Genomic DNA, 72,089 nt, shown 5'->3' with positions numbered 1-72,089 from the left:
AATAGGAAAAGTTGGAAAACAAACTATCAGGTGTCCCAAATACGCCCTTCTTTCAGACCCTGTGTGTCACCCCTCCCCACAAGTTAATCAGTGCTAGTGCCTACAATCCAATTTTCAGGTGGCAGGACGTATTTGTATGCCTCAAAGGATAGTTATGTAACAAGAGAATACAAGAAGACAATAGCGAAGGCCAGTCAGATAAGATAAAGTAAGGAAAGAATAGGGGAAGCCAAATAGTCAGTCGAGACAGGGATCAATCAACCCAGACATGGATTAGTGAACTCGGCCAGACCCTGACATCGATTTCGAAAACACGGGCAGGGGGTTACTTTTTAACAGAAGAGACACGTAGCAGTTGGAAAAGGCAAAAACACTCCGAATACGGGACGAAGTAAAAAATCAAAGAACCTCACCTGCACGGGGCTCGCGAGAACCCTCGATCCTCTCTGATCCTCAATCTGACACTCTGGGGACCTCAGGTAGCCATCTTTGAGCTACTGCAGAGTTCTACAGCACCTGTCCATAAAATGGCTGCCCTGTTGTTATAACGATACCCTGAACCACTTAACAGAATACCCACAACTAAAGGGTACCCTGCAGAGGTCCCAAGAGAGCTCAGACAGCCAAGGCCAGCTAGGACCACCAGACTGATACCAAGGAAACCTGGAAAGTGCTATATGAACTACTCAGAACTCCACAACATCCAGATGGTGCCGGTGAGTCCCCTTCACCCTGAATGCCCCCTGTTCCTGTGGATTCACCTCACCCTATTACAAATCTGGCCCCCACCTGTGTGATATCTCTTTCCACTCAGACACTGTAGCACTTCCGTTTCTTGTAAACCCCACAGACAAACCACTGACCAACCCCTAATACCGGTCTGGTCCACCCAAATCTGCCGCCAGGCTCATTAATCTCTAATCTAGTGCTAGCATTGCTGTGGCGTCAGCCCGCTGTATCCTTCCGCTTCAGCTCCCATCTACTCATTCGGCCTGACCTCCTGCAGGCTATCCCATTAAATGCTGGTGGGTTACATAACTCATAATTCAACGTCTGGACAACAGAAACTAGCTCGCACACCTTCAGAAACCAAATTGACACAAGCCCCGCCATTATTACTCTCTTCCTGCCCCCACAGTCCACATATTAGCAGCCAACCAACCCAACCCATATAGAAGCGGTCTGAGCTCGCTAGCAGTCCCGTCCTCCACTACAAACCCCTGACCCCTGTACTAACATAACGCACTTAGCCTGGAAGGAACCAGCCCCACCGCCAACTTAAATAAAATGCACCCTACCATGTCAACCTAACCTAGCCCCCTCACCTCACCCTATGTAAAATTGCATGGCCCAAACTCCTTCCTGATCAGTTTCCCCCTCAGCCTCTTACCCAAAGCGAAAAAAAAACTCAAACACAAACTGATCAGGCAATACCCTGAATCCCTATTTGCTGACTTATATCATTGCTCCGCCAAAGGCCAAGTAAAAATGGACCTTATCTTTCACACGGAAATGCCCGACAAGTGGAATTCCATCCTTAGAGCACAACTCCACATTACCAAAACCTTCATTACTCCTCATAGCTGCAAACTATAATTCTCTATCCCTAACTGCACGGCGCGCTGTGGGAACACCTTTGTGACCATCTACTCCAACGGCACAGTCTTGATTCAAGCTAACAATGTCAACCTTGAGTCATTTGATCTTCTCTTTCCCTCTCTGAGGACTACCGCCATCCACACACAGCCTCCCCTCCCATCGTTCCCCCTCTACCTGGACAACCAGTCCCCCCAGCAGAACATCCACACCATTCTTGCACCCGCTATCACTAATCCATACGCTCCACTTCGAGCCAACTCCTGCACCTCTACCATCAAGAACAAGATGTCCCCTCCTGCACTGGTCTGTCCCCTCGAATTCCCCCTGTGCATAACCCACTTCAAGTTTACCGGCCGACCTCAATACTCACTCTAAGTCTCCCAATCACCCTCCCATACCCACCTGCAAAAGAAAATAACTACCACAACATGACCCTCCTCACCCTGCGCCTAATCCCATAACCCTAAAAGACAAGACAACAACTACCAAAAGTAAACACAACACTGTCAGATCTTCGCCCTTCCGAGAAGACCCCACCCAGAATCCACCCACTCCCCCCAAGAAGAGACGGGCGCCGACTCTCCTTTATTGAAAGCCAAGTGGCTATTATAATACAGGGCCTGAACGACATCATGAGCAACCTCTCTACATTCCATAAGCCCACCTTAAACCCCCACTCTACTTCTATCATCTCCAACCACACTCACCAAAGGCTCCTCAAGGCTCCACGACCCAGCTGGACCTCATCCCCCCTCTCGAACTTTACTCCAAGACCTAATAGAACTATGGAAGCCATGTCTTCTGATGAAGTGACTGAGCTGGCTTCCTCGTTCACCACCACCTCTACGCACATCCCCCAATCTTCGATTCAGGTAATCACTGGACTCAGAAGTGATAACTCCATTCGGAAACCCATTAGACCCCCACCCTCCCTCATCAACATCCCTACTGCCCCCCTCACAAAGGAACCAAAAAAGAGACACCCCTGACCAACTGCATGCTCATAAACTTCAGATCAGCCACTAAACATGCCACAGAACTAGCTGAATCCATCCTCAACCATGAAATTGATATAGGCTTCATCACAGAGACCTGACTAAATGACACTTCTCCTACAATCATGGATATGCTCGTACCCCGGGCTTCTCTATCATCAACAAAGATAGAAGAGACCAAAAAGGTGGGGGTCTAGCAATCATTCACAACAACAACCTGTCTGTGACTGAAATCGACACTTTCAACAACAACTCCTTCGAATGCCTGACCGCCAACATTAACACCAGCAACAATAAACCTCTACAGTGTCATCTCCTATACCATCCTCCAGGCAACACCTTCACTTTCATGGAACACCTCTCAGACCTGGTTGCTCACTGCTCTCTCCGAGATAGCAACAACCTAAATCTGGGTGACCTCAACCTGCACTGGAATAATAAAAACACACCAGTCCAAAACTTGACCGAGCTATTAACTAGCAACGACCTTACCCAGCACTGCTCAGAAGAAACCCACAACAAAGGAGCAATCCTGGATGCCATCATCACCCAACACAACGCAATCACAATAGACCACATCCTACTGGTCGACTGGTCAGATCACCACTTAATCCTATTCCGCATCTCGCAAACAATCATGTCCCAACCTCCCTTCCAAGACACTCCCCACATGGACAAGAAACCTAACACAGATCAACATGGCCGACTTTTAAGAAAAAAAAACACCCTCTCAACAACGGTCTCTCAACATCAGAACTCACATCCCACTACAACACAACTATATCCTCCAATCCTAGACCAACTAGCTCCCCTAAAACGGAAAAAATCCAGAAACATCCCCTCCAGTTCCTGGTTCAACAAGGACATTAACAACGAAAGGAGGCAACTTAAAGCCACAGAACGTCTATGGAGAAAGAATCCCTCTTCTAGCCTCTGCGAGAAACTCAAAACAGCAAGAAGAAAGTACAAAAACAAAAAACATATCAATACTGAAAAAAACTATTTCTGCACCGCTCTGGACAATGGGAAAAACAGGCCAAAAGAACTCTTTAACATCATCAAGCAACAAACTCCCAAATCCTCTGCAACCCCAGCTCAGGCCTCAAAGACCTCTGTGACAACTTTGCAAACTTCCATGAAAAAATCAACAAGATCGAGCTATCACTCGACATCATCCTCAATCCCACCTCCAAAAACGTAGCCCCAGCAATCAAAATCACCTCTAGCTTGCGCCCCACGAAAGCCTGGAGATCCTTCGACCCCGTACCTGAAGCTGAGATTCTCAAATTAATCTCCTCCTCCAAGCACTCATCCCACATCCTCAACCCTGTATCCTCCCAAATGACTAAAATGCTGACATTCTCCCTTGAACCCCATTGAAATCATAAACAGCTCCTTAAAAACCGGCATCATAACAGACTGTCTCAAGTCAGCCAAGTCACTCCACTACTCAAAAAACCAGGCCTAGACACCAATGACCTGAACAACTTCAGACCTGTTTCCAATCTCCCCATCCTAGCCAAAATCCTCAGAAAATGCGTTCTCCGTCAACTGAATCAGCACATTGACAATATCATCCTGATAGACCTCCACCATTCGGGTTTCAGAAAAGGCTGTAGCACTGAAACCGCCATCCTTAACATCGTCGATGACATCCTCAAGTCCCTTGACACTGACCAATGCTGTCTACTCATCCTCCTAGACCTTTCGGCAGCCTTTGACACAGTGGATCACAATCTTATCAACAAGGCTCTCAAAGACCAAGTAGGTGCAGACGAGTTGGTCCTTCAATGGTTCTCCTCCTTCTTTCACAGTCGCACCCAAAGGATAAAAATCAAATCCTTTACGTCCGACCTACTCCCCGTCAACAGAGGTGTCCCCCAAGGTTCAGTACTCTCCCCTCAACTGTTCAACATATACATGGAACCCCTCACCACCATTCTGAAAAAAGCCACCATCCCCTTCCACCTATATGCAGACAACACCCAGATCTACTTGGAAACCACCTCCATTCTAAAACTCAACAACACTCTTAAAGAAGTTCAACAATGGCTATCAACAAACCACCTTAAACGCGATGAAAACCTGCAAATCATAGAGTGGCTGAAAGCAATCAATGCCCTCAACGATAATCTCACCCTGGCCAACTCGTAAAATCACTAGGAATCATCCTCGGCCAAAAACTAACCATGACCAAACACATTAAGACCTCCACAAAGAGTGCCTTCATCAATCTGAAGCTTCTCAAAACTAAACCCTTGATCCCGCCCATGGACCTCAAACAAGCCACCCATTCACTGGTGTTATCTAGACTGGAGTATGGGAACCAAGTTCTCTCCGGTACAGCTCTCTCCTACTTAGCACCACTCAAAACAACTATCAATGATACTGCCAGAATGGTGACCGGAGTCAAAAAGTATGACCACTTATCTCCTGCATTCTGAGAACTAAAATGGCTCCCAGTGGAAATAAAGTGCCAGCTTTCGAACTGCTTGCCTTACACACAAAGCCCTGCACACATGGAAACCGAAATACCTGGCCTCCAAGCTCAAGAAGCCGGCCAGTCAAGGAACCTCAGGAGCTCCAATACCCTCTTAAAACATGCAAGCAAAAAACTGCTGCACGTTCCTTCGCAGGAAACGCACCCAAAATCTGGAACTCCATCCCAGTTGATATCAGGACTATTCCCTCCTTCATAAAAATCAAAAGACTCCTAAAAGACATATACCTCAACCGTGTATTCCCGAACTAAAATCCGAAACACACAAGCCTGCACTCTGCAGCCACCAGACAATGCTCCACCGCTCCCTACCTCATACCCGTCCACTAACCCCCATTCTCGTCCTTCATCTCTCGGAGGAAGACTTAGCCCAAGACTTTGTCCACGCATCGAGAATACCTCGGAACCTCTCTTCCTCAATGCGCACCTCAGACGCACAGCACACTGGAACTTTTGAACACTTATGTTTACTTTTGTCTCCTTTATGTGATTTTTCTCCTATATGCTGTAAAGCGCTCCGATATCTTCGGGTCTGGCTAGCTCTATATAAAACCTCCTAAATAAAATAAAATAAAATAAATGTGGACTTAGCCGTACATTCCACCTCCCATGATACAGATAGAGAAGTCAGGATTTTTGCAGACGTTAATTACCGGTGATAACCGCGGTTAGCGCAGCTTTTTTTATTGCTTCGCGGTTCTGGGACCACGTTGATAATAGAGCGAAGTTGTGTCTGCGAGTGTTTCCATGATGTGTTAGTCAGCAATGACTACTTTGCATGTCATTAGTGATATATATTGCTGATATGCAAAGTGGGAAAAAAACAACAGCTAACACCTGTAATCCTGCGCTAATGCCTGTTAGTGCAGGCTTGTTAAAATGCCGTAAAAGTTTCGATATTGCCCTTGATATTATGCCCCTGGGTCTTGTGCAATAAAGCTCCCTCCTTCTACCCCTTATGACAGCCTTAGATGACCATTCAAAGCCCGAGTCACATGTAGTTGTGCCTTAATTGCAATTTTGGTTTTACATACTCTTGAATTTACATATCTAACAAACGTTTACACATAGAAAAGACCCTTACTTTATTTAGGAAGGAAATTATCTGTTTAGGACTTAGAATTGGCCAAGACCTCTTGATTTTACTAAAATTATATTTTAAATATACTAGACAGCCCTCTTTATCTGGGTTCTGTTATTGTATCATTTACATTTTTCTTCCACTCTCTGCTGCATACTGCATTAGGTAGAGGGTCGGCTCACTTCATCTATTGACTAACTTCACTATGAGTGACAGCATTCTACCATGTTATGAGAAGCACATTAATACACTAAGTAGTTCTCTGGAGTGCCATGGTCGACTATTGCAATGCATGTTTTTTCAGACCAAACATTATTTTGCTTTTAGCCAAATGTTTTTCTTTCCAGATTGATGAGGACCCTGAGGTTCCCCAATAATATTTTTCAAAAACCTAAATAAATACAAAAGGATGGCAGCCAAAATCAGACCTATTGGCGTTGCTGATGCTTATTTATTTATTTTATTTATTTATAAAGTTTTATATAGTGCGAACATGAACCAAGAGGGTATCAGAGCCCTTTACAAGTGATCAGGGACAAAAGCAAGTAAAACAAGTAAGACAGAACAACAACAAGCGTATGCAAAATACAGTAGTACACAAGAGGATTTATTGCAACACTGCAAAAAGATTATACATGAGCATATAAAAGCAATAACAAATAAGGATGTTGCAAACAACAATACAATCAGGAACCCGATAGGATGTAGCAGTGCAGTCTGGGAGAGGAAGACCATACAGGAGGAAAAACAAATGAGTGGTGATAGCAGCATAACATGGTACCAACAGGAGAAAAGGTACAGTTTCAGTTCAGAAATTATTCATCAGTAGTGCTTTCACTTCTTTTTTTCAGTTTTGTTTCTGAATGCAAGGTGTTCCAAATTCTCGGGCAATGCCAGAGGAGGCACAGTTATCGGTCTTCTTTCTTTTAAATTTTTGTGGTTTCAGAAAAAGGTTCGGAGCTCCTAGAAGACCTGAGACTACCAAGGTGTTCCAGTTTTTGGGCGAGGTACAAAGGAGTGTTAAGGTTAAGGGCTTTGTGGGTCATTGCCTTGCAGCTGAATTCACAGAGGCCCTGAGCGGCGGCAACTTGTAGCTAGGTAGACCACAGAGGATGGCACTACCATACTCCAACCTGGAAATGGCTAGCACTTGAACAGCAGACTTGAAAACATCCAGAGAGGAAGGGTTTTTATCTTTCTTAGGATGTTTATTTGGAAGTTGGCTCCTTTGTTGGCTGAGCTGATGTGCTCCTACATGTTCAAGGTCTTTTCAAGTATGATCTCAAGAGATCTTGTGGAGTCAATGTGATACACAGTTGAGAGCTGTTAGGTATTTTCCTGCATTCGACAATAATGGGAGCCTGTTTAGGTGGACAAATAAGAAGGAATTCTGTTTTGATGAAGTTTAGCTTGATATGGTTGGAAATCAACCAGAGTTGTGTTTTGAGTAGGGTGGAGTTGTGTGACCTGATATCTTCCAGGGAGGAGATTTTCAGGTTCAGTTGGGTGTTGTCCGCATACATGTGATAGTGAATGTTGGATGATTTGAGCATTTCTGTTAGAGGCTCCATGAACAAGTTTAGGAGCGTGACTGAAAGCGAGGACCCCTGAAGGACCCCGAGTGTTATTATAGTAAATTTGAGAGAGCTTGATTGACTTTACTCCTTTGCATTCTGTTGTGAAGAAACAAGGCAAGCCAGTTTAACACTGAACCTGATAAACCCTTCATGCGTTCCAGTAAGTCCAGGAGGTTGTCATGTGTGACCATATCAAAAGCTGACGAGAGGTCAGACTGGATAAGCAGGCAGGCTTTGTTCTGATCCAGCATTTTTAGAGCTTTATCAACTATGTGATTAACACCTTGGCTGCTAGGCGTTTCCCCCCCCTGTGCTGAAAATTGCCATTTTGCTGGTGTCATGTCGAGCTCAGCTCGTCATCAGCACAGCTCAACTGTGCATCATGACGAGCTGAGCTCGTCATGAGCATCGAAAGGGTTAAGGGCAGTTTCAGTGCTATGGCCCTGACTAAAAACTGATTGAAATTGATCTGGAAGCTGGAATAGATCAATGTGGCTACATAGTTAAGCATGAACACATTTCTCTAGGAGCTACGACAGAGCTAGAATGCTAGGGATTGGATGGACGTTATTAAGGTTGTCATGATACACAGTGGGTTTTTTAAGAATGGGTGTAACCTGCCCTGTCTTTAGACAATAAAGAATAAAACCTTGTAGTAGGAAGGCATTTACGATTTTGGTACAGAGTGGGACTAAGGGACTCTTCATCTTGCTGAAGAAACTTGATGGTAAAGGGTCGCCGAAGTGGTTGAAGGGTTTCTGTGTTGTAAGTATGTTGAGTATAGAGATTTTATCAAAGGGTGTTAATCGGCTCCAGAACGTGCTATTTTGGGGTTCAACCCAGGAGCTGGCAGGAACTATGTGATAAGAGGGGATAAGGGGCTGATAGGGGATGGAAATGTCAGTTGTTTTATCGCTGTCCGGATATCAGTTTCAATATTGTTCATCTTTTCAAGGAAAAAGGAGGTAACATCATCACAATTATGCTGTGTACTGGACACCGCCGGTGAAATAATGGGCACATTGTTGGATTGGAGATTGATTGATTCAAAAACGTTTTTTTGGTATGTTTCTGGTATTATCTAGTTGGCTTCTGAAGAGGTTTGCTTTTGCACTTCTGATTCTGATATGTTTAGTGTAAGTTCTTCTCCTAGTTCTAAGGAGCATAAGGTATTCAAGGGCTATAGAGCCTCTCTAAGATCATTCCGCTAGCCTCAGATTGCATCTATCGGTATTAAAACTATCACTGAACCAAGGTTTGAAGTCTTTGGCAGACCTTCTTCTTAGCTGTAAGAGACCAATTGCACCTAGAATGTTCAATATGGAATTGTTGTAATGCTCTTTGAGGTCATGTACCTCAGACATGTCATTTGGTAGAGGCAAGGTGTTATTGCTAAGGGATATCAATTCATCCATGTTTCCATTTCGGAAGGATTGTTTCAAATGCCTGGGTTTCTGTGGTTGAGAACATATCTTAGACCAAAGTTCATTGATGTGGAAGGAGAGGTAGTGATGGGCAGTCCAGTCACAAGGGACAACCGATTCCAGTTGAATGGAATTGGGTTTAGTGATGATTAGGTCCAGGATCGAACCCAAGATGTGAGTGGGGTTGTTATAGAATTGAGTCTGGTTAAGGTCAGCAAGGAAGGTTTTGACGCTATTCACTGCATGGCTATTCACATTATTCCAGTGAAGACTGAAGTCTCCAAGGAAGATTTGGGGACAGTATTCCATATCGGACGAGATGGTTTCCAATATTTGTTCCACAAAAGGGAAGTTATCTCCCCGACGATGGTACAACATGTGCAAATTGCATAGAGGCCTGTGGTTGCCTGCGATGTCTTCGTAGGAGGGGAAATCAACTGTGTGACTGTTTCACGATAAGACTATTCAGGTATATACAGTCTGTAACTCCACCGGGTCTGTCAGATCTGTCAAGTTTGATGACATTATGGCTCAGAAGGACTAGAATGTCAAGGACTGGACCAGAAGAATCCTTTAACCAGGTTCCTGTAAGTATTAGAAGGTCAAGCTCCTGAGCAAGGATGAGGTCAGCGATGTCTGTGGCATGTTTCACTGCTTATAAGCATGCAATTCAAGTGTGGAATGGAGTCAGTAGAAGTAGACTGTGGGATGAGAGCTTGTTTGAGGTGTTTATAGTGTTGGGGTTGTGTCTTGGTCTTCTGCGAGGGTTAGGGGGAATGGATTGAATAAGTGCCTGGTTCTCTAGCCTGACTATGTGAGTGGAATTATAAGTAAACAGGAAAGAGTGAATGACAGGTCCTGGTTTTAGGGAAGCAGGCGGAACTTTGGGGAGACCAGTGGTGGCCTCCCGAATTGGGGGTGTCCCCAATTCCAGCGGCCGAAGTTAAAAATCTGGGGGTCTGGCTGGATTCCAACATTTCTTTTACCAGTCATACTAAAAAGACAGCAGCTACCTGCTTTGGTATTCTGCGAGGACTGAGACCTGTCCTCAAATTCTTCGACCCCCCCACGCGGCAACTGGTGGTTCAGGCCTCTATCCTTTGTCGGTTAGACTACGGGAGTGCTCTGCTGCTTGGAGTTAATCAGGCTGAGGTTACTAGGCTTCAGAGGGTGCAGAATGCTGCTGCACGGGCCATTGTGGGCCTTCCGAGACTCTGCTCCGTCTCCACTGTCTTGACCTCCCTTCATTGGCTTCCGGTCAGACAGAGAATCAAATTTAAGGCTCTCTGTCTGACATTTAAGATTTTGAAGCTTTCCTCCCCTCCCGCACTTGCGGGCCTTATCTCTCCGTATGTCCCCACGCGGTCCCTCAGGTCTGAATCTCACCATCTGGGGATTAAGCCTAGGTTCAGACTGAGTAGGATGGGAGGACGCTCTTTTCGTATTCTGGCGGCTGATCTTTGGAATTCCCTTCCTGGACACATTCGTGCCCTAAATAGTCTCACTCTTTTCAGACGCGCCATCAAAACTCACCTGTTCGCCTCTGTTATTTGATTTTTTTGCTTTCAGCTCTGACCTGTTATGTTGTGGTATCTGATCAGGCACCAGGACGCCCCTTCGCTGGGGCAGCTGTGCGCCAAATAAAAGTTATTAACATAACATAACATAACAATATCTGTTCAGGAATTCTTAGGTCTGGAGGCAGCGTTCGGGTATGGTCTGGTTCTCCAGCTCTGGAGGTGCGACTGATAGTTTGTTCATAATCCCTTAGTTGAAGGGAAAGGAGCCCGCTTAGTGTAGTACTTAATAGCTGGTACAAGTTTGTTTCTGATCAACCTTAATGACCTGTAAGCCCACCAGTCATTAGCCAAGTCTCAGGTGATGAAATTAAACCTTTGTAAGTAAGCCTTAAGTTGATGCAGATCCAGAGAGATATCATCTATGCAGGATGATGGCAAGGGATGGTGATAAGACACCGTGGAGTGTATTTGGATGCTGGAATGTGACCCAAGAATTTTGATAGAGGAGATCAGGTACTGTTGTCCTTAAAGTTCCAGAGGCCAGGGATCATGAGCTGATTTCTTATCGACTCTGGGGTTGAATGAGTATTGATGTTGTTCACAGTAGGGGGTTCATACTTTTGAGCACCTGGGCTTGTTGTGGAGACATTAGTAGCGTGAAAGCAGGATCTAATGCAGGATGTGGGTGTGTATGGAATGGCTGTGAGGGATCCTTTGCTATGTATGCCTGCTTTATGGGGGTGAATAGGGAGCTGGGTAGAATCACCGATCAGCATGATAGAATCAGATCCCGCCAGCAGAGGTGGGGAGATGGGATATGTGAGCTGGTTAAAGTTGAGGAGTTGAGATGGGAACGGGGTGTAGTAGATAGGTTGGTGGAACTATGTAGCAAGACTGCTTGGGGGACCAGTGGGGAGTAAAGGGGGAACTAAGCCCCCTCTTGGAAATGTCTGGGTCACTGTTAGTTATGTCATTTTTTAATGATGTGGAAAATTTCCTCAAAAGTCCCTAGATGACGGTCTGCAACTTGGATGAGGATTATCCCGTTGTTATATATGGAGATGGTAGCAGCAGCTTTGAAAGTGGATGAAGGGGCATCCAAAAGCCTAAGCCAATATGCAATTTGTTTGGAGAAAGTGATCAGGAGTAGTGAGTGAAACACTTTCCTTCATTTAGCTCTTCTTTTCGAGTAGAAGATGAGACCACTAATCGTAGTTCCTTTTTTATGGCAGAAGTAAGGATCAGAGATTAGGGATTCTGAATAGGATTTAAGAATTCTGTGTTTGAGACGCTTGGATGCATTTTTTAGATAGGTTAGGCGTGTATTTATTTGTAAATGCATTGTAGCCAAATGTCTCCGGCTTGGTGTCCAGTAATCTCTGTGATGTTGGATCCTTGACTGTGCGAGACAGTGGAGCTTAAAATCAGTCTGAGATTATCATGAAGGGAGAGCGATCACCTATGCTGCTGTATTAGACCACCTTGCAAAGATAAAGATCTTAGAAATAACAGAGCAACACCAAAATACTCACTTCCATTTAAGGTAAAATGACCAGCTGGAATCCTCTTTCCACATGAGAGGCAAAGGAAAAAAGAATTTTGGACAATGTTAGAGAATGGAGGCCTCTGAGATCAAAGGAGACAGCAGTGCCTTTCTTATAAAGAAAGTACAGAGGTTCTATTAACATCCAAAGGTGAGCTTGAAGTCCAGAGGAGTAGAGTTCAAGAGACAAAGTGCGCTCAGTTGATGTTAGAATATGGCTGCCCCATTAGTGGTATACATGTGAAGGGTGTGGCGCGGTCCTTCTTCAATTTCAACGAGAGTCAAGGAGTCTCCATTTTGAAGAAGGACCCTCCTGTGGTGTAGTGGAGATTGCATCCAGAAGATGGAGGGCCAGTAGATCCAAAGTGCCCTTCCATAAGGGCCAGTTACCATAGCTTGGGGGTATAGGGCCAAACAGTGGGTGGGGGGGGAACAGGTAATCCACAGTCTGAGTGGGCATACCCTGGACCCTACCATCTAGCCAGAGCCAGGACCTTTCAGATGTGGCTCGACCCCTGAATAGACCTCATCAGAGCTCTCTCAGCACCCTGCAATCCAGTCATGTGTGCAGGTCCCCCTGCCCCCACCAACCGCATCTGCTCTCCTGGAGATTAGTCAGCTCTGCCGGATTCTAGTAAGCTCCCAACAGGCAGAGCATGAGCCACCACCAGGGAAGCCACGGCCAGGAGTGTGAAAGACCATTCTACTTCCACAGCCGGAATCAGGCTCAAATGCCAGCAAACAAGCAGGCAGGCATCTACTTAATAAAACTTGTGAATGGTGGGAGGCCCGGAACAAAGAAAGCGAGATGCCTGTTTTGAAAGCTCACCCGTTCCAATAGTTGCATCAGTACCAGGATGCAAGGACTTCCCACGAAGGCATTGCACTTCCTCGGGCACCATGGAGACGCCGGCACTTGCGACAGAGTGACGGAAGCTGGTAGATCTGCTCCCTTTGAGCAACAGGGTTGGGGCCAACTGATCCACCCCAAAGGATCGCAGACCACACAAGAACCAATGCTCCCCTTGGGTCTGCAGCCAGCTCCAATTCAGAAGGTGAAGCGGACCGATCAGCTCTCTCTGAAGGGCCACACAGCAGAGACCAACAGATCAATAGTAGAGGGCAGCAAGCAGCATGGGGTAAACATGGCCCACCTACCAGTGACCTCTACAGGTCAGTAGATCGCTCCGTGCCATGAAGATGAGGCAGTACGACTTTCTCCTCTTAATCAAAGCATCGAGGGAAACGATCACAGGACCAGCAGTAAGTGGAGCTTGTGTCAATCCTATGTCTCCTGTATCCTCTTCAGCAAGATGATGCCACTTGGGAGAGTGGATGGCAAGGGATAAGCACGGATATACCTAAAATTGAGATTACAAGCCCAGAAGCTTGCATTAAGTAGCTCCAGCTTTGGTGACCATCCTACTTTCCCTATGCTTGCTTAAAGTAAGATGTTTAGAAAACTAGGATTTCCCATGTTAGAGGGTCACTTGGGAGCATTTACTGATGGGTGTCAGTAGTAAGTAATTCAAGTCAATAAAGCTAGTGACACGTATAAGGCACTATAAAAATGAGGGTAGGGAACAAATACATTGAAAAGAAACAAAAACTAAAATCGGGGTGGTTGCCTGGTGGCATTTGATGCTCACTCACCTCATCCCTTAGCTTGATCATTGTTCTGATTGATAATTAAATGGTGAGAGGTAAGAGCCATAAGTAGGAGGGCTGCAGGGAGGATACTTCTGGGAGAGGAATAAAGGAAGGAAAAAAGAGTTGAAGAGTGTGGAAATGAAGGAATGGAAAGACAAGCAAGGAAACAAGACTGGACGTCTCGTCTATGGGAAGCACTGCTCATCATACTTGTTAGAACTGGGGGTCTCTAGTTGGCAGAGGTAGGTACCACTGTCCAAATAGGGACCCTTGCTTCTAGTCAGGACAAGGAGATAACCCTCTCAGATAACCCCTGCTCGCCCTCAAGGTAGCTTGGCCTGAGCAGTCTAGGCTAACCAGAGGCAATGCGTTAAGTATTTGTACCAACACTCACAGTAACACAGTGAAAACACCACAAACTGATTCCACAACAGTTTAGGAAAATAAAGATATTTATTCTAAACTACACAAGACCAAAACGGCAAAAGTCCAACATACACAGTTCAAGGTTACGGTTTCAAATGAGTTCTTCAGGTTGTAATCAAAGTTCTTTGAGTTGCGTTAAAATAATCCACAGATGCGTGAAAAGTTCACAGTGGCGTCACGTTTACTCACAGTACCTTTTAGATGCAACAAAGTTCCACAAGCAGGAAGCTGGTGCGGTGGAAACAAGCGATGCTTTACTCCTGAGACCCTGGGGAGGCGATGCGACAGCCCCGCTGCAGCAGCGGGCGTGTGGCGACGAATCCGATCTGTATGGGGAGGAAGGCAGCTTGCGTAGATTCCGGTGCGTAGGTTCCGTGGGGAGTCTGTTCTCGCAAAGGCACGATGCGATGATCTCGTAGGGGCTGCGACGATCTCCGGGGCGACGATGCGCGGTCCAGCGGTGATCCTCTCTCTCGCAGCTCCTCGGTGAGATGCTTCTGCAGCGATATCTGCAGCGACGTGATGCGGTCCGCAAGCAAGCGGTGCGGCGTTCTCACCCAGACGACAGGCTCTGCGACGACACTCGCAGCGATGTTCGATTCTCCCGCACCGGTCTGGTGCGTCCCGCAAACGAAGGGTGCGACGGCCTCGGCAGCGATGTCAGGTGCTGCGCCGATCTCGACCTTCGTGGCGGCGGGAAACTTCTCGCACTGTCGGGGATGCGCTCCGCAAGCGAGCGATGCGACACTTTTCAGATTCACAAGTTTCTCAGCTTAGTCTCAAGCTTCCCAGCTCAGGTTCAACTTCCAGAGGCCCCACAACTGGATCAAGCACTCTAGGAAGGACAGAACTCTCTCAGCAGAGTTCAGGGAGACTGGGGGTGAAGTCCTTTTGTTCCTGGGACTTCGGAAACAGGGAGCCAGCTCTTCTCAGGCCCTTGGAGATTCCTTACAAGACAGGGGACACAGCTCACAGCAAAGTCCTTCCCCTCTCCTTGGCAGCAAAGCAACAGTAGGTCAGTCCAGCAGAGCAACAGCAGGACAGTCTTCCTTCTTCAGAGTCAGCTTTCTCCTTGGCAGAGGTTCCTTCTTGATTTCCAGGATGATCTAATTTTCTGTTGTCAGGGGTCCTGTACTTATACCCCTAAAGTCTTTGTTCTCTCTGTGCATGTGGGCCCTGAGCCCGGTCTGAACCAGTTCTGGGTGGATCTTGAGCACTTTGTTTTGCTGGCTGCATCTTTCCTTTCAGAGTGAGGGGCAGAGTCCTCAGCCGCCCAGCAGGAGGTGGAGCCAGCATTGTGGCAGGCAGGCACAGCCCTATTCAGCCCAGGTGCTAACTCCTCCCACCACTCAGGTTGCAATTGCTTCATTCAGCCTAGTGCTGACTCATCCAGCCTCTGGGGGAATTCCCCAGCCCCTGTCACTCACAAACCAGACAATCAATACACAAACAGGCCCAGGCACACAGAAGGGTCAGACAAGAGAACAGCAACTTTCTAAAAGTGCTGTTCTCAAACACAGGATTTAAAAACCACCTTTCCTAAAAGATGTATTATTAAATTCTGAGTTCAGGGATACTAGATACTTATGTCCTATCTTGTTCCTATGGGAAGAAATGCTGTTAACCACTGTAGCCAGCATCCCCCATGTTAACCTATGGAGCAAGATAGCCTTACAATAGTGAAAAACGAAAATGGCTGTGATTCACTACCAGAGCATGGTACCTGCACTAGTACATGCTCTACCTTTCACATACACTGCACCCTGCCCAGGGGGGTACCTTGGGCCTTCCATAGGGGTGACTGATGTGCACGAAAAGGGAAGGGTTAGGCCTGGTCAGTGGGGACACTGACCAGGAGGACATGGCAGTTCTAAACTGCCCATAGGCGCTGCAGTGGCAGGCCCGAGACACCATTTTAGAGCTACTCCTGTGGGTGGCACAATCAGTGCTGCAGGCCCACTAGTAGCATTTGTCATCACCAGCCCTGGCACACCCAGTGCACTTTACTAGGGACTTCATGGTGATACAAATATGCCAAACATGTATATCCAATCAGAATAACAATTTACATAGGGAGCACTTACACTCTGGCACTGATCAGCAGTGGCAGAGTGTCCAAAGCATCTAAACCAGCAAAAACGAATCCAGCACAGCATCAAAAATACAGGAGGCAGAAGCAAAAAGATAGGGGTAATCACGCCAAAAGATGTCAGGTCTAACACGTGTCCCCTCCAGCTGAAAGTGGGGAGAACTACCCACCCTCTTGGGAGTTCTCTTCACTAAGGCGGAAAAACCTGGACAGACCATCAGCGTTGGCGTGTTCTGTACCAGGGCGGTGTTCCACCGTAAAGTCCATTCCCTGTAGGGAGATGGACCACCTCAACAGTTTTGGATTTTCACCCCTCATGTGCATTAACCACCTGAGGGGCCTGTGGTCGGTCTGAACACGAAAGTGAGTCCCAAACAGGTAGGGTCTCAACTTTTTCAGAGCCCAGACCACAGCAAAAGCCTCCCTTTCAATCGCACTCCACTTCTGTTCCCTGGGGAGTAGCCTCCGACTAATGAAAGCTACTGGCTGGTCTCCATTCTCCTCAGTGGCCTGTGAGAGTACTGCTCCCACACCATGCTCTGAAGCGTCCGTCTGAACTATGAACTCACTGGAAAAGTCAGGTGCCTTGAGCACCGGTGCTGTGCACATTGCAGTCTTCAGGGCCTCAAAAGCAGTTTGGCAGGCGTCAGTCCAGTCAACTCTTTTGGGCAACTTCTTGGAAGTGAGTTCTGTCAAGGGGGCGACAATGGTGCCATATCCCTTGACAAACCGTCTGTAATACCCGGTGAGTCCTAAAAAGGCTCTCACCTCTGTCTGGGTCTTGGGGGGCTCCCAAGCCAGAATGGTATCAATCTTAGCCTGTAGGGGCGCCACCTGGCCGCTCCCCACCTGGTGCCCTAAATACACCACAGATCCCTGCCCTATCTGGCACTTACTGGCCTTGATAGTGAGGCCTGCCTTCTGCAGAGCCTTCAACACTTCGCAGAGGTGTTGCAAGTGTTCTTCCCACGTGGAGCTGAACACAGCAATGTCATCCAGGTATGCGGCGCTGAATTCCTCCAGCCCGGACAGTACCTGGTTAACCAGTCTCTGGAACGTGGCAGGGGCATTCTTCAACCCAAAGGGCATGACACGGAACTGGAAGTGCCCCTCTGGCGTTGAAAATGCTGACCTCTCTTTGGCCCCGTCAGTTAAGGCAATCTGCCAGTACCCTGAAGTCAAATCGAACGTACTGAGGTACTTGGCAGCTCCCAACCGATCCACGAGCTCATCAGCTCTGGGGATAGGGTGTGCGTCAGTCTTCGTGACCGCATTGAGCCCACGGTAGTCCACGCAAAACCGGAGTTCTGGTGGGCCACCGGGGGTAGCAGCTTTCTTGGGGACCAAGACCACTGGGCTAGCCCAGGGGCTGCTGGAGGGCTCAATCACCCCTAGCGCCAACATCTTGGAAACCTCTTCCTTGATGCTGGCCCTGACCTTGTCAGCTACCCTGTAAAATTTTTGCTTCACAGGCAGACTGTCTCCAGTGTCCACGTCATGGACGCACCAGTTGGTGACTCCTGGGGTCAGGGAGAACAGAGAGGAGAACTGACCCAACACTTGGCGACAGTCATTCTGCTGTTCTGGGGTCAGGGTGGGCGAGAGGACCACACCATCCACTGACCCATCTTGCTCTTTGACTGCCAGGAGGTCAGGGAGAGGATCACTATCCTCTTCCATTCCTGCATCTGTAGCCATGAGCATGGTTACTTCAGACCTCTCAAAGTGTGGTTTGAGGCGGTTCACGTGCAAAACTCTCAGGGGCTGCCTGGGAGTCTTCAGGTTAACCAGGTAGGTTACCTCACTCTTTCTTTCCACCACCTCGTATGGCCCAGACCACTTGTCCTGGAGCGCGCAAGGCTCCACTGGCGCCATCACCCACACTTTCTGCCCAGGTTGAAATTCGACCAGAGTGGTATTCTGGTCGTACCATCTTTTCATTTCTTCCTGGCTTGCTTCCAGGTTCGCCTGAGCGAGTTTCCTGAAGCGTTGTGTCTGGTTGCGGATGGCCAGCACATAGCTGAACACATCCTGGGGGGTTTTCCCACGGGACTTTTCCCAACCCTCCTTTACCAGCGAGAGAGGTCCTCTGACAGGGTGGCCATACAGGAGTTCGAAGGGACTGAACCCTAAGGACTTCTGAGGCACCTCCCTGTAGGCAAACAAAAGGCATGGCAACAAGACGTCCCACTTACGTCTCATGGGCTCCGCTAGGCCCATAATCATACCTTTCAGGGTCCGGTTGAACCTTTCAACCAACCCATTTCCTTGAGGGTGGTAAGGAGTGGTGAACTTATAAGTTACCCCACACTCCTCCCACAGAGACTTCATGTACCTAGAGATGAAGTTGGTACCCCGGTCGGAGACCACCTCTCTGGGGAACCCCACACGGGAAAAGATCCCCATCAATGCACGGCCCACCACGGGTGCTGTGATTGTCCTGAGAGGGACTGCTTCCGGGTACCGGGTGGCATGGTCCACCAAGACCAGGATGAACCTGTTGCCTAAGGCTGTCTTGGGGTCCAGGGGCCCTACGATATCTATGCCCACCCGCTCGAAAGGGGTGCTCACCACTGGGAAGGGTTGAAGGGGGGCCTTCAACTTCATTCCAGTCTTGCCACTAGCTTGACAGGTTTGGCAAGATCTGCAAAAGGAACCGACGTGCTTCCTCATCTGGGGCCAGTGGAAGTGGGTGACAAGCCGGTTTAGGGTCTTGTCTTGCCCCAGATGTCCTGCGAGAGGCACGTCATGAGCCAGACCCATTAGGAAGTTTCTGAAGCGCTCGGGTACCACCAGCACACGGGCTGCACCGGGCTCAGCAAACTTAGGCTCGCTATAAAGTAGGTCACCTTCCCAGTAAACATAGTGATCTTTGACTGCTCCACCTGCTGCCTGATCTACAGCCTGTTGCCGCAGACCAATGAGGGAAGGGCATTCCTTCTGCTCCCGGCAGAACTCCTCCCTGGAGGGACCACCTTCTTGCTGCCAATGGGTCAGCTCAGGTAGGTCTCCCAGTTCGGCCACCTGTTCCCCTGTAGGTTCCAGGGCATCCCCCTCCGGTTCTGCTTCCTCCTGGACCGTGGGAACGGCTGGGGCTGGTTTCCCGCGCCCTCTGCCTCTTCCTCTCCTGGCAGGTCTCTGGGCCACTGTTTCAGGCTCCAGTTCTGCTGATTCACCCTTACTGGCTGCCATAGCACGCGTGGTCACGCAGATCCACGCAGGCAGACCCAACATCTCCAAGTGAGTTCGGTGTTCTATGTCTTTCCATGGAGAACTCTCCAGGTCGTTGCCTAACAGACAGTCCACAGGCAAGGCATCACTGACAACTACCTCCAAAAGACCAGAGACTCCTCCCCATTCAAAGGAAACCTTCGCTAACTTGCAGAGGCGCACTGAGCTGTCAGCGGCCACTACAGGGCGGAGTACACCAGGGATGATTTGCTCGTCAGACACCCACTGACACCTCACGGATGTCACACTGGCTCCGGTGTCTCTCAGAGCCTCAACCTCCCTCCCATTGATGGTCACCTTCTGCCCATATTTCTTAGTGTTAGAGGGCAGTAAGGTTTCCTGGACCACCTCTTGGTCTCCTAGCGAGACAAGGGTCATAACTGCTAGCTCTCCCCAGTCACTAGAAACCAAATCCCCACCCAAAGCTACACTAGCTAACGCTGGGGCGGGAGCACCAGTGGGTGCGGGCTTCTTCTTGGGACATTTCGGAGCAATATGGCCCACCTCGTTGCAGTGATAGCAGGTAGGGGGGCCCTGGTTATTTCTTTTGTCCCGCCTACCCTTAGAGGGCCATGGCTGTTTAGGCCTGGGGGGTTGGGAATCCTTTTCCTGGGAACTACTTTGGGGCCCTTGCGAGAACTCCTTTTGGTTACCCTTGTCCCCCCCACTCTTCTGCTGGGGACCCTGCCCACCTTTGGCTGTGGTACCCACAATTCCTTTGTGGACCCTGGTACTGGACCAGCGGTCCGCCTCCTTAGCAAGCTCAATGGGGTCTGTCAGCTTGCTGTCTAAAAGATGCTGGCGCAGCTCTGGAACACAAAGACTACTCAAGTGCTCCCAACTGATTAAATGCAACAACCCCTTCAAATCAGTTACTTTACTGCCCTTCATCCAACCTTCCAGTGCACGCGAGTACCCATTCACACACTCCATCCAAGTCTCAGACTCTTTCTTCTTGGAGTTTCTAAACTGCAGTCTGTACTGCTCGGGAGTAAGGCCATACCTGAGACATAAGGCCTCCTTCATATTGGGGTAGGTCATGGCACCTGTCAACTCTAAAGGCTCTAGAGCACTCCTCCCAGACGCCTCAAAATGTTTCCACAGGCCCGCCCCCCAATACTTGTCAGGCACATCATTCATCTTCAATGCAATTTCATACGAAGTGAACCAGGCATAAATATCCTCACTCCTATGGTAATTCTGTACCAGGTCTTTGGGAATATATACTTTACCCCCATGCACTGGCTGCGCGCTGCCACCATTAGAACTGGCATCCACCTCCTTGTTTTTCAGATCCAGCTCTTTTATTCTCAATTCATGATCCAAAAGCAATTTCTTTTCCTCTAAGGCGCGGGCCTCTCTCTTGTCTTCCGCTGCCCTTTCTTTCTCCAACTCCAATTGCCTCAGTTTCATTTTCATGACTTCCAAGTCATATTCTCTTATTCTTTGATTTTCTTGTAACTCTTCTGGGGTGAGGCCCCTACCGGAGTGGTTGCTGCCAGCTCCTGAGCCTACTCTGCCCACTGGCAGATCTGTGCTTTGAAAAGCATTGTCTACATCCACATCATCTTCCTCTCGTGCCTCCCAATGGGCTCTCAAGATTCTCTGTAGCTCCTCCTTTCTGTAGGTGCTTTTTATGGGGCACTCAAACTCAAGGCAGAATTTCTTTAGTTGCTCAACTCTATATGAACACAAATCTTCAATGCAAAACTCTAATTCTGCTTCTTCTGCCCTCTCACTGGGTGCCTTCCCATTCTGAGACATGATGCTTTCCGAAGAGTTACTCAACAACAGAATTCAAAAAACTCAAAAACCAGTAGTATGCGGTGGCGTAATGGTCTGCACTCACTAGTGATGTACACCAATTACTGTGGGTCAAGTACAAATACAAGTTCAAATCCCACCGCCTGACCACCAATGTTAGAACTGGGGGTCTCTAGTTGGCAGAGGTAGGTACCACTGTCCAAATAGGGACCCTTGCTTCTAGTCAGGACAAGGAGATAACCCTCTCAGATAACCCCTGCTCGCCCTCAAGGTAGCTTGGCCTGAGCAGTCTAGGCTAACCAGAGGCAATGCGTTAAGTATTTGTACCAACACTCACAGTAACACAGTGAAAACACCACAAACTGATTCCACAACAGTTTAGGAAAATAAAGATATTTATTCTAAACTACACAAGACCAAAACGGCAAAAGTCCAACATACACAGTTCAAGGTTACGGTTTCAAATGAGTTCTTCAGGTTGTAATCAAAGTTCTTTGAGTTGCGTTAAAATAATCCACAGATGCGTGAAAAGTTCACAGTGGCGTCACGTTTACTCACAGTACCTTTTAGATGCAACAAAGTTCCACAAGCAGGAAGCTGGTGCGGTGGAAACAAGCGATGCTTTACTCCTGAGACCCTGGGGAGGCGATGCGACAGCCCCGCTGCAGCAGCGGGCGTGTGGCGACGAATCCGATCTGTATGGGGAGGAAGGCAGCTTGCGTAGATTCCGGTGCGTAGGTTCCGTGGGGAGTCTGTTCTCGCAAAGGCACGATGCGATGATCTCGTAGGGGCTGCGACGATCTCCGGGGCGACGATGCGCGGTCCAGCGGTGATCCTCTCTCTCGCAGCTCCTCGGTGAGATGCTTCTGCAGCGATATCTGCAGCGACGTGATGCGGTCCGCAAGCAAGCGGTGCGGCGTTCTCACCCAGACGACAGGCTCTGCGACGACACTCGCAGCGATGTTCGATTCTCCCGCACCGGTCTGGTGCGTCCCGCAAACGAAGGGTGCGACGGCCTCGGCAGCGATGTCAGGTGCTGCGCCGATCTCGACCTTCGTGGCGGCGGGAAACTTCTCGCACTGTCGGGGATGCGCTCCGCAAGCGAGCGATGCGACACTTTTCAGATTCACAAGTTTCTCAGCTTAGTCTCAAGCTTCCCAGCTCAGGTTCAACTTCCAGAGGCCCCACAACTGGATCAAGCACTCTAGGAAGGACAGAACTCTCTCAGCAGAGTTCAGGGAGACTGGGGGTGAAGTCCTTTTGTTCCTGGGACTTCGGAAACAGGGAGCCAGCTCTTCTCAGGCCCTTGGAGATTCCTTACAAGACAGGGGACACAGCTCACAGCAAAGTCCTTCCCCTCTCCTTGGCAGCAAAGCAACAGTAGGTCAGTCCAGCAGAGCAACAGCAGGACAGTCTTCCTTCTTCAGAGTCAGCTTTCTCCTTGGCAGAGGTTCCTTCTTGATTTCCAGGATGATCTAATTTTCTGTTGTCAGGGGTCCTGTACTTATACCCCTAAAGTCTTTGTTCTCTCTGTGCATGTGGGCCCTGAGCCCGGTCTGAACCAGTTCTGGGTGGATCTTGAGCACTTTGTTTTGCTGGCTGCATCTTTCCTTTCAGAGTGAGGGGCAGAGTCCTCAGCCGCCCAGCAGGAGGTGGAGCCAGCATTGTGGCAGGCAGGCACAGCCCTATTCAGCCCAGGTGCTAACTCCTCCCACCACTCAGGTTGCAATTGCTTCATTCAGCCTAGTGCTGACTCATCCAGCCTCTGGGGGAATTCCCCAGCCCCTGTCACTCACAAACCAGACAATCAATACACAAACAGGCCCAGGCACACAGAAGGGTCAGACAAGAGAACAGCAACTTTCTAAAAGTGCTGTTCTCAAACACAGGATTTAAAAACCACCTTTCCTAAAAGATGTATTATTAAATTCTGAGTTCAGGGATACTAGATACTTATGTCCTATCTTGTTCCTATGGGAAGAAATGCTGTTAACCACTGTAGCCAGCATCCCCCATGTTAACCTATGGAGCAAGATAGCCTTACAATAGTGAAAAACGAAAATGGCTGTGATTCACTACCAGAGCATGGTACCTGCACTAGTACATGCTCTACCTTTCACATACACTGCACCCTGCCCAGGGGGGTACCTTGGGCCTTCCATAGGGGTGACTGATGTGCACGAAAAGGGAAGGGTTAGGCCTGGTCAGTGGGGACACTGACCAGGAGGACATGGCAGTTCTAAACTGCCCATAGGCGCTGCAGTGGCAGGCCCGAGACACCATTTTAGAGCTACTCCTGTGGGTGGCACAATCAGTGCTGCAGGCCCACTAGTAGCATTTGTCATCACCAGCCCTGGCACACCCAGTGCACTTTACTAGGGACTTCATGGTGATACAAATATGCCAAACATGTATATCCAATCAGAATAACAATTTACATAGGGAGCACTTACACTCTGGCACTGATCAGCAGTGGCAGAGTGTCCAAAGCATCTAAACCAGCAAAAACGAATCCAGCACAGCATCAAAAATACAGGAGGCAGAGGCAAAAAGATAGGGGTAATCACGCCAAAAGATGTCAGGTCTAACAATACTCAACACTTTGGCTATGAAATTGTAGAAGAACCATATGGATATACGGGACCACAAGATAAAGATATGCTAGAGACTTGCATTGTTGCAGTTGTATGTAGCACATTCTGCCTGAGCAGGTGCAGTGTCTTGGGAGTCAGATCTGAACAAGTGCAGCTAAAAGAAGAAAAGTTGACTGAGGCTGTTTTACTTTTTGCAGTCTGATCCCAGTGTCTCTGGTGAGTGTGTCCTGGCAGCATTCGTGTTATAGAACTAATTATGTAAGTTTGTCAGTTAAGTGCTATTGAGGTGCCTGTCTACAGTTTACATGGAATTACATTATCTTGATTTGCAGCACAATCTGTGTTTATGGTGTAATTTGCAACAGTTTGAACTTATGAATAATAAGCATTACTCGTGCAGAATTGTTGAAGGAGAAATGCAGGTCACTCGCAAGCATTTCAGACTGTTTTTGTGCTGCAAGGTAACTGCCTGCCCCGAAGGAAAAGATAATCATTTGCTATAAATGCTTGGACACTGATGAGAAAGACCATCCCATCCCCACCCCAGGCCCCCAGAGAACACTCTTCATCGGAGCAGCCAGTCCCACCATGAACTCTCATGGACTTCTTTACTTTTTCTTTTGTCCTGGATGCCATTTTGCTGCTATTCTCGGACGCTTTTCTCTGGACCCTGACCCGCCATCTTGTCCATTCCCTCGTCCTTTAACCTTTTCCCTCATTTCCCCTTAACGATCCTCAAATGTTTCTTACCTTTCCTGATTTGCCTTTTCTTCATACCCTTGCATCCCTCCAACCCTCCATTGGTGCTGTGACTGCGTCCCCCCTCCGACCCCACTTAATGGAACTCTGCTCTCCTGGGTTTTTTTTCGGTCTTGACCTGAGAAAATCTACTATGTGTTTATATATGTATGTAGAGATAACTCTAATCACTAGCATACGCAGTAGACCTTTGTATTCTCTACCATTACTATGTGACTCTAAGAGTATATCCATTTGTAGCTCTTCCTTGAGTGACTTTACTATTTGTACATTTGCAATTTTTCTTTCTGTTAGTATCTCTTCCTTGTGTGACTTTACATCTTGTACATTTGCAATTTTTTCTGTTTGTATCTTTTATTTAACGCATGTAATCCTAAGTCCTTATGTTTTGCAACTGGTTCTTATGTAAAGTGCTCTGAAACCTTCGGGTAAAGTTCACGCTTTATATAATCGCATTAAATAAATAAAATAAAATAAATACCAGATTTCCACAAGCATGATTAGTGCACTGAAGGAGGAGCACAAAGGCACCCTGCTCTTCCAATGGAGCTACTGCATTAGAAATACAAGACTGGAGGAAGATGTGTGAAATGCACATCACTGAAGAGGACAACGTGACACCTGGGAGAGTATAATCTTGTAAGGTGGCTTCCAGAGGCGTTACATCCACTAAGATGGAGGAACTTTTCCCTACTGCTCTCAGAGAAGTGCAACCAGGAAAAATAAAATGATATTAACACATTGTTAGTAGCCATTTTATTTTTCTGCACGGAGCCAGGTTGTGACAGGGTGGGTCTGGTTCACAGGAGGAAGAGTGGTATAGGCATTACTCAGTGGGCAAGACAGTTTGGCTGGCCATCATGGGCCTGCTAAATGATCATGCACACTTAGCATTTCTCCACCCTACTGTGCTGCACAGCTGGGAGGAGAACTGTCCCAAGGCTTCCAGGTACTGCCGGAGCGGACAAACAGGCTGCTCAGACCAATCACAACGCTGTTGTCATGCTTGTGACAACAGCATTGTGATTGGCTTCGGAGAGCCTGTGGGTTCCCTGCTTCTGGATCCAGGAGGTAGAGAAGAGAATGGAGGAGAGATGGAGACCGTTACCAGGTAAGAGATTTTTTTCAACCTCTTCTCGTCCCCCCACACCCTGCCCCTCTACCCCCATTCCTTAGCAGCTGCCACTGATGGCTTCAAGAGTACTGTAATGCTTGAAACTCCCAGAGTATACATAGCGTGACTAGAGCTCCTGATAGGATGCGCAGTTGATGTGGAGCGGTGTGCTGGTAAGTGGGCTGTCTGCAACAGATTGAACCTATGGAGGGAGTAATCTGCACCCATATGCATGCATAGAAGGTGTTAGAAGGCGACCTCAGGGGAGGGCAGGAAGTGTACCTGACCGCCCTGGGACCCACCTCCCTAGTTACCAAGATGAGCGCTGGCGGGAGACTTCTCAGGGGGAGAATCGCGAACCTAGGATCATACACACTGCACAAGCACCACACGACAAACAGACACCACACCTTAGCTTCTTAAGAACGTTTCTCTATCTCGTGATGAAAGGGATCTTTATGATCGGCAAAAACCAGGTGGTTTCAAGTAGATTAAGGTTCAAAGAGTCTCGGTTAGGGTAGGGGTAGCGGGACAGTCTTTCGGGATCAGTGTCAATATCGGTGCGTATCCGGTGCACAGCTCTCAATCCTCGAGCTGGGGGATACGATGCGATCTGTGGGGTCCAGCCGGACCCGGATAGTCAGGGAGCCGCGAGTCACTCAGCAGGGCTCAAGCAAGATGTCGGAGGTCTTACGATCTTCAGGGGAGCCGCGAGTCACTCAGCAGGGCTCAAGCAAGATGTCAGAGGTCTTACGATCTTCAGGGGAGCCGCGAGTCACTCAGCAGGGCTTAGGTGTTTCAAGGTTGCATGGGAGCCGCGAGTCACTCAGCAGGGCTCAGGTGGTTTCAGCAGAAGTCCTTCTCTGCCAAGCAAGCCGCGACCATGTCAGCAGGGCTCTCGTCGTTCCAGAATCGAATCTCCCGATAGTCCCAGAGCATCCCCAGGTATAGGACTGCTCCTCTTTGATCTCCGGAGTTCTGGTCTGCAGGGGTCTTGGCACCTGGGGGCCGCTTGTTGGGGTTTCCTGCCACGCGGCCCTTTGATCCATTCATGTCAGGTTCGGGGGGAGTCCCAGTCACACAGCAGGCGTGGAGCCAGCCCTCCGGGTGGCCGGAGGGTCGATCAAAACCCACTTCTCGAGGAGAGGTCGGAGGTGTGAAAGATACTGCTCCTTCTTCTCTCACTCAAGGGGAGCGCTCTGTCCTCCAGCCAGGGTGGCGTCTCTCTGCCTAGGCCGCTCTGGCTCGGGCGGCCATCTCAGGTGCCGGAAAGTGGGCACACAGGGCCTACGGGCCGGGAAGATAGAGGCATGGACTGGGAAGTCCGGGGATGGTCATGGGTAACATGGAGGGAAGGGTTGGCTAGGCCGGGGCACTCAGGGGTCTGTTGTGGTGTAAAGCTCGGAAGGGTGTTGCTACGGGTCGGGGAGGACCACGCCACGAGGCCGGGTCAAACATGCGTCCCCCCAAGCTAAAAGTCTTGGAGAATTACCCATCCTCTTGGGGGTTCTCTTCGCTGAGGCGGAAGAACCTGGAGAGGCCGTCAGCGTTGGCGTTGTTGGTACCAGGGCGATGCTCTACAGTGAAATCCATCCCCTGGAGGGAGATCGACCATCGCAGCAGTTTGGGGTTCTCACCCCGCATCTGCATCAACCACCGCAATGGTCGATGATCCGACTGGACGCGGAATGGGTTCCAAACAAGTAGGGCCATAACTTCTTGAGGGTCCAGACTACGGCGAAAGCTTCTCGTTCGATGGTGCACTACCTCTGCTCTCTGGGGAGTAGCCTCTGGCTAATGAAGGCTACAGGCTGGTCTAGACCTTCCTCATTCAGTTGGGATAGTACGACCCGATGCCGTGTTCCAAAGCGTCAGTCTGTACCACAAACTCTTTTGAGTAGTCAGGGGCTTGTAGCAAGGGGGCAGTACACATTGCTCTCTTGAGGGTGTCGAACGCCTCTTGGCAGGCAGGGGTCCACTGCTTTTTCTGGGGCTGCTTTTTGGATGTTAGCTCTGTGAGGGGACCTACGAGGCTGCCGTACCCTCGGATGAACCTCCGGTAGTAACCGGTAAGGCCCAGAAATGCTCAGACCTCTGTTTGGGTGGTGGGTGGTTCCCAGGCTTGGATGGCGTTGATTTTAGGCTGCAGAGGGGCGACATGCCCACTTCCGACCTGGTGCCCCAGGTAGACCACCGATCCTTGCCCGATTTGGCATTTGCTGGCTTTCACTGTGAGGCCTGCCTGGCGCAGGCCCATCAACACTCTCCGGAGGTGCCGGAGGTGCTCGCTCCATTCTGAACTGAAAACCGTGATATCGTCCAGATATGCAGCACTGAACTCTTCCAGCCCGGCCAGGACTCTGTTTACCAGTCTCTGAAAAGTGGCCGGGCATTTTTCATCCCGAAGGGCATCACGCGAAAGCGATAATGCCAGTCCCGGGTGGAGAAGGCAGACCGCTCCTTGGCTCCCTCTGTGAGCGCAATTTGCCAATATCCGCAGGTCAAGTCAAAGGTGCTGAGAAAATGAGCAGACCCGAGACGGTCAATGAGCTCATCTGCACGGGGAATGGGGTGAGCGTCGGCTTGGGTGACTGCATTGAGCCCCCGGTAGTCCACGCAGAACCTCAGTTCAGGGGCGACACCAGGGGCAGCGGCTTTCGGGACCAGCACCACTGGGCTGGCCCAGGGGCTGTCTGAGGGTTCGACCACCCCCAAGGACAACATCTTCGAGACCTCGGCATGGATGCAGGACCGGACTCGATCGGGGACTCAGTAGGCTCTGTGTCGCACTGGCGGGCTGTCTCCGGTGTCCACGTCGTGGACACACCAGTCGGTGACCTTGGGGATGAGAGAGAACTGGTCTGAGAACTGCCCCAAGAGCTGGCGGCAGTCTTCGCGTTGCTGGAGAGTGAGGGAGGGAGAGAGGTTCACTCCTTCCATGGAGCCATCTTTCTCTTTGGTGCACAGGAGGTCAGGGAGAGGCTCCGTTTCCTCTTCCGCCCGTCATCTGTGGCCAGTAGCAGGCTCAACTCTGTCTGCACGAAGTGAGGCTTGAGGCGGTTCACGTGCAGGACCCGCAGGGGGTTCCGGGGGGACTGGACGTCCACCAAGTATGTGACTTGGCTTTTCCGCTCGTTCACCTTGAAGGGCCCCGTCCATTTATCTTGAAGGGCGGAAGGTTTTACTGGGGCCATGAGCCATACCTGCTGGCCCGGCTGGAACTCAACCAGAGTGGCATTCTGGTCGTACCAGCGCTTCATTTCTTCCTGGCTTGCCTCCAGGTTGGCCTCGGCCAGCTATCGGAACTTTATAGTCTGGTTTCGGAGTGTCATAATGTACCAGAACACCTACTGAGGAGGGTCTCGGGCTGCCGTCTCCCAACCTTTTCAGACCAGGCTGAGGGGCCCCCGGACAGGGTGTCCGTACAGTAATTCAAACGGGCTGAACGCCAATGATTTCTGGGGGACTTCCCGGTAGGCGAACAAGAGGCAGGGGACCAGGACGTTCCACTTACGCCAGAGGGGCTCCTCTAGGCCCAGGATCATCCCCTTTAGAGTCCAGTTGAACCACTCTACTAGGCCATTTCCTTGGGGGTGGTATGGAGTGGTGAACCAATAGGACACTCCACATTCCTGCCAAAGGGATGTCATGTACCAGGAGATAAAGTTCGTCCTGCGGTCGCTCACGACTTCTCAGGGAAATCCTACACGGGAAAAGATTCCCATCAGCGCCTGGCCCACCAATGGGGGCCGTGACGGAGCGTAGGGAGATGGCTTCTGGATATCGAGTGGCATGGTCCACTAGGATGAGGATGAAGCGGTGACCTTGAGAGGTCTTGGGGTCCAGCGGCCCCACAATGTCAATTCCGACCCACTCAAAGGGGGTACTGATGACGGGGAATGGTTGGAGGGGAGCCTTGCGCTTTCCTCTGCTTTTTCCACTAGCCTGGCACTTGGGACAGGATTTGCAGTGGGCCTCTACGTTCGCTTTCATCTTGGGCCAATAGAAGTGCATGACCAGGCGGCTATACGTCTTGTCTTGGCCCAAGTGGCCTGCTAGGGGTACATCGTGGGCCAAGCCCAGGAGGAAGTCACAGAAGCCCTACCACCAACACTTGGGCTGACCTTAGCTCCGCTGACTTCTGCTCGCTGTAAAGGAGGTCATTCTCCCAGTACAGCCAGTGGGTTCCAGATTGGTCGCCCGCCGCCTTGGCTTTGGCCTGTTGCCGGGGTCCGACCAGGGAAGGACAGGTAGCTTGTTCCCGGCAGAACTCCTCTCGGGAGGGGCCTGCCTTATGGCGCCACTGCGCCAATTCAGGCAGATCACCCAGCTCGGCGATCTGTGCGGGGTCTGGGTGTATGGATTTGTTGTTAGCGACATCCTCTCCTCGTGGGGAGAGGTCGGAGTTCTTGGCTGGATCGGCCCTGTCGCCATCCGTTTCGTCCTCGACTTCCCTGTCGGGGGGCAGTCGGGCTGCGATAGTTCGTGTGGTGGCGCACACCCACTCGGGAAGACCCATCATCCCGAGGTGGGTTCGGCGCTCGACCTGCTTCCATGGGGAACTTTCCAGGTCATTCCCCAGGAGGCAGTCAACAGGTTGGGAGGTCCGTACTGCTACTTTTAATTTTCCTGCTACTCCTTCCCATTCAAATGGTATTAGGGCTACCTTACTCAAGCTCTCAGAGTTATCTGCCGAAATCACAGGGCACAGGACATTGGGGAGGATCTGGTCTTCTTGCACTAAATGGCTAAGGACACCTGTGATGCTGGCTCCGGTGTCACGGAGGGCCTCCACTTGGTGGCCATTCACTCTTACTGACTGGCGGTACTTCTTGGTGTTGGAAGGCAGGGCGTTCCCGGGGACTATCTCTCTATCTCCCAGGGATACTAGGGCCATGGCAGCAGGTTCCCATTCCTCGGTGTCCTCAAACTCCTCCCCTAGAGCTACATTCTCTAACTGCCTAGCCAGGGGGGGTGGGGGTAAGGAAACGTGGGGCCATGGGACACTGGGGATCACTGGCGTAGTGACCGGGCTTCTGACATCTATAACATGTGATGGTCACTCGGTGCTGTCTACCCGGGGGACCGGCAGTAGCGGGTGGACGTGCGGGGAAATTCGGCTGTATGTTTCATGTTTCTCGGGGGGCTACGCTAGGGACCAGACTGGGAATCCCTGGGTCCTCCTTGATTTCCCCCTCCTCTCTGGCGGGGTGGTCCTTGACTGGTGCGGGGGTAGTCCCCTTTGGGGCCCCGGGAGACCCGGGTGTTCACCCAGCGATCCGCCTCGAGGGCCAGCTTCCTCGGATCTGCGATCTTGCTGTCGAGCAGATGCTGGCGTAGTTCCACAAAACAATTTGTGGACAAATGTTCCCACAGCATGAGGTCAGTTAGTTCTTCCATGGTGGTCAATTTGCTGCCCTTGACCCATCCTTCGAATGCTCTGTTAAAAAGTTTACGTACTCTACCTAGGTGGTGCCAGGAATCTTTCTGCAGTCCCGGAACCGCGAGCGGTACATTTCTGGAATGAAGCCATATCTCGTCAGGAGGGCCTCCTTCATGTGGCTGTAGGAAGTCTGCACGGAGGACGGTAGATCGAGCAGGGTTTCTCTCCCCTCGCTCAGGAATCGACCCCACAATCCGGCCCCCCAATCTTTCTGTGGGACTCGGTGGGAGGTCATGGCAACTTTGTAGGCTTTGAACCATTGCTGGATGTCGTCATTTTTGTAATACTCTTTGACCACATCTTTGGGGATGTGGACCTTCGGCTCTGCTGAGGGGGCGGTCTCTCGGTTCCCCGGGGGCCGGTTCTCTTCGTTCCTCGCCTTGAGCTCCTTCAAGATTCGCTCGTGCTCCAGCTGAAGTCTCCTCCCTTCATGCTCCCACTGGAGTTTCTTCTCCTCTAATTCCCCTTGTACTTTCATTTGCTCAACCGTAAGTTTCTTTTCTGCCAATTTTATTTTGCCTTCGATCTTTAGTTTTGCCATCTTGAGCTCATGGTGGCGACTTCTTTCTCGATCTGCGAGCGCTTCCGGGGATAGACCCCCATCTGGTACGATGCTTCGTTCCGGGCTGCTGCTGCTTTCTGTCTGGGGGAGTCCTGGTCTGTCTGGCTGCGCATACGCTCCTTCTGTGCGGGGGGCTTTCAATGCTTTCTGCATGTTTTCCTTTGTGTTGAGGCCAGTGGTAGTGATTCCCAGTCTGCAGAATTCCTTTAGTTCTTAGTGCGTGTACTCCTCCAGTTGTTCTACACGGAATGCCGTACTTGCATCAACTTCAACGATACCCCGTCGCTTGCCACCAATGTTAGAAGCCGACCTCAGGGGAGGGAAGGAAGTGTACCTGACCACCCTGGGACCCACCTCCCTAGTTACCAAGACGAGCGCTGGTGGGAGACTTCTCAGGGGGAGAGTCTCGAACCTAGGATCATACACACTGCACAAGCACCACACGACAAAGAGACACCGCACCGTAGCTTCTTAAGAACGTTTCTTTATCTGGTGATTCAAGGGATCTTTATGATCGGCAAAAGCAGGTGGTTACCAGTAGATCAAGGTTCAAAGAGTCTCGGTTAGGGTAGGGGTAGCGGGACAGTCTTTCAGGATCAGTGTCAATATCGGTGCGTATCCGGCGCACAGCTCTCAATCCTCGAGCCGGGGGATACGATGCGATATTTGGGGTCCAGCCAGACCCGGAGAGTCAGGCAGCCGCGAGTCACTCAGCAGGGCTCAAGCAAGATGTCGGAGGTCTTACAATCTTCAGGAGAGCCGTGAATCACTCAGCAGGGCTCAGGTGTTTCAAGGTTGCAAGGGAGCCGCGAGTCACTCAGCAGGGCTCAGGTAGTTCCAGCAGAAGTCCTTCTCTGCCAAGTGAGCAGGGCTCTCGTCATTCAAGAATCGAATCTCCCGATAGTCCCGGAGCATCCCCAGTTATAGGACTGCTCCTCTTTGATCTCCGGAGTTCTGGTCTGCAGGGGTCTTGGCACCTGGGGGCCGCTTGTTGGGGTTTTCTGCCACGCAGCCCTTTGATCCATTCATGTCAGGTTCGGGAGAAGTCCCAGACACACAGCAGGCATGGAGCTTCTTGAGGAGAGGTCGGAGGTGTGAAAGACACTGCTCCTTCTTCTCTCACTCAAGGGGAGCGCTCTGTCCTCCAGCCAGGGTGGTGCCTCTCGGCCTAGGCCGTGCTGGCTCGGGCGGCCATCTTAGGTGCCGGAAAGTGGGCACACTGGGCCTACGGGCCGGTAAGATGGAGGCACGGACTGGGAAGTCCGGGGATGGTCATGGGTAACATGGAGGGAAGGGTTGGCTAGGCCGGGGGACTCAGGGGTCTGTTGTGGTGTAAAGCTCGGAAGGGTGTTGCTACGGGTCAGGGAGGAACACGCCACGAGGCCGGGTCTAACAGGAGGGGACAAGCTCTCTGCTTCGCATACGATCGGAGTACCTTCTTATGCTGAGGTACTTGGGCCTTACTGGCACAGGAAGAAGCAATGCATAAACTCTTACATAAGCATCTTTGAAGATGGGTTAGCCCATTTTCCTAAAAGGTGTAGAGCCAGAGATTTTAAAAGCAAACCACTTGAAGTAGCTTTCTTGAAGTTTCATTACTTGTTATTTGCAATTATTTTTGCATATTCATGCTAGTGAGGCCGATGTGATGGAAGCTGCACATCCCTATGAAGAATGGTCTGAGTATGTTGTGTAAGTGCGTTCTGGCTCAATGTAGTGAAGGTCATCCATGTAAGTCTGGTTATGTAATTGTATCCGTTGTTGTATAATTGTGACCATCCTGACTTCTCAGAAGCGGTCGCTCCTCACGCTGCTCCCTGCCCTGGTATCGTAGCGCTTATTGCCAGACTGATCATTGCATTAGAGTCCAAGTGCGCACTGCTTACTGCATTTAATTGTGCCTGACTGTATTAATTGTGCCTGATTGTATCGATTCATAGCGCTCAACTGCTGGACTGCTGCTCTTTTGTTAATTCATCTGTGCGCTGCTCGCTTTGCCTATTTTAATTTTGTGTGCCTGATTGTGCCTGATTGTGCCAGTGCCACTGCCCATTAAAATCGCGATTTTCAGGTGTGCCCCAATCTCGTCCTGTTTCACTTTTGGCTTGCAGCCATCTTGTTTGTTTGTTTGTTGTGCCTCCCAGCCCGGCTCTCCACCCCCCTCCCGCCTCCCAGCTGCTCCTCCCTCGCTCCGCCCCCCTCCACCATCCACTTATGACAGATACTTTTGCGCGCAGCGTTCACGCGCAGCTGTCGCGCCCCATGCGCGCCGAAGGTGCGCCAAAGGTAAGCCCGTCTACGCCCGTCCGCGCCTGGACCGCGCCCAGCGCCATACCCCCTGGCCCCTGCAAAATCCACTCGACCCGCATAACCTACAACGCTGTCAACCTCTCACCACTCAACCCCGGCCATCTCCCAGACTGCTACCAAGCCGCCCCAGGACACACCCATGGACCCTTCACCTGCCACTCCTGCAAGTTCGACTGCATCAGGACCCATACCAAATCCACAAACTCCAACCAGAGCTCCGACACTAACCACCTGAAATGCATCCTGCTCAACACCCGCTCGGTCCACAGACACGCCATTGACCTTTGGAACCTACTCGACACTACATCGTCGGATGTCGCCTTCCTTACAGAAACCTGGGTGAACGCCTCATCAGCTCCCAACACCGCCATAGCCATCCCGGATGGCTACAAGATCATCTGGAAGGACCGCACCAACCAAACAGGAGGAGGCATCGCCATCGTCCATAAGAACACCCTCCGCATCACGACCAGCTCTGACGATAACCTCACCACCGCCGAACACCTTCACTTCCATATCCACACCGACCCCAAAACCACACTCAGAGGCACCCTCCTCTACAGGCCACCAGGACCCCGGACACAATTCAGCTTAGACATCACTGACTTCATCAGACCACACGTTCTCCCCTCCGAGGACTACATTCTACTGGGAGACCTCAACTTCCACCTGGAAAAGAAAAACGACAGCAACACCACCACCCTTCTGGACAACCTGGCCAACCTCGGACTTGAACAACTTGTTGATACCCCAACCCACTATGCCGGGCACACCCTCAACCCAATCTTCACCTCCAGCAAGAACATCTCCTTCAACCACACCACAGTTCTCCACTGGACGGACCACAGCTGCGTTCACTTCAACTACAAAAAGACCACGACCTACAACCACCCACATCCAATTCCCCGAAGAAACTGGAACAAAATTACCATCGACCAGCTCTTCACATCGCTTCACCAAAACCCTCCTGCCAAATCATCGGACCCAAACCAAGCAGCCACCAACCTCACACAATGGATCACCCACAGCGCCGACGAACTAGCACCCCTGAAAAACCGTCAAATAAAGCAAGGAAGCAAAAATGCCCCCTGGTTCAACGATGACTTTAAGAAATCCAAGAAGTTCTGTCGCACCCTCGAGAAAGCCTGGAGAAAAAACCCAACCACTGACAACCTGGCCACCTTCAAGAAAGCCACCAGCAAACACCACCAACTAATCCGATCCACCAAGAAATCAGCATTCAAGGATCGACTTGACAACAACGCCCTCAACAGCAAGGAACTATTCAACATCGTCAAAGAATTTACCAACCCTACCGCCGGCACCAACTACATCACTCCCTCCCAAGACCTCTGCGACTCCCTAGCCTCATTCTTTCACAACAAAATCGCCGACATACATTACAGCTTTGAAAACCAGTCCGGAGACCAGTCCACTCTACCCACCTCCGAACCTAAACCCCCCTCTAACTACCTTTGTGCCTGGAACCCAATCACCACTGAAAACACCATCCGCCTGATGAACTCCATCCACTCAGGATCGCCAACCGACCCATGTCCCCACCACATCTTCAACAAAGCTGACTCCATTATCGCACCCCATCTCCGAGACGTCATCAACTGCTCCCTCAACTCCGCTACATTCCCGGAAAGCTGGAAACATGCCGAACTCAGCGCCCTTCTGAAGAAACCCACAGCAGACCCCACTGAACTTAAGAACTACCACCCCATTTCACTCCTCCCATTCCCGGCCAAAGTCATTGAGAAAGCGGTCAACAGTCAGCTCGCCGCCTTCCTCAAATCCAACAAATCCCTCGACCCTTCACAGTCCGGCTTCAGGGCCAAACATAGCACCGAGACCGCCCTCATCGCAGCAACTGACGACATTCGAACACTACTAGACAATGGAGAAGCAGTTGCCCTCATCCTACTTGACCTCTCCGCAGCCTTCGACAGTCTGCCATAGCACCCTCAGACAAAGCCTCAGCAACATCGGAATACAAGGAAAAGCATTGGACTGGATCATCTCGTTCCTCGCCGGAAGAACCCAGAGAGTCCGCCTCCCCCCTTTTAGATCAGAGGCCTCCGAAGTCATCTGCGGCGTACCACAAGGATCATCACTCAGCCCCACCCTCTTTAACGTATGCATGAGTCCCCTCGCATCCATTGCGCGCCAACACAACCTCTACATCATCTCCTACGCAGACGACACCCAGCTGATCCTCTCCCTCACCAAAGACCCAAACACCGCCAAAACCAACTTACACGAAGGAATGAAAGAAGTTACCGGATGGATGGAGAACAGCCATTTAAAACTGAACTCGGACAAAACGGAAGTCCTCATCTTAGGTTCATCCCCCTCTGCTTGGGACGACTCATGGTGGCCACCGGCCCTGGGAACCGCACCCATACCTACGGACCACACACGTAACCTGGGCTTCATCCTAGACTCCTCCCTCTCGATGACCAGACAAGTCAACGCCGTCTCATCATCATGCTTCAACATCCTACGCATGCTCAAAAAAATCTTCAGTTGGATCCGACCGAAACAAGAAAAACGGTCACCCACGCACTGGTCACAAGCCGAGTGGATTACGGAAAAACCCTTTACGCCGGAACCACAGCCAAACTACAGAAGAAACTCCAACGCATCCAAAACGCCTCAGCCAGACTCATACTAGGCATCCCCCGCCAAGCTCACATTTCCGGTCACCTGAAAGACCTCCACTGGCTCCCCGTCAACAAGAGAATAACATCCCGTCTCCTCACCCACGCACACAAAGCCCTCTACGACCTAGGACCTGAATGCCTCAACACGCGCCTGTCCTTTTACATCCCCACCCGCCAACTACGATCGTCCAACCACGCCCTCGCTGCAATTCCGCGCATCCATAGATCCACCATGGGGGGAAGATCCTTCTCCTACTTAGCGGCTAAGACCTGGAATTCTCTCCCCACCCACCTCCGCCTTACACAGAACCACCTCTCCTTCAGAAAGCAACTAAAAACTTGGATATTCGATAAATAAAGTACACCCCCCTCCTCAAGCGCCTTGAGACCCTCTGGGTGAGTAGTGCGCTATACAAATTTTTGAACTTGAACTTGAACTTTATGTTGGTTTGCCACAAGACTATTGATTGAATGCATGTTCACATATGTGGTGCATAATCTGTTTGAGGAGGTTGTTACATGTTGCTTGTTTTGTAAGGAAGGTACTCGTCTGTATCTTAACGTATTGACTAACTGTGAGTGCACTCACAAAGAGTAACATTCTTCTTTCTGTGGGTGTTCTATATCGTGCAGTGTGGAGATGTTTCGCTTCAGATCTTTGTTTAACTGTGTTAGTCACCATAAAAAATCAATTGTGCTACTGGCATCATCGCTTTTGGTCTGCATAGCAATTGTTAGCTTGCATGCAGATGGGGTGTATGTAGAAGGAGAATGCAGGTTTGGGAAATTAAAATCTTTTTCAAAGTACATCGAGGTGTAGTGACTGTTGTTGTGCTTCCATGTGTGGCGTGTCAGCCTGCAAACTCTTGTTTATGTCTTGTGCATGGAAGACAGCTGGCCCTCATTACGCACTGGCCCAGGCAAAATTTAAATTACATCAGTATAATTTGTGTTATTTTAGGAATTTTGTTAGGCTTTCCATATGTACAAAAGCAGAAATGCGGTCACAAATTGTGATTTCTACCCAGTACAACTCTCATTTTGCGAATACTACAATAAGAGATCACAAATGGGGACTTCTTATTTGCGATTTACTAAGCACACCTACAAAGCATTTCCTAAATGTGAAATGGACATTTAGGAAATGCCACTACCATAGCATCCAATTCGATGGTAACCCTGTACAAAATGGAAAAAGGCACCCAAATGCACTTTTTGCTTTGCCATGTGGGTGCACTCGACCTGAGGACATTGGAGCTCTTTACACATGGACCACTTTCTTTTATTTTAGATGGAAGCTCAGGCCTCAGGCCCATAGGTACAACAAATGGTTTTGTATTTCCAAATGTGTAATTTCTTAATAGCGATTGTGGCCCTGTAGGAATCATTACGAAATCACGATTTTAGTACATTCATTTTGCATTTTCTAATTAGCGATTTCATAGGATTTGTAATTTAGGAAATGCTTAATGGAGAATAAAGTCAAGAAATTATGCTATTATACCGTGCTAAATAATTATGACACTGTTTGTGGCAAATGTGTAGTGCAGGAGTGGAGGAACACGCAAAAAATCCAGAATGCAAGCAGCTGTTGTTGACAGCACTTGTGCTCATTGTTCTATTTTTTACCAATACATCCTTGCATCAATAATTGAAGCAAGGATGCATTTTTGCTAATATACACAACTAAATTATGGAGTTGCATTTCACATAATAAAGCATTGAGCACATTTCTCAAAGTATGCAAAAGCGTATCAAGCTAATTTCTCACGTCATGAATCCAGAATCACAAGTGGCCTGCATAATTCCTGTATGTGCAGGTCAGATCTGGTCAATCAGGTTTAGGGCCTGATTACGAGTGCGCTAGTCTTACGACTGCTTTACTCGCGGTGGCACACTACTGGCGGTCCAGCGTCTGCCGGATTACGACTCTCTTAGTCGTCCCAGTGGTAGACCATTCACTGCACCTGGGAAACCCCCTCCATGGCAGTGCGCTGCGCAGGGGCAATGCAATATGCTGATCAGGACTGGTGCAGTATTGCCCAACATATTTTTAGTTTCCCCGCTGTCTGCCTTTTCATAGGTGTGAGTCTGCCATGAAAAGTCTGGAGGTGGGGAAACAAAGGAGGCCCTACAGGGCGGCCATGCTCCCGCCATGAGGATGCATTCACGGGGGCACAAAATGTTACCCCCTGTCTGCATGTACCCCCAGCTTCAGCACGGCATGGACGTCACCATACTTGCTGTGCTAGAACATTTTTGCGGTACGCATTGCAGTGCCTGTTTTTCTGGCACTGCCGTGGGAAACGCAAAAGGACCTTCCGTTAGGTTGGCGGTCCTTGCGCTGCCTTGTTTCAACTGTGCCAGTGGAGAGTAGGCTCAACTGTGCCAAAGTCGTAATAAGGCCCTTATCCCCAGATGCATCTAGCACCCACTCAGCGAATCCTAAATAGCGAAAAATACTGAATAGCTATTTAGAAATCGCAGAATGGGATGCATCACCAAAATCGGTAAATATCAGCGAATCGCGAACCGGCTGCAATCGCCAAATGCGAATTCGATAAAATCGCTATAAATTCGCAGAATCGCTGTTTCCTACCCCCAAATTGCGTATTCGCAATGACCAAAATCGCAATTAGCGATCTCGCAGATTGCGAGATCGCAGAAACATGAAGTCGCAATTTGAGCACAATGATGACATCAGTACCAGGAAGTAACCTGCTCCATGCACCATTTGGATCACAGAGCTGGATACAGGAGGAGGCAGAGCACTGAGCTCCAAGAGACACACCCTGCAGTCCCAATACAGGATACAAATAAATACCACAATGTCCCAGGAAGCTGCAGGACAAAGTGAAAAACCCAGGCAGCGCAAAATCAAATTATCAGAAAAAGAACTAGAGTACCTGATAGAAGGAGTCCGCAGGGACCATGACCAACTGTTTGGGGAGCTGTCCCGGAAGGTGCCCGAAGCTACCAAGAGGCGCATCTGGGTGCGCATCAAAGCTAAGGTGAACGCTTGGGAGTCCAGCACCGGTCCATCGATGACCTAAAAAGAGGTGGTACGACCTCAGAGGCCGTGCCAAGGAGCGCATTGCAGAGAGACTGGGGGAGAGACTGGCTACTGGAGGAGGACACACCACAGTCCCTGAGAACAAACCCATGGAGGACCTAGTGGAGAACACCATCAACCCTGCAGCCTGCGTGGGTGTCACTTAACTGGACACCTCCCGCGCCACACACCAATCTCAAGGCAAGAGTCATGCTACTGCGACCCCGTACCCTAACAATGCCCATGCCCCCAGAGCAAGCCATATTTGTAGCCCAAGTAATCCAGTTCCTGCTCCTCCCAAACGCCCAAATGCATTTTGGGACCTGTAGTGTGTCAGTGTGCCCTGATAGGCACACACAGTCAGAATAGTCAAGTAAAACAGACCCCTAAATCCAGTCAGGGAATGCAAGCCTGCATGCATGTTGCTACATCCCAGGTGCCTGAATCATATCATTAATCATGCACTTATCTCCATCACAGGTGCTGCAGATGCTGACACGTCTGAGAGTGAGATACTCCACATTGCGGAGACACCTGATGAGATGGAGGGAGAGAGCCAGCCAGGACCAGCACCTGGACCAGCACCTGGACCAGCACCTGGACCAGTACCTGGACCAGCACCTGCACCAAGACGCAGGGCCACCCCTGCTGCTACAGGTGGAGCACAACCTCACCACTCGTCACGCACGGCAGTGGAGCAGTTCCCACCCCCACCCAGGAGGCAGACACAACGCCCAGCAAGTGTACAGTCCCACGCAAGCAGCAGGTTGAGGCAGCAGCTCTCTGTGACCACCACAGTAGACATGGAGCAACAGGCACACTACTTGGGCCCAGTAATTGAGGCTCGGATGCTTGCTGTGCACCATAAACAGGTGGTAAGAAAGGGGGTGGTAATGGACGGAGCATCTGAACCAATTAAACACTCATACCGAGTCAAAAGATCTGGGTTTAATCCATCACCGTTCTTTAGCCCACTCTGCCACCCCAGTTCAGACATGGCTATATGCAAATCAATCTGACCCTGTGCCTCATGGGAACAGTCCAGCCCAAACTGCCAAGCCATGCCTTCCCTGGATCGGAAACAAGCTTCCGAGGACCGGTTTCTGGCATTCCAGCCGTCTTCAGCCCGGCTTGCTTGAATCCAGTGGCAAAGTGAGCAAGGGACTCACGTCTGAGCATACCCTGCCGCATTTATGGTGGCCAAAAGCGGTACAAAAGGGGTGGTAATGGACGGAGCATCTGAACCAATCAAACACTCACACCCAGTCAAAAGATCTGGGTTTAATCCATCACCGTTCTTTAGCCCACTCTGCCACCCCAGTTCAGACATGGCTATATGCAAATCAGTCTGACCCTGTGCCTCATGGGAACAGTCCAGCCCGAATTGAAAAGCCATGCCTTCCCTCGACCGGAAACAAGCTTCCGAGGACCGGTTTCTGGCATTCCAGCCATCTTCAGCCCGGCTTGCTTGAATCCAGTGGCAAAGTTAGCAAGGGACTCACGTCTGAGCATACCCTGCCACACTTATGGTGGCCAAAAGCGGTACAAAAGGGGTGGTAATGGACGGAGCATCTGAACCAATCAAACTCTCACACCCAATCAAAAGATCTGGGTTTAATCCATCACCGTTCTTTAGCCCACTCTGCCACCCCAGTTCAGACATGGCTATATGCAAATCAGTCTGACCCTGTGCCTCATGGGAACAGTACAGCCCGAACTGCCAAGCCATGCCTTCCCTGGACCGGAAACAAGCTTCCAAGGACCGGTTTCTGGCATTCCAGCCGTGTTCAGCCCGGCTTGCTTGAATCCAGTGGCAAAGTGAGCAAGGGACTCACGTCTGAGCATACCCTGCCGCACTAATGGTGGCCAAAAGCGGTGCAAAAGGGGTGGTAATGGACGGAGCATCTGAACCAATCAAACACTCACACCCAGTCAAACGATCTGGGTTTAATCCATCACCGTTCTTTAGCCCACTCTGCCACCCCAGTTCAGACATGGCTATATGCAAATAAGTCTGACCCTGTGCCTCATGGGAACAGTCCAGCCCGAATTGCCAAGCCATGCCTTCCCTCGACCGGAAACAAGCTTCCGAGGACCGGTTTCTGGCATTCCAGCCATCTTCAGCCCGGCTTGCTTGAATCCAGTGGCAAAGTGAGCAAGGGACTCACGTCTGAGCATACCCTGCCACACTTATGGTGGCCAAAAGCGGTACAAAAGGGGGTGGTAATGGACGGAGCATCTGAACCAATCAAACCCAGTAAAAAGATCTGGGTTCAGATGCTCCGTCCATCACCACCCCCTTTTGTACCACTTTTGGCTGTGGGCTGGTAGCGTGTAATATTGGTGTTCTGCAGGAGTCAGTGTAGGAGTTGGTGTGGTGTGGTAACAGGATGCTAGATTAGTAACAGCCAACCAAGGATAGACAGCATGAGGGAGACAAACAGCGTCACCACGGTGGCTATGAAGCATTTACTATGTCGGAGACTGACATCTTGTTTCTAGATTCAGGCGTTTTGGACGGCTGCCATTGTGCTAAGCCAGGGACCTCTAGCGGCTGTCTGTGATTGGTTGATGCTTCACTGGGCGCAGGTGCCAAGGAGCCCTATGCATACCTAGTCTGACACACCATACCTACTCTCTTCTGGGAAGATCACAGCCTTACAACCTATCGGCACTTGGAAAAGTCAAGGGCAATCCTTCCGTCGGGGGCGCAAGTTATATCGGTAGGAAGTAGGAACAGCATGGTCAGGAAACAATTGTTCTTGGTGTTGAGCAGAGTTAGGGGAAGGTTCCATGCTTCCTTTCAGTATGTTGTCACTCTCTGCTTCCGTAGACATAGAATGCAGTCTGGTGTCTCTGAATGGGACAAACGTCGGAACTGTTTCTGTTTCTGAGTCTCCTTGTCCTTCCCTCACCCACTGATCAAAGGGGAGGGGCAGAGGCACACGCCAGCAGTGAGACGAATGAACCCAATTCTTCTGACCTACTTTCACAGCGGTGCGGTTGGCCAGTAACACCTGATGGGGCTGTGTCTCGAGGCTCTTAGTCCGTTGAAAGTTCCGGATCAGGACCCAGTCACCAGGTTGGTTAACTTGCCCAGGGCCCTCGCTTTTGTCAGGTATGGCCGCTTGCACCTGATGAAAAAGAGTACGAAAGTTATTAGTTAGACTGTACGGATAATCAGTTAATACAGGGTATTCAATGTCAGATAGTTTCTTAGACCATGGGACACCCCATACATTGGCAGGCCTCCCGAACACAATCTCCTGGGGGGGGATAGCCCTATTCTGATGTGGGCCGTTGTTCGTGTAGACAATAGGGCCAAGGGCAAAGCATCAACCCAAGTGACACCCGTCTCAGGTACTATCTTGGCCATTTTCATTTTTAGGATGCCATTGTGCACCTCCACTAGACCTGATCCAGTGGGAGTAATGTGGTGGGGTTTAGTACAGTGCATCCTTTGATGTTAATGTGGCTGGAAAAGAGTGTCAGTTCATATCCTGTGAGTCGTGCGCTAGTGAGGTACTGTGTCTTGGTGTTACTAAGGAGGGTATCTACAGAATGGGGGACCATCAGAGTCAGGGGGAGTTCATGACGATCCCCGCATTCTTACGGACCATGAGGGCGGCCGTAGCAGTCGCCTGTAGGCATCCTGGGAGGGCCCTTGCAACTGGATCTAAGGTGGCTGAAAAATAGGCACTTGGCCGATGGTGACCTCCGAATATCTGGGTCAAGACAGCTCATGCACAGCCGTCTGTCTCGTGTACAAAAAGAAAAAGTTGTTTGTTATAATCAGAAATACCGAGGCTTGGAGCAGTACACAGAGCCCTCGGGTAAATCTTGGAAGGCCTGCGCATACTCTCTAGTCCAAGGAAAGGAACTGTGTGATATGTCTTTAGTGGTGAGAGCAAGAAGAGGTTTGACCATGGCCTAAAAATTGGAAATCCACTGTCTACAGTATGAGGTTAGGCCTATGAAGGTTTGCACCTGCTTTTGTGTTTATAGGGCCGTCATAGTATTGATAATGGCTACACGATCAGTGGTAAGCTGCCTTCCCTCCTTTGAGAGGAGATAACCTAAATAGGTCACCTTCTCTTGACAAAACTGAAACTTTTTTTTTTAAACTCTTTTTATTTACAACAAATTAAAAGTGGAGGTTAGCACATTCAGGAAACAAACTAGCCACATCCGTACCATAAAGAACGCAGTTTGCCCATAGCCTTTTCAATACAAAGTATTACATAGCAGAACAGTCTCAAATTAAATTCACAGTGTAGCCAGCTTGTCAATGGTTATAATTTGGGGGGGGGCACACATATGGTACCTCGATAATCATTCCAGTTACACCACCCCGCACCCACTTCCAGGGACAGCCCCTTGCCACATACACTGTCTTTTCCTGCAGCATGTACCAGTCCATGTCCTTTTTCAAGGCGCTTAGTGTTGAAGGCGCTAATGCCCCCACAGCCTTGCCACATTTCGCTTCGCGATTGCCAATCCCAACGTAACCCAGAGCCTCCCCTTCGTTGACAGGTCCGTGGGCTCCCAGATATTTAAAATACATCTCTTCGCCTCTTGTTGCACCTCCACCCCTCCGACCTCATGCATGCAATCGAGCACTCGTTATCAATAGGACTGAAGTACCGGGCACTTCCACAATATATGAAAGAAGGTTCCCACCTCCCCGCATCGCCTCCTACAGAGACCATCCACACTGCGGCCCATCTGCATCAGCCTAGTGCCAGAAACATAAACCCGGTGAACAATTTTCAGTTGGATCAATCTAAGTCTGGCCGATATAGCTACCTCCCTGGGGGATGCCGGGGCCTCCCTCCATTCCTCTTCATCTATTTCGAGCCCATCCACCTCCCACTTCCCTTTGAGAGACGCTAGTGGATCTAAGGAGTGATTGATAAGCTATTTGTATGTGAGGGAAATGGTGTGCTCTGGGAGGAGGTCATCTAGCAACCTATCCTCCAGGGGGGAGGATTCTGGGGGCTGAGTCCCTGAGGGATGTTAGTCTGAAGGGAGTGCCTAACCTGGAGGTAACAAAAGTATTCCGTCTTCACCAGGTCGTATGTGCGTTGGAGCGAATTAAAAGGCACCACCCCGTCTGGACCCCATAGATCCTTGATGTGGGAAATCCCTATTAGGTCCCAATTGCAGAACCCCTTGGTGCGACCCAAATTGCCCAATTTTTTTGAGACCCATAGAGGGGTGGCCACTGTTAGTATGTTAGCCCACCCCAGTTTTTGCTGCGCTATGTGCCATAGTTGAACCGAACGTTTCGTGGGCCCAGTGAGCGAGTACTTGCCTGGCCGAGAGTATAATGTGGCCTCAAAGTTGCCGCCCGGGAGAAACCATCGAGCCATGCCGTACCCCGGGTCAATAGGTACCCTGGTTTATGGCCGAAAGATGCGCAGCCCAGTAGTATTTTTGGATGTCTGGGAGTGCTATGCCCCATCGAACCACCCTCGTGTGAGCTTCTCCAATGATATGCGGGGCATTCCAGTCCACAAAAGTTCTCTCTGTGCAGCTTCAATGGTCGCAAAGTATGACTGCGGGATTAAGTCCGGTCAGTTTTGCAGAGCATAAAGGAATCATAGTAGCGCCATCATTTTGAGGAGCGCTGCCCAGTCCAGTTGGGACAGCGGGAGCTTCTGCCAAGCTGCGGAGTCTCTTTTAAGCCTCTGCAAAGGAGGCAACAGATTTTTCTCATACCTGGTGGCTTTTTCTTTGGAAATGAAGATTCCTAAATACATGAACCCCTCTGTGGCCACCTTAATTGGGCAGTTACGTGGGACAACCGGAGGGGCTCTGTGAAGAACATAAAGGAGGGACTTGCCCCAATTGATGTGGTACCCCGAGTTCCGTCTGAAACTGGTGAAAATGTCCAGAGCTACAATGAGGGACTTTCGAGGCTTTGCTAGGTATAGGAGGATGTCGTCTGCATAAAGCAAAATCTTATCCTCTCATCCATCAGCCCATCAGAGCCCTTTTAGAGAGGGATCCTGTCTGATCCAGGCAGCGAGTGGCTCTAGAGAAAGGGCAAAAAGCAGAGGAGAGAGGGGACACCCCTGTTGTGTCCCTCTACCTAGGCCAGAGGCTCGGAATAAAGGAGACGCACCCATTCGATGAAGCTTGGACCGAAGCCCAGCTTCTGGAGGACAGCCATCATATATGGCCATTCCAGAGTATCAAACGCCATTGCGGCGTCTAGTGACACCACAACCGCGTCCTCCTGGAGCATGTGACAGTGTCCCAGGACCCCGTGTAGACGGTGCAAGTTGAGCGCCATGTTGCGATGGGGCATAAAGCCCGATTGGTCCGGGTGGACCAGTGTATTTAGGACTGGCTTAAGCCGGTTTGCAAGGACCTTGGCGAGCATTTTGGTCTCTGCGTTTAGTATAGAGATGGACCTGTAGGAGGCACACTGGTCTTTCGGTTTTCCCTCTTTAGGGATGGCCACAATTGTGGCTATGCGCTGGTTTCGTGGCAAAACACCCCTCTCCCTACTCTCTAATCATACTTTCAGGTATGGGCTAAGGCCGCCGGGTTTGAGCTTGTAAAGCTCGATCGGGAGGCCATTGGGCCCAAGGGCCTTCCCCCACTTAAGATATCGAATGGCCCCACATAGCTCCTCGACAGTAACTGGCGCTTCCAAGACTTCCCTTTCAGCGGCCAATAGGGCGGGTAACCTGATGTCAGTTAGTAGGTCCACCAAATCCTCTTCTGGCCGGTGCGACACCCTGCTGTAAACCTGGTTGTAGTGTCTCGCAGATTCCCTTACAATCTTTCAGGGTTCCGTTGTAGTGTAGTTCCTATTTTCCCAATAGGCTCTGCACATTGGAATAACATAAACAGCAGTGTAGACGTAGGACTGAGGTCATCTAGGTCTCTACTGACTATGTTAAACTTAATTTAGGTTTGCACCAGCTAGCTCAGAGGTCACTGGAAACTTTCTTGATTGAATAGGGAGGGACAAGCTCCCGTGGCTCAGACAAGAAGGGATTCAGTTTCCGACAACTGCATAAACATGACAACTTTGCTCCCTCAGAATAAGAGTATATCTCTAGAGTCGTGTGAAACAATAGACAGCTATTTCACTCAGTCAGCAGTGCATACTTAGTTTCACCAGAATGCAGAGAAATAGAGACACGGGCGTTTTCAATAAAAGGTGTTATTTATTGAGCAGTCTTCTTTCTCATGCAGGAGAAATGAATTGCCACAATTGCAATACTTAAAGTAAAGTAAAGTGCGTACAGTAAAAGTAGTATTAGGAAATAATACTGTAAAAAAAGCATTGATATGGTTTCTTAGCCATATGATACTCTAAAATGGATAAAATATAAACATACATAAATACATTGACTAACGTACTCAAATGGTGCTACTAACTAAGCCTACCCCGGTGTACCTGACCTAAGCCTAATACTTGGGAAGGGATGAGTAAGTAGCAGTCTAAGTTAAGTTGGTTAAGATTATTTTGTCAAGAATCTGCGTCAAGAATTCTCTTAAGGGTTTAGTCAGCTCCGTACCTTGGTAATAGAATGTGGGAGGTCTGGTATCTCTTTCCTCAGGACTCGATATCCCAGCATCCCGCAAGGGTAGGCAGGAATCACCGGAGCTGGATTTTCTCGGCTGGAGAAAAAGACAGCGTCTCTCTCAGTGCGTCAAACGGGAGGGGCAGCTTATGTGGGCTCTTGCATCAGCTGGGCTCTCGGGCAAGTAGATGACCGCTCTGCTCCAAACCACCGTGTGTTTGCTTAAGGCAAATATTGGTATTTTATACCTAGAAGGTGCCAGGTTTGACGTAAGGTTGGACATAAGACGTCACTAAGAAATAACAGATCTTTCTGGACTTCAGGAGTTCTTGTTCCAATCAAAACAAAAGCAGGGGGGATTTCCCGGGCTGCTGGAGGCTTGGTTTGTTTAAAAAACGCATTGTGCTTTCTAGGAGTCGACGGGAGTAGCCGTGCTGTGCTTTAGACTGCATGGGCTATTACTGAATATGGATCTCATTCTGATGCCTTTATCAGGACAATATTGATTATAACCTCACAAGGGCATGAATCAGGAATATCGAATTAGGGTCCTAGATATAAACACGACACCCACTCCACATATTGCTGTCCATCATTACTAAATACTAAGCAATAGTAAACATTCAACGATGCATGTGTGTTTTCCGACCCACCCTAAAATACATATTTCGCATTTGAAATGGTATAAGGTAAATACACGAAATTTAGTGTTGGTACTGTACGCTTTTCAAGCAGTGTCATCATTCAGATAAATGCATATATATATCAGCTGAATGAATTGCGAAAATTACACATGAAATGGCTCTAAATACAGAAAAGAAGGTCGAGACCATTTCATCACATATTTATACACATTGCTGTATATGTGCTAGAGGCTGAGGTAAAATATTGTCTCTAGTATCCTAAAAATAGAAGCTCTGTTCTCTATGAATAGTTCTACTTTAAGCAGAGTACCATTTGCCAAAAAAAAAAGGTAAATATTTTGAAAATGGGCAAAAATTATTTCGCTTTCAGGGGAAAATGAGTTCCAAATATTTTCTGTAGCTTTGTTTATTAAAAAACTGAAGGCCGAATTCAGAGTTCAGGGAACGCTGTGTGCTCATTGTTTTTATTAAGAGTTATTCTCGTTGATTGGAGAGAACATTATTTCAGACAGACCCGCACAGAATTGGTCTACCACATCAGGTAAAAATTCGACCAAGTTCGAAAATACTGCAACTGTGCAGTTCTCTGCGTGATTGCTATCATCGATGGTTGGATCAGCAATGCTCACAAAAGGCTCTACCTGTTTGGTGCTGCTTTCCTCTCGTACTTTACCGCCACCAATTCGTAGTGGTGAACTCTCAACGAATGCCGTCATCAGAATCGGTAGTCGCTGGGGACAACACGATGCATGAATCGTTACAGGACCTAGCAAAGTATTGATATCCATTGGTACTGCTGATTGTAGTGTAAGACAGACGTCCAACACACATTCTTCTCCGCATAGCAGACATTGAAGCACAGGTATGATGCAATCTTGCCAGATCGGTCTGAATGAAAGAAACCAGGTTGTACTCAGATCTCTTAGCCGGGCCAATCCGAGGACCTTAGTGATACGGTCTCGGTATCCTATTGCTAGGATTGTTTCTTCCATCGTTGCTAGAGTCTTTTCTGTGGATTGGCTTGCCATATCGGTGCAGAAGGAGCAAAAATGTAATACCTGCCACGAGTCCCAAGATTAAGGGTAGGCCGCCAAAGACAGACTGGACAAAATTCGGGAAGATGCCCAGAACTGTTTCAAAGGGTGCTAACAGTCCCGAAAAAATTGTCTTAAATACATGCCACAACAGCTGTGGTTACTTATTAAAACGTAACTGCCGTTAGAAAGTGGTCTACAAAATGGCTCTATCGGTTTTGTAGGCCTGCCATGCAGGTGACATGAAAGGTTATTTGAAGACCCTTCGCAGGCTCCATGCAAATTAATACCTTGACACAGAAGTGTACCGCTTAGTAATGTTTTACCATTTTTACCATTAAGAAATACCTCCTTGTTCCCTTCACTATAACATCTGTGTGTATAAGGTAAATCCCAGGTTGATTTGATGTATTCTTTACCCGACCTTTCATACTGGCCTACTGGTATATACTCTTGACAGTATTTAAACTGGAAAGTTGTTATCGGAATTGTAATCGTTCCATGTATTATCCATTCAATGACAGGTCTCTCTGACATTGTCAATGGTAATTTCTCGAGTTTTTCAATGCTCAAAATCGTATAGTCTGCTCCTTTTTGTGCCAAACTGATTTGTTTATCAGTAAGGTTAAAGATACTGAATAATGACATTGTGTTGATTAAACGCCATGGTACGTAGCCTGAACGCAGATTTTGCATCGTCCAACCAAGTTGTACAATAGAACGTAATTGAGACTGACCATGTTGTAACATTAGTAAGTCCTGCTCTATTATATCAAAAGCAGATGATACAATGCTGTCCAGTGAATATATTCTGGAGGACAGAGTCGTTAACCCATTGTCCACAACAGAAAGTGATTTTTCCAAATTTATACGATCAATTTCTCGTATTTTTTCTGCTGTCTCAATTTGTATTACTTTCCATGCTTCGTTGTACGCAGCGTATATACTGGCCGCTATGAAACGTTTTTGACGCTGTTTGCGTGGTCCCATTATGAAATCATGCAAGTCAGCACCGTCTTTAAGTAAAGTCAAGTGTTGATTGATTTCAGCCAGTGCGGATTCCTCTAGCCACTCAAGGCATAGTTTCCCTGCACTGTATGTTGTAACTATCCCTGGATGTTGTCTCTGGTAGTATCTAGGGTCTGGTCTGGTCATTTTGAACCCCTGTGTTTTGTTCAGGAATCTATCTCGACAGTTATTCGTGTCTGTTGGCCAGATTAACCACTTTTTCCAATCAGGATGTGTTCTGTGTTGGTGTAAAATATGGGATACGTCTATCTCCACATCTGTAGTGCTGTCACTATCAGTTATGGGTTTTGGAATAGACGGTCTATTTAAATCTTTTATCTTAGCTAGGCCAATATATAATATAATTCATCTCAGCCACTAGCAATCGGCCTTTTCTACCAATTTTGTCATTTGATTTTGTAAATTTTCTCTGGAGTGGTCGGCGAATGACAAATGTTCCTGTTTTCTTTCTTGGCCTTTTGTTTTCTAGCTCTCTGCTCTATCTCTTTCCTCCAAAATCAGACAGATTCAAACATAGACGGGTGCGTGGCGATAACTTGGGAATTAAAGGAGCTATAAAGTGGTCACTGTAATTCTGCGTTACTTTTTTTGTATATTTTACCCAGAATTAGGAAAACATTACGGCAGAAGGGCCATGTTTAACATACATCGTATGGCCAGGGGTCCCTTCTGGAGGAAGCGGACCCTCCAGCTGGGAGTCCTGCGTACACATACAACATAATTTATTTAACTTAGTACTGACCGGCATGCTTAAAAACAGATAACAGACACCAGCAGGTTTTTAAAACTCACCTCGCTTGCTTGGCTTTTGCAAAAGTCAATAAAAGCAGAATCATACAGAACAGACACCAGCTGGTTTTTAAAACTTCACCTCACTTGCTTGGCTTTGGCAAAAGTCAATAACAACTTGGCTTTTGCGAAAGTCAATAACAGAATCATACAGACTTGGTGGATGATCAGTCCACCCTCACCTTACAGGGGTAGCACTCTTCTGCAGATGTAGGGCTGTTACCTGCTCCAGAAATTATTTGCTAGGGGACTCCAGCGAGAACGTGGTCATGTGGCCTAGACCTGGTGTGGAGGGACAGCGGGTGAGTCGTTCGGTCTACTGGAATACAAGAATCCCTCGGGTAGGGCGCCTCCATCGGAGTCTCTCTGTGCACCTCCTCACATCCACTGGGCCTGCCCTCCATACTCGTGGAGTCCCTGTTCAGGCACCATTTGAAGAAACGAGGTAACCCACTTACTGGGTCTGGGCGGTGGGGGAACCGCCCAAATCTTCCATACCTTCCATACTTAGTAAAAGGAGACACAGGAGCCTTCGTCTCCAGGAGGAACCCATATTTATTTCAATAGCCCGGGCTATGGAACAGAGTCCCAAGCTAGTCAGAGACAAAACCCAGGAGGCTGCTACTTCACTCTGTAGCTTACAAGCCTTTTATACTTTTTCATCCCAGTCTGTTGGCTGTTAGTTCATTGTTTAATCAGGGCAGTGTTTGCAGTTGATAACCAGATCTAGACGACGTTTGTAGATGGTGACCTGGTCACGGCTTGGTACACAAATCATTGTTCACTCGGCTTTCATCAAGGCTCAGTCTTTTCTGGTCATTGTTCAATTGCCTTGATCAAAGCCCGGTCTTTCAAGTCATTGTTTAATCAACCTGATCAGGGCCCAACAGTCAGACCATTGTCCAGATAACCTGATCACGGTGTCAAGGATGTTTAAAAGCTGGCAGCAGGAGATGAAAAACAAGCTTGTTTACACAGGGCGTGGGTTTCTCATGGCTATCCGTTGAACTGCAAAGAACAGGGGGTTGGGTGTGCGACAGTTCCTGGGCAGAAGTGCAGGCTGCAAAATGGTCTCTGTCGTGTCAGTTTAGATTTTCCCCAGGCATTAGCAGAAACGACCAGGTGGGTCGTGTGGAAGTGTTTGACACGAGATGGCAATGAAAAAGCAATGGAGTCCCGGTACAAATGATGCCAATCAGAAGAACACTTTTCCTCAATGCGTTCACATAATCTTAATTAAAACAGAAACAATGGTCCATATTCTCGTTGGTAGAGTGTTGCTTTGTCTTTAATTCAGTTTTCATTGAGCCAAAACATAAACCAGCCAACACGTGTTTCATTGCATGTGGAAAAGAATTCTGTAACTTCATCAGGGCTGGGAAGGATACTAAGGGTATGGATGATACATATTTCGTGGAGGGTATACAATTTGTAAAGTAGAAAACTATTTTAAATTTGTATTTTTATGGTCGTATTATATATTTTTTGAAGTTAAAAATAGTTTTTTGTATTGGCTGATACATTCTTGATTTGTAACGTGTGGTTGGGTTTGTTTGGGAATAGGATGAAAAGTGTTTTAATGCTGTGTGTAATAAGAATATCTTAATAGTTTTTTGTTGCTATATACATTATTGATGTATTCTTTAGAATAAATAATGAACTTGATATATTTCGGTTGTTGGGAATGTAGAGGAATAGGATGGGAAGTGTTTTAAAAAAGAACTCTGTATTATGTATATTTTGTTAATTGCTTGTTAGGTTTCAAATTGGCGCATTAATTAGAATAATTGATTAACATTTTATTTTCATGATTTTCAATAAGTTGTTGGGTTTCTTGGAGAAAAGGTAAAAGCGCTTTAAAGAATAAATTACATACATTTATATGTTATTAATGAATATTTATATAATTTGTAAGTTAACAAGAATAATTAATAGTTGTATTTATTTTTTGGGGAACTTAAACATATTGTTGGGTTTGTTGAGTAATAGGGTGGGAATTGTTTTAGAAAAACTATGTGTAGTGAGGGTGCGGCAAACAGCCCAAGATGGCGGTCTCATAAGCTCTACTCTCTCGGACTTGGCCCCGAAATCCTCCTTTCATTCCCAAATATCCGCAGCAAATGTGACCTGGGCTGCGGGTGCCTTGGAGAGCTCAAAGGTGGTGGCAGGCAAATGTTTGCTACAATATCCGCTGTGCCTAACCCCTAATGCTGAATGGGACACACTATTTGGGCTGCATAAAAACTGTGGCTAGGCCTGATAAAAATCTCCACCACCAGGCTTTCTTGTGGCCATTTGTGTGCCTGGTATAGTTGCTGTGCTGCAGCCTGGGTTAGGCACTGCTGCACTGATCGATGTACTGAATGATCGGGAGGGCAGCCTTGGGTGCAGTTTTGTAGACCTCTGTTGGAATTAGCCAGCTGCCGGGGGAAGGCCTGTTGCCCTTGCTTCCACTGCACTGGACGGCCTGTCGTGGGCTGGCTGATAGCTGTGATGTCCCACCCAGACCTGAAGGACAAATCGGGGCATCAGTTGGGGACTGGACCAGTGTTGAACCCAGATGTACTAATCTCAGCCCTGGGTCCCAGTGAAGCTCCCTGAGTGGACTGCTGGATTTCCCCAACCATGCCTCACCACTGATGCGGTTGAGTGAAAAACTGGCCGAGCATCTCTGCAGCCTCAGGAGGGTCTTTTGTGGTTACCGTCCCACTCAGCATCTTGATCAACAGTTCAACTGACAAGTAGACTTGATGTGGTGTGTGCGGGCCTTTGAGCACGTGGGGTGGATGAAAAGTCCCATGGACCTTGGCTGCCCTTCATTGGACTGCCCGCCTGGTGCCCTTTGCCCCTGCCTGTGACTGCAATAATACAGGTATCCTCCTTGCCTGGTGTGTTTATTTGAGGATGCCTGTGGCTCAGGCGGGAGAGAGAGCCCTGCATATTGCCAGAACTCTCCGAATGCTGCTAGGCAGCAGCCCCATGGTTCAGCAAGTGAGCCCAGCCGGGTCAATAATGGAAGAACATTTCAGCCCCCTGCCTGTTGGTACAAAGTGAGGCTTCTATTTTCCACTGACAGGAGGGTTGACACAGAGTCTGACACAAGTGTGTGCATGGTGCTACTTAGTGTGCAGCTGAGCTGAGTTGTTGGAGACTCTTGAATTGTGTTACCACTTCTCCTTGTCTACTACAAGCTGTGCTGAGCCCAATGGGTTCACCCTTTCCTTTGCTCCTCACCAATATCAGCCTGTCCATAAGTGAGATTATGAGCAGAGTCAAACCCTGACCAAGTTGTGGTTCAAAAGCATCAACAGTATACTACATAGTCCTCACTTCCATAAACGATACAGATTCATCTACATTGCCACCTGACCCGGCTGTCACCTGTACAATAATATTAGGGCATACCAAATGAAAGAAAGAGGTTCCTCCAGCCTGCATTCGCTCCCACTTCCCACCCTCTGAATGCTCACCGACTGTTGGAAAGGAGGATCCGCTTCTTATAGTTACCCCCACTTTTTGATTGATGTGATGCTGTTTTTGACTAGTCTGACTGGGATCCTGCTAATTAGGACCCAGTCTATCTGCTTTCTCCCTAAATTTGTAAGTTCAGTACTTAGGTACATACCAGATTGGATACTGGGGTGCACGTGTCAGTCCCTAGTATATGGTACCCATGTACAAGCGCATAGGTACCCCAGAGGTCCCTCATGGGCTGAAGCATACACTAGTCCACCCATGGAAGACCATTCAAATTGGAACTACAGGCCTTCCTTTGCAGTCTCTGTAGGTTGGTGCATTCACCACGTTCTAAATATACAGGTTTACTATATCTAAGGGTCACTGCACTTAAAACATATGTCACCCCTATAGCAGATCTTTGCAATCCTGAAAGCAGGGTGCTTGGTTCTAAGTGAGAGGGTGCCCCTGCATGAGCAGGACACCCCAGCAGCCTATGGAGTCCATTCTCCGGGGTTGTCAGTGAAGCAGCCATATACTATATAGAGGGGCACCGCGTAATTGTGAGATTACCATCTCCAAAACAGCTGCTATGAATCCTATCATGTTTGATATCAAACATGTTGGAATCATATCCGCACACCATAAACGGTGTGGGAGGTATGATTCCAAGCACTGGAAGATCCCTCCGTTAGACTCTCAGTGTTCCCGGTACAAGCCTTCTTGACCCGGACAGCACAAAATGGTTGCTGCCAATCAGAGACACGTTCTGCCCTCCTGCTGCTGAGCCAGGCTAGTGCAGAGGAAGGTGGAACAATAGCCATCTTGTCACAGGGAGGTATGACCACCTCCTGAGCACAATATAGTGTATTAGGGCTAGGTGGATGAGCTTGCCAGCACCAGAAAGTCTGCATTCGGGGCACATTTGGTGTCCCTGTGCATAGTCCAGTCCAAGCCAGTCCTGGGAGCTGTTGGCTCCCACTCTGGTGTGAAACTGGGCAAAGGACATGGGAGTAACCTCCCCCTTGGGAGGGTCCCCTGAATCTTCCCAACATTTTGCGTAGGGTACTTAAGTGATTACCTGGGTATAGGTCTTTAGTTTCACCAGGGGATAAGATTCAGATCATACACTGTTGCACTTCTACCGTCTGGGCACTCTGGACTTCGTCTCCCATCCAGTCTGCTGCAGCATCTGTACCTGTGCATCATACAGGAACCTTCCAAGGCGTGTGAAGCATCAAGGACAACTGAAGTAATCTCCCTTGGAGTGAAGGAGTGACTCCCCTGCATGTGCAGGTACCATAACTAAGTCGAACAGTCTTCAGATACTGAGCTCCTCTGGACTCCATGGGCTCTGATTCACAGGTGGTAGTTTTCCACAGCTCCTGAGGCCTGCTCTACCCTCTGACCAAGTTTGTGGCCAGTTGTCCTCTTGGGGGTTGCAATTACCAAACCCCTGAGTACTGCGCCCGTTGCAGTTATGAAGGCTTGTTGTCATCTTTGCAAGAAGATCTTTGGGCTCCAAGTAGCTCCAACCTCAAGCACCTCCAGTTACCAGAATCTTTGGCCACACCGCATCGTGTGCATCATGGCCTGCATTTTTCGGTGAGCTGCTTGAGGTCCTCTCATAACTCCAGTGCCTCCGGCTGCTCTGTTAGCCCCACCTCACCTCACAAAGCTGCCGCACATGTAAAAAGGAAAAAATAAAATGATAATAACTGAGTTATTTTCATTTATTTTTTCTTATACTGTTGAAAGGGGGGCGATGCTCCTCAACCTTAGTGGAGGAGCCGCCACTGTTGTTGGCTGATGACTGATCGTGGGATTTCCAAACAGTAGAACAACCACCTCGGGTCCTGCTCTAATCCTCTTAAAAGTAGGGGACATAGACTCTGCTCTTGCTCTAATCCCTTTAAAGTAGAGAACATAGAAATAATAGAGATATGTTAAAGAGGACATTATTGTGTGGCTGGGGTGACTGTGACAAGTCCAAACATTTGACAAATATACTATTTATATTGTCAAATCAATGTTCTAATGGACTCTTGAATAATTAATTAACATGTTTGTTTTCATTATATTTGTTATTTTCCACATCCAACCTTTTCCTAAGAATAATATGCTACACTGTGCTTGGTGGTATATTGTTCACCGTAAGCAAGGGCAGCTAAGTTTGTCTTATTAGCCCATAAAATATGGCTACCATGCGGGTTCCTCAAAGAAACACACATTATAGAATGCCTATGGTATCACCAGGTGGCCGCCATGTGGTACTCCTGTGTGAGCAATGCTTCCCTATTTGAACTATCAACTGCTGGGGATTTCACTCCCTTAGGATGCACAGGGCCTAGAATTTAGGTAGCTGTTTGCCAGGTAGAGAAAGCCCAATGAGGTGTCCGACTGGGACAGGCGCATCTGTTGAACTGATTGTTTATTGGGCATGACTAGGGGAGGTGGGAGGTCAAAATAGGAGTGGTTCTGCACGTTATTATGGATGTTATTATATAACTGAGATCTTTTTTCACAAAGTAAGTACAATCTACTTATACTTCCCGGATCGAGATGTAGAGCCTCCCACCCAAGGACCTCATCTAGCCGCGGAAATGGAGGACTCCCGCCCAAATATCTTAGACCATTTTCCTCTGCTAGATTAAAAAACACTCGAGCATTTAATACACCAAATAAAATCTGGCTCCCCATGCGACCCTGCTCCTCCGAGCACGCTGGTCTGGCCGATAAGGCTATTCTTCCCACACTCATGGAGTTACTGAACTCTTCCATAATGACTGGGACGGTACCGCCTACCTGGAAACACGCCTTGGTACGAGCATTACTGAAGAAACCCGCCCTTGACCCTGGCAACCTCAACAACTACCGCCCGATCTCATTGCTCCCCTGGGCAAGCAAAGTCCTCGAAAAACATATCAACATCTTCCTAACCAGGTTTCTCGAGTGTAACCATCTGCTTGATGCTTCCCAGACGGGTTTCCGCCCCAAACATGGGATGGAAACTGCTTTGATGGCGGTAACAGAGGAAGCTAGGCGGATCTTGGATCAGGTAGGATCAGTGGCACTGATCCTCCTTGATCTGAGCGCTGCCTTTGATACGGTACACCACAAAATCCTTCTGCGCCGTCTCTTTAGCCTAGGAATATCAGGAGAAGCCTTGGCCTTGCTCAAATCCTTTCTAAGTGACCGGACCTTCCAAGTCTTTGAAGGACCCGCTGTCTCCGCAAGCATGCCTCTGGGCTGTGGGGTGCCGCAGGGCTCATCACTGAGCCCTACGCTATTCAATGCATATATGAGACCGCTGGCTTGGATCGTCCGTCCGTATGGTATTAAGATCATCACCTATGTGGACGACACTCAGCTAGTGGTCTCTTTTGCGCAAAAGGATAGCCACCAACCACAGACCAGCCTGACAATATGCTTAGAACAGGTCAAGAGCTGGATGACAAAGTCCTGCTTGAAGCTCAACGGAGATAAAACTGAGCTTATGCTCCTTGGCACATCAGCCCCCTCCACCTTGGAGCTGTTATGGCCCATCAGCTTGGGCGTACCCCCCCACCAAAGAGACAATATAAAAAGTCTTGGGGTGTGGTTGGACAAATCATTGACCTTCAATACACAAGCAACCAAACTGTCACCGACCTGCTTTGGCCTCATTAGGATGATGAAAAAAATCCTCCAGCTGATTCCTTTTGAGGCCAAGCAGAAAGTCATGCAAGGCCTAATCCAATCCCGTCTTGATTTCGGTAATGCCCTGTACCTTGGGGCATCTGAGTACAGACTGCAAAAACTTCAGCAGATTCAGAATTGTGCAGCACGCACACTGCTTGGAATTCCACGTAGAATCCCGATAAAGCCTGGGTTGAGAGCTTTACACTGGCTCCCTGTCAAATTTAAATCTATGTGCATTGCCCACCAAGCATATTGGAAATCTGGCCCAGAGATTGGTCACTCTCTGATCTCTCCCTACCAACCCAATAAACATCTTAGCTCCTCCCACGCCTTTTTAGCGAAAGTCCCCCGGATCCAGAGATCTAGAGCTGGAGGCCGGTCTTTCTCCTACAATGCGTCCAGACTATGGAACACACTCCCCCTCCATTTAAGATCTAATCCCAATCTGCTGAGTTTCCGTAAACAGCTCAAAACCTTTCTTTTTAACTAAGCTAGACTAATCTCCGGACCGACTCACTGGAAGGTACTATCCTAGTTCCTAGCGCCTGGACGCCTCAGGGCAGCTGCTGCGCTTAATAAAACCCCTTTTTATTTCATTTGTACGCTGTGTAGGTTACTGTCCTAAATTTGATTGTGGTTAACGATGGAAAGTCCGTTGAAACGAATGCTAATGTTTTCGACTATACATATGGCTGTAATGTATCCGTCATAGAGTTTACATGAGTCTTTAACTGTGTGAAAGTCGAAGACGTGTTTTTGATGCAGTAGGATGCTCACATTATTGTTGCAATGAGGGGGCAGAGAATGTAAATTGAGAAGGATAATTGTGTGAAATGGATGCCTCTTTTACACTGTGTAAAGGGGAAACATGTTAAAACCCAATTTTAGTAAGGCAAGCAGCTTTCAAGGAAAACAATTTAGCTTTTAAGACAATTGAGGCACTCAGTACCATTTTATATTATTTATGTATTTACTGAAGACTTCATACTCATACACTTGTTAAATATTTAAAGTTTGGATCATATAATCAGCGAAGCAATGATATTGCATGTAACACCTTTCATTCAAATAGTGTTAATATATGTTAGTTACCAAGATGATTAAAACCACATCAAAACAGCAGCTGTCATGGACATTTGAACACATTTAGTGTAATGTAATGTAATGTAATGGGGTTTTTGTAAAGTGCAGGCTTGCACTCCAGGGAGCGTCTTTGCGCTGTAGAAAGAGAGTCTTTGAGCGAGGTGTTTTTTCGGACACCACAGGCAGAATAATGTTAATATGGGTGTCTTATATTTATTTATTGTTTTTCTACCATTGGAAAATATTAGCAGTGTGCTATGGTGTGTATCAAGAGTGAACTCTTGCAGCGCTTTTCACCTGGGTGCACCTTCACAACTTCACTTCCATCTTGGAGCCTCTGTGTCAGCCCCAAAATGGCACATTGGTGCTGTTCTGCCCACGTGGTTATAGCATTTTTAAAACAATGAAACTCATCATCATAAAATATATACAAACAGTAGGTCACTGGCATCTGTAATAAATTAAAAATAATCCAAAGACAAGGTAAGTATGTGCACTAGAGTAAGAAGAAGCCCCTGAAATGTAAAGGAATATTCACAATGATTTTCAATCACTGGGGACAAAAAATAATTCTCAATGTCTACGAGCATCAATGGCAAATGCAGCACACAATGTCATGTGCCTAGCAACAGGGATAGCAGACATGCACCTTGTCGGTGAAGAAATACACCAGGTGAAATCAAGAGGAGTGGAAAGCAGACGCCCAGTAGTCCACCTGCAAATAAATAATTGCTTGATACTGTTCATTATTGACAGTGGAGCATCCATTAATGTAATCTCTGTGTCGAAATCCAAAGAACTCACACATGCATCAAACCTGAAAACAATAGATGTCCAGGTATACACCTGGGCCATGCCCAAGCTGCTGTGCAGCTGAGGGTCATCCAATGTTATTGTGCAACACAAGAAAACAACCAGGCACGTGTTATGAGGGAAAGTGTCAAGTGCATGCCTCCTCAGCTTTGCCACTGCAGTGGAAATGGAGCTGACCTCCATAAACTACTACATACAGGTAAGTTGAGGAGTGACTCAAATCTTTCCCATGCTATTAAATGGACTGGGAAAACTGAAAGATGTCCAGGTCGAACTACAGATCAATGAGCACATATGAGTTGCATTCCACCTTCAGAAAGCAGTGGATAAGGAAATCAGAAGGCTTCTGAAACTACGCGATAATCAAAAATAGAATGGACACTGGTATCTACAAAACCTTTGGTTTGTATTCCAAAACCCTCATAGACATCCTGGTTTTATCGTTGCGGTGTATCTTTTATCCGCCCCCTCAGGAGTCATGGCGTATTCATAGGGTAGTCGATTAACGTGCTGGATGCCTGCCTCACCCAAGGCTACCTCCGGTATAGGTAGAAGTGTCCAGAGATACTGGAAAAGGATAAAAGTGGGATAAAAATAGTGTCTCACCTAAGAATTTATTTATTAGAAAAAAGAGGGGTAGGCACTATTGCTAAAAGAAAGTGCGATATGATGGTAATCGTGTTACTGGATTACTTCATGTCTTGAAAAATGTGCCAACATGTTTCAGTTCTCTTGGCCCAGCCGGGTCTACAGAGCTTTCGTCAGGACAAAACACAAACGTAAAAAGGATAGAAAGTTATTAACTCACACCACTTGTGTAGTTTTGATGATAAGTATAGACAACTTATACTTAGATTCCCTGTGCTGTGGAAACAAAAGCCAACAATATCCATTATATATGTGGTTCCAGACGTGAGGTGAGCAAGCAGACATGTTGAGATTACATTTGGAGCACAAATCTCCTCATTAGGAGCGTTCGCCATGCTAGTGGCATTAATACCGTGTCGAGAAAGGAAAGGATTAAAAACAAGGTCTAATACAGGAAGTACATTCAGGATTGCAACGTGTGCGATGTTATATTTATATAATACCCACTAAAGTAAGAGGTCCTGTGTTGGTAGAACTCATTGTGGACGGGATTTTAAACCCTTAGTCTAGTGATCTAATTACAAAACACTAAAACACGGTGTGATATAATTACCTGTATTGAGCTCAATGGTAGCTTCAACAGGGGTCTGAGAGTCGCTTGTGGTCTTTGCTGTAGTGGTACAAATGGGCCCACTGTGTTAGTAAAACGGTTAACAGTCTTACCAGATAGTAGAGATCAGGTCCTGCTGCCATTCTTACCCACGAGGTTCGGCGCTGTGTCCCCTGTGCTGACTCTGCCCCTGGCTATGGGCGTGTCTTTTTTACCCCTTCTTTTAAAATGGGCTTAGACATAAAGAATGGACTACTTGCGGGCAAAGAAGCTCCATGTAAGATGGTTGCCTCCCGGTGCTAGAAAATGTACACATTCGGTGTTATACAGGATCAAATGTTTGATGTTGTGTGGAAAAAGTCCACAACGGACGTAGTGTATGTACAAAGGGCAATTCCGTCACAAAATTATGAGTGTGGTTAAAATTATTTGTCACTAAGGCTGGGACTCATAGTAAGTACACACTTGACTCAGTAGAATTGGTGCCACGGGATGTTATCGTTCAGCCCCACAATGTCTGTTCTGAGACGGTCCACCAACATTTGTTCTTTTTCAAATAGGACCTGCTCTGCGTTGTTGTTTTTGTCTAGTAGCATTTCAAGAACCGTCCATCTCAAGTCGTCACATGAATGTCCTGCTTCTACGAAGTGAGTACACAGTTTGGTGGTATTTTTCTTGAGTCTCACATTGCTTCTGTGCTTTCCTATGCGGAGTTTGATTTTGCGACAGGTCATGCCCACGTATTGTCGTTGGCAGGGGCAGGTCACAAAATAAATTACATGTGTGGAGTTACAATTTGTATGTTGTCTCTGGGTCCACAATAAGGTGTCTGTCAGTTGTAGGACCTTCGTGGTCTTGGTGAACTTGCAGACTCCACAGGCGCCACATGGGTAGTGGCCTGTAACTGGGGCCATAGTGATATCTCTGATTGTTGATTTCACTGGTGTCTTTTTTGGCCCAGTATGTACGAGGACATCTTTGATGTTTTTGGTTCTTCTGTTGGCGAATCTTGGTTTGGGCCAGTTGAATTTGCCTGACGTAACAATCTGCCAATTTTTCCTTATCAATTTTTGGACGTCATAGGTCACAGGGCAGTAGGTAGTGACACATGTGACTAGATCCTTAATGGGTTCTTTACAGTTGTTTGTAAAAGGCATTCACGGGGCTGGTGTTTTGCCCGTTTTTTACACTTAGAGATTACTGATGGGGTATAATCTCTAGATCGTAACTTTCGGCTGAGTTCCTGCGCCTGTTTCCTGTAGTCACTCTCTTTACTGCAGTTACGTTTGTGTCTTAAAAACTGACTGTAAGGGAGATTATCCCGGAAGGGTCGGGGGTGGTAGCTTTGATACGAGAGTAGGCTGTTCTTGGCTGTGGGTTTGGTGAAGGTTTTGGTCTCCAATTTCCCATTTTCACAAAAAATCGTAAGGTCCAAGAAGTCAATGTGCTGGTTATTCGAGGTGAAGGTGAATTTTAGCCACCTATCTCTCCCATTGAGCCATTCCATGAAGGTGGTGAGATCTAGTTTGATATCCCAGATTAGTAGAATGTCGTCGATATAACGCTTCCAGTGTATTATACTGGAAACGTAGGGGTTGGTATTGTTGAGGACAAATTCTTGTTCAAACTGGCTCACGTAGAGTCCAGCAACCGAAGGCGCAAAGGCACTGCCCATGGAGGTACCATGACACTGTAGAAAGAGTTGGCCGTTATATTCAAAATAGTTCTCTTTAAGAGCTAATCGGCAACATTCAAGGATGAAATGCCGTGGAGTCTTGTGTGTCCATTCTTTTATGAAAAGCAGGTCTTCCAACATCTTTAGGGTGTCTTCTTGGGGTAGGCTGGTGTAAAGGACTCAACATCAAGACCCACCAGTAGCATCGTGTTGGGATTGAATTCACGATCCGCAATCTGGATCAGGAGATCTCTAGTGTCTTTCAAGTAGGTTGGCGTGCTCTGAACTAAAGGTTTTAGATACTCATCGGCAAATTTGGATAGTGGCTCTAGTAATGATCCAATACCCAAGACTATCGGCCGTCCCGGAGGGGGGGACTTGTTTTTGTGAGTTTTTGGCGATGAATAGAAAAAGGGTACCTTGGGTCCTTTGGTTGTCAAGAAGTCGGCCTCCTTCTTTGAGATCCAACCATTGACCTCTGCTTCATGTGTCATGATTGCGATAGTGTTGGTTAACCTATCGGTGGGGTCTTTGTCCAGTTTTTTATAGAAGGTTTTATCTGACAGTACGGCCAGACATTGCTGATTGTATCCTTCTTTGGTCAGGATAACTACCCCACCGCCCTTGTCCGCTGGTTTAATGACTATGTTGTCATTGTCTCTCAGTTCTGCTAGAGCTTGTCTTTCTTTGTTGCTCAGGTTTTGATAGGTCTTCTTTTTGTTGTCTAGTTTGTCAATCCCATTCATGACTGCCTGCTCGAAAGTTTGAATTTCGATAGGTATAGCAGTGGTAGGAGGACAGAATTTGGATTTCCTCCTCAGAGTAGTGTCACCTTCTGTAGGCTGGGTAGTGGAATCATTAAAAAATGCTTTGAGTTTGGGAGTTCTACAAAATTCAGAAACTTCACATTTGAGTTTGAAACGATCTAATGGTGGAGTGGGTACAAACCCGAGTCCTTTATTTAGGACAGTCAGTTGGTCAGTCGACAGGATTGTATTCGTTAGATTCACTACTAGTGAGTTTTGCTCGTGCTCGGTTGGGCTGAAGCCATGCTCTGTGTCTGCACGCTGAGTTGTTGGTCCTGCCATCTGAGGTTTTTCTTTCTGCCCCGGGGTTGATTTTGGCCTCTTCCTAAAAAAGGCTGGGCTTGGTGCTGGTTAGTGGGATTCGTCATCTGGTGGTTACCCATTGGTTGTTGTTGGTTCATATTCGGATGAAAGGGGTTCATCCATCCCGCATATGGAGGCATGTAAGGTTGATAAAACGGCATTGAATTTCCAGGGAAAAAAGGTGGACGTTGCCACCGGTTGCCTCGTCGGGGGCGTTGAAATCTGAAGTTGTTTTGGCCCCTTCTCGGTGTTGACTCATCGGAGCTGCCATCTGACCCATCAGATGAATTCCAGCCTGTGGAGTCACCATCTGAACACTTAGGGGTTGCTGTGAAGTCATCTTTCGAGTATGGGTGCATTTTTTCTTGGCTGAATTTTTTCAGATCCTTAGTTAGTTTCTGAAGTTTATTTTGCATTATGAACTCCTGCATTTCATCCATTTCTTTTGTTATTTCATCTAGCCGCTTTTTGTATACCAAGGGGTTGATGTTTTTCTTAAGTTCATTTTCACATTCTTCTATTTCCACCAGTAGTGCATCCGATAATCTCTTAGCTGTTTTGACTATGAGAACTAGGTAATCTAAGGTACATTTCCATGAAATGGATGACCAATCCCGTCGGAATACGAGATCATGTAGAAATATTCTGCGCGCATTAGTTACCCAAAGGCCTCTAGGAACTGATTTGGATCTGAGATACTCCGTCATGATTATGCCATGTATGGCAGTTCGGATCTGTTCTCTTTCCTTATTAGTCAAGGCGTCCCAATCATCAGTTTGTGCAATGGCTTGGATTAGGTCTGGGTTCTGTAGAAGAGGTTGTGCTGCTAGAATCTCATCAATGTAACTTCTTGTAAAACTAAGACCATTGTTGTTCTCCATGGTTCCTTCCTCACCGAGCACCCTACTTGACTAAATAGATTTTAGCGAGGGTGTATTATTCCCACAGCTGTGCGCTGCTTAGAGATTTATGTCAAGGTGGAGGGAAGAGGATTAGAGGTCCATTCAGTTCCCCTGGACAGATACGCGATATTCAAAAATAGAATGGACACTGGTATCTACAAAACCTTTGGTTTGTATTCGAAAACCCTCATAGACATCCTGGTTTTATCGTTGCAGTGTATCTTTTATCCGCCCCCTCAGGAGTCATGGCGTATTCATAGGGTAGTCGATTAATGTGCTGGATGCCTGCCTCACCCGAGGCTACCTCCGGTATAGTTAGAAGTGTCCAGAGATACTGGAAAAGGATAAAAGTGGGATAAAAATAGTGTCTCACCTAAGAATTTATTTATTAGTAAAAAGAGGGGTAGGCACTATTGCTAAAAGAAAGTGCGATATGATGGTGATCGTGTTACTGGATTACTTCATGTCTTGAAAAATGTGTCAACATGTTTCAGTTCTCTTGGCCCAGCCGGGTCTACAGAGCTTTCATCAGGACAAAACACAAACGTAAAAAGGATAGAAAGTTATTAACTCACACCACTTGTGTAGTTTTGATGATAAGTATAGACAACTTATACTTAGATTCCCTGTGCTGTGGAAACAAAAGCCAACAATATCCATTATATATGTGGTTCCAGACGTGAGGTGAGCAAGCAGACATGTTGAGATTACATGTGGAGCACAAATCTCCTCATTAGGAGCGTTCGCCATGCTAGTGGCATTAATACCATGTCGATAAAGGAAAGGATTAAAAAAAAGGTCTAATACAGGAAGTACATTCAGGATTGCAACGTGTGCGATGTTATATTTATATAAGAACTGTACTTGCACACACAACTATGTCTAATGCAGGAATGCACTGCTCGAACTTCCACAGGTGCAACATAAATTTTTCTTCATTTACTTCGTTTTTTTCAAATGTTTCAACATTATTTTAAACATTTAAAAATAACATGTAGTACATGCATTAATCAATATTATGCCTCCTTTTCAAAACAAAAGTAACCAACTCAATTATAATTCATTGATTATTTACTATTTGTTTTCAAAAATGTCTTTGTATTTCAACTTTTTTCAGTTATTCATAAACATGTTCATAATTCATCTTCATTGAAAATATGATTCACTTTTTCTAACAAGTGCCAGACTAATACTGATATAATAAAGTAGTTTCATCAGAACTCGCGATGACTCCCAATGCATTTCGATGCTTCAGCATCTTCATCAGGGGAAATACTAAGTAAAAAAATATCAGCATATGAGATCAAATACCGGTATATGTATGTTTTTCAAAAATCGTTTTTCAACTTGTGATCATGCATTATAAAATATGTGAGCATACATTCTAAGTAGTCATGCTATTACATTATGTCTTTTTAACCAAGCAAACCAGCAATTCAAAAGTCAAATAGTTATTTATGTTGTGATTGTGCCCTATACATGCCATCAAGTGTGGTATAGTGTATCCAACATGTGTATTACATTACATGTACCAGTGACAAAATGATCCAAAATGATGAATGATAAACATACCCTCCAGACGGGTGTGTAGTCTATTAGTCAAATCTCTGACAAAAACAATTATATCTGAAAGCAAGACAGGACCCCTGTAAGTATACACCTGCACCTTCGCCATAATGTCTAAAACAACCCTTGCAAATTCATCACATACTTCCTCTTCTTATACCATAAGGCTTGATAAATCCGTGTGCACTGTTTGACCTGTAAAACAAATTAACTACCCGTACTTTCTGCATTGCTTAGGATCTGCGATACCAAGTTCTCGCATCTACTCAAAAACCGAAAAGAAACTGCCCCAGATTCCTACCTTCGGCTTCCTACGGACCGCTGACACCGGCTCCCTGTTTCATTTCCGTGTATTAAAACACGCGATATCTCAAAGTTGCGTGCTGCAACGTCTTATAGCGTCCAACATCAACAACGGACTGATGTCCCTAACCCCTTTTGATTCCAATTCGACAAACTAGTAATGCCGAGCTGATTATAATGCAAGCAACTGCGAAAATAAAAGTGTTGAAAAATGCAAAATGAAATCTGTACTACTAAAAACCAATTTTGCTTATCGACATCAATCGTGACTTCTACATCATCAAAATCAACAACGGACTACCGCTTTTCAATAATCACAGATTTAACCTCCTCACCATAGTAATGGAAGACAGACTATCGCTTTTCTTGAACATCTGTTCGGCTCTAAAGATGTTGATTTGGATCTAAAAAACGTGTCTATTGTGCTTCGTATATGAAAGTCAGAAATAAACACTAACTAAACTCCCAAGTGTGCTGGTGGTCAGCCAGAAGAATAAAAATAAAAAAGATAATATTAATAAAAATAAAAATGAAAGTGTTTTCATCATACATGTATGTTTGCACAGAAGTTGGTAACACTTTATCAGTACTTGATCCTGTATTCACACCTCATTGAACACCACAATCACATGAGTATAAATTCGTCATAAATAACAATTTATCATAAATAACAAGCAAATTCAATTTTGTCCTTCAGCCCTCCCGGTTTAACGGTATTCAAGTACCTCATCCAGAATGTCTCTCTTTGGGCTATCCGTATATTGGGATCCACATGGGGCTCAACCAATACCTGCTCCAGTACAGTATATCTTAATTGAGGGATAGAATGTTGCCTCTCCTTCCAATGTTTCGCTAGACTAGATTTCTCATTCCCTAATCTTATATTAGATTTATGCTCTCTGAGCCTAACCTTGATCTTCCTGGTGGTTCGACCTACATAAACTAGGCCACATGGACACTTAATAGCGTATATCACTGAACTTGTGTTGCAATCGGAAGTGTGTCTGTTTACCTGAGTGAGGATGCGTGAATGTGTCTCCCAATAGTACGTTACCGCAGTGTCCGCAGTTGAAACACTTGCGCATACCTTTTGTCCTCTCCTGTGGGATCTTTGTTTCTTTTAGTTTCAAAAGTTCTTTTAGGTTTTTAGATCTTGACAGTGCGAAAATAGGTTTGTCTGTGAAGACTGTTTTAAAGTCTTCTTCTTGTTCAATTAGTTCCCATCTTCGCAATATGCGCTTCTTAATTTTGGGTGTCAACGTGGATTGTTTCAACACGCATATTTCCCTTCTTGTTGGATTTCTCTCTACTTTCTTCAATAAAACCTCCCGAGGTTTTGATAAAGCTTTCCGTTTTGCTTCAGTTAGTATCTTGTCAGGGTATCCTCTACTGCTGTATTGTTGCGCCATTTCTTCTATATCCACCATAGCCTGTGTTTCGTCGCTGCTAATCCTCTTGATTCTGATAAATTGCGAGAATGGCAAGTGTTTCTTCAGAGTCTGGGAATGAAAACTTGAGTAATGCAGTGCATTGTTTCTATCCGTCGGTTTCTTGAATGTTTTGGTTGTAATCACGTTACCCTGTTTGGTTATGGTGACATCTAGAAATTTTATAGTTTTCTGGTCAATGTGATTGGTAAATTTAATCATAGGATGACACTGATTTAGAATTTCAATGGCCTTTTCCAATTGTATCCTGGTTCCTTGCCAAATTACCAAAATGTCGTCTATATAACGAACAAAAAGTTTTAGATGTTCTGTCCAATGCAAATTTTCCAAAATGTGGGTGTGTTCGAACTTGGCCATGAAGATATTTGCGTACGCGGGCGCCCCCGTGAAACCCATGGAAGTTCCTGTCTTCTGTAAATAGAATTTAGATTGCCATGTGAAATATCCGTGATAGAGAAAAAATTGTAAAATCTCTAAGAGCAAGATGTTCAATGATTCCTCATATTCACTTCTTAACAGCATCCATTCCGCTGCCTCTATACCCTCCCCGTGGGGGATTGACGTACACAGTGCGGTCACGTCGATTGTAGCCAGCCATATTTCATTCTCACTTGGTATCGTTAAGTTTGCTAGTTTATTTAAACAATCTGTAGTGTCTTGGATATATGTTATCCACTTCTGCACCAATGGTTGTAGGTAGTAATCAAGAAATTTTCCAATCGGTTCATGTAGAGAACCGCACCCTGCCACAATAGGGCGGAAAGGAGGATCTTGTGGATCTTTATGCAACTTTGGTAGCATGTAAATATGAGGTCTTTTCGGATAATCAGTGATTAGAAACCTGAACGTTTTGTCATTAATCCATCCTAGATCTTTTGCTTTCCTAAGACTCTCCAACAGAATCGTTTGAAACATGACAGTAGGATCTGCATCTAGAGCAATATAGGTGTTGGTGTCCTCCACATGTGATGAGACTTTTTGGTTGTAGTAGGTGGTGTCCATCACCACAAGAGCGCCCCCCTTGTCTCCAGCTTGAAATGTTAAGTCCGCATTGTTGCTCAATGCCCTTAGAGTTATCCATTCTTTTTTGGTCAAATTCGTACTTCTACTTGTTTTTTTATGTGTGTTCACCAAATTTTTCTTTACCAATAGCTCAAATAAATCCAAAGTTTTATGAGATGTGGGAGGAATAAAAGTACTTTTTGGTTTGAACACCTTCACTGATGTATCGATATCAAGCATAAGTTGTGTTTGATGAAAAAACCATCTTAAGCGCAACTTCCTCATGAATTTGTATAGAGCTATTTCTGTCTCTAGTGGTTTGGTATTGTATGTGGGTACAAAAGACATTCCTTTATTAAGGACTCTTAGTTGGCTGTCCGTACGTTCCGTGTTCGAAATATTCACCACCAGGTCTTCTAGTGGTTTCTCCCTTTCGCCTTGGGCTTTTTTTGTTGTTGAGCCTTGTCCCCTTCTGACCCGTTTTCCTTGTCCCCTTCTTGTGGAGGATGGTCGCTCCTCTGGCCTGCCTCTAAAAAAGGCTCCCTAGTGGTTCCACTGGTGGATGCTCCCTCTCCAGCAGTTGGTAATGTGCTCGTGGTTGATACAGTTTTAAGACACAAACGTAACTGCAGTAAATAGAGTGACTACAGGAAACAGGCGCAGGAACTCAGCCGAAAGTTACAATCTAGAGATTATACCCCAGCAGTAATCTCTAAGTGTAAAAAACGGGCAAAACACCAGCCCCGTGAATGCCTTTTACAAAACAACTGTAAAGAACCCATTAAGGATCTAGTCACATGCGTCACTACCTACTGCCCTGTGACCTATGACGTCCAAAATTTGATAAGGAAAAATTGGCAGATTGTTACGTCAGGCAAATTTAACTGGCCCAAACCAAGATTCGCCAACAGAAGAACCAAAAACATCAAAGATGTCCTCGTACATACTAGGCCAAAAAAGAAACCAGTGAAATCAACAATCAAAGATATCACTATGGCCCCAGTTACAGGCCACTACCCATGTGGCACCTGTGGAGTCTGCAAGTTCACCTAGACCACGAAGGTCCTACATCTGACAGACACCTTATTGTGGACCCAGAGACAACATACAAATTGTAACTCCACACATGTAATTTATTTAGTGACCTGCCCCTGCCAACGACAATACATGGGCATGACCTGTCGCAAAATCAAACTCCGCATAGGAGAGCACAGAAGCAATGTGAGTCTCAAGAAAAATACCACTAAACTGTGTACTCACTTCGTAGAGGCAGGACATTCATGTGACGACTTGAGATGGACGGTTCTTGAAATGCTACTAGACAAAAACAACAACGCTGAGCATGTCCTATTTGAAAAAGAACAAAGGTGGGTGGACCGTCTCAGAACAGACATTGTAGGGATGAACGATAACATCCCGTGGCACCAATTCTACTGAGTCAAGTGTGTACTTACTATGAGTCCCAGCCTTAGTGACAACTAATTTTAACCACACTCATAATTTTGTGATGGAATTGCCCTTTGTACATACACTACGTCCGTTGTGGACTTTTTCCACACAACATCAAACATTTGATCCTGTATAACACCGAATGTGTACATTTTCTTGCACCGGGAGGCAACCATCTTACATGGAGCTTCTTTGGCCGCCAGTAGTCCATTCTTTATGTCTAAGCCCATTTTAAAAGAAGGGGTAAACAAGACACGCCCATAGCCAGGGGCAGAGTCAGCACAGGGGACACAGCGCCGAACCTCGTGGGTAAGAATGGCAGCAGGACCTGATCTCTACTATCTGGTAAGACTGTTAACCGTTTTACCCATCACAGCGGGCCAGTTTGTACCACTACAGCAAAGACCACAATCGACTCTCTGACCCCTGTTGAAGCTACCATTACAGGTAATTATATCACACCGTGTTGTAGTGTTTTGTAAATAGATCACTAGACTAAGGGTTTAAAATCCCGTCCACAATGAGTTCTACCAACACAGGACCTCCTACTTTAGTGGGTCTTATATAAATATAACATCGCACACGTTGCAATCCTGAATGTACTTCCTCTATTAGACCTTGTTTTTAATCCTTTCCTTTCTCGGCACGGTATTAATGCCACTAGCATTGAGGATGCTCCTAATGAGGAGATTTGTGCTCCACATGTAATCTCAACATGTCTGCTTGCTCACCTCACGTCTAGAACCACATATATAATGGATATTGTTGGCTTTTGTTTCCACAGCACAGGGAATCTAAGTATAAGTTGTCTATACTTATCATCAAAACTACACAAGTGGTGTGAGTTAATAACTTTCTATCCTTTTTACGTTTGTGTTTTGTCTTGACGAAAGCTCTGTAGACCCGGCTGGGCCAAGAGAGCTGAAACATGTTGACACATTTTTCAAGACATGAAGTAATCCAGTAACACGATTACCATCATATCGCACTTTCTTTTAGCAATAGTGCCTACCCCTCTTTTTTCTAATAAATAAATTCTTAGGTGAGACACTATTTTTATCCCACTTTTATCCTTTTCCAGTATCTCTGGACACTTCTACCTATACCGGAGGTAGCCTCGGGTGAGGCAGGCATCCAGCACGTTAATCGACTACCCTATGAATATGCCATGACTCCTGAGGGGGCGGATGAAAGATACACCGCAACGATAAAACCAGGATGTCTATGAGGGTTTTCGAATACAGACCAAAGGTTTTGTAGATACCAGTGTCCATTCTATTTTTGATTATCGCGTATCTGTCCAGGGGAACTGAATGGACCTCTAATCCTCTTCCCTCCACCTTGATATAAAAGGCTTCTGAAACTAGACATCATCAAAACTTTCAAATGCCCACCCCGTGGGTCGCACCAATAGTAGTGATAACAAAAAAGTACTCTAAAGGAGATGCATCAATCTTTGTCA

Source organism: Lissotriton vulgaris, chromosome 3_1, assembly GCF_964263255.1.
Source record: "Lissotriton vulgaris chromosome 3_1, aLisVul1.2, whole genome shotgun sequence".
NCBI lineage: Eukaryota > Metazoa > Chordata > Amphibia > Caudata > Salamandridae > Lissotriton > Lissotriton vulgaris.
The sequence above is the reverse complement of the archived record's forward strand: the minus strand, read 5'-3'. Positions refer to the sequence as shown.